Below are 72,089 nucleotides of genomic sequence, written 5' to 3' on the forward strand. Positions count from 1 at the left end.
TAGCGTCGGGATGCGCGCACGTGAACGGCGCGTTCTATTTATACGCAATCCGCGTGTTCGTCGGCAATAAAATCGTGGCGCAAATTCGGATGAGGTAAGGTCATCGGCGTGGGAGCGTGGGAGTACTTTCACCGCGCGACGTTATTACGACCAAAAGCAAAAAACACGAATACCGAATACCAAAGACTTTGATCGTGAGGAAAAGAGACGATTGTTGAACTCGCGCGTGTTGACAAGTCATATTGGGTTTTCCTTCGCGTTATATTCGACACACAATTCTCTTAGTTTCAAAATTTGACTTGGGAATCATTTGTAGAAATGATGAGGAGAGGAATCCTCTCATTGGATAATACGCATGATTGTGCGCGACACTTCTATGCTAATGCTTATATAAACTCTGGCACAATCGTCGCTGTTATTATCGAGGCTACTACTACGGCCGATCGTAAATCTCGCGCGCGACGGCTGGACGTTTCAAAAATGGTCTCCGTCCGAGATTTGTACGAGTCTGAGGAGAGGCACGCACTCACATATTGCACACTAGTGTTAGTTACGAGTGTGTGTTGTTGTTGTTGTTGGTACTCTTGAGGAGAACCGCCGTCTCGCCATATACGCGGCAAGGTCGCTCGTTCGTGTGGTACCGGACCTCATAACGGGCACCGCGTATTTTCTCGGCGTCATCGCGTGGAAAAAAACCCGGAAAATATACGACGAAGTTTTCTGCGTGTGTTTTGATATTTAACATACTTAATTATTTTGAACAAAGGTTCAAGAAAAATTTGTGAAGTGACGGGAAATTGAAATAAACAACAACACAATCGATGATTTTTTTTTTGTTAAGGCCTTTTATTAATCTTTTTATAATGTTTTTTGGTCAATTTACAACTTGTCGTAGATAAAATGATAACGTAACATAGGCAACATTGCGTATAATAATTGTAGCAATTAATCTTTATTATCTTTCAGACGATAATAATCGTAATAATAATAATAATAATAATAGTAATCATCGTGATCTTCGTAGCAATAGTTGCAATAATAATATTAATATGTCGGTATTGCTTAATCATTAACGCACGGCCGTGATATATCGTTGGGGATTACAAAAGCTTAGAAGGTTTAAAGATTAGCGACATGTAATCTCGAAATTATCGTGCGATAATTTCGAGAGCGAAAGAAACTAATCTCTTTCTTAACTTTTGCTATTAGGATCGTTCTGTGGTATGATTCTGTGTGCTCGTTGAAGAAAAGCTGAACGCAAGTTTTGCAAGAACACGAGGAGAACGATCGGTTTTTTTTCTTTTTTTTTTTTTTTTTTTTTTTATCGCAAACTATGAGATTGTCTGTTTTTTTTTTTTTTTTATCCTTATCCTTAATCACCCAATACGTGAACAATTGTTTTTTTTTTTTTTTTTTTTTTTATTGTTGCTTCGCGTGTGTTTGTTCAATAATATTTTGAGATATTTTTTATTCCCCNTTTTTTTTTTTTTTTTTTTTTTTTTTTTATCAAATATGTGGATATTCGCAATTTTACTATGACGCGCTGCATTACCATCCATTTTTCAATACGTGAACAATTGTTTTTTTTTTTTTTTTTTTTTTTATTGTTGCTTCGCGTGTGTTTGTTCAATAATATTTTGAGATATTTTTTATTCCCCTGAATATGAAATTGTTCCCGAAGGAAGTGAGAAAAATTCTCGCTCTTGCGTCAGACAAAGTGAGATAAACATTTGTTCACGTAACATTGATTACTTTCATTGTCATAGTCTTCGAGAAACGCTATACTATATAATGTCCTCCTATATGTATAACGACGAGAACTTGAAATATAAAAATACATATCTTATTGGTAAACTAACGAGGCGTAACAAATAACCCGTGTTAATCGCGACGATGATTAGCGAAAAGGGTTAAGTCAACTTATTAGCTTAACTTATTAAAAAATTTTACACAGTAAAAACGAAGATATGTTTTTCTAACAACGTATTCATTTTATTTACAAATGATGAACGCCCTGCAGCACCGAATTCCAGGCCCGGAATTTTCTCAAAACCATCCTGGTTTATATGCGTACGGATATAAATCTATTTAAAACATCATCGCGAATCCTTTCGAAGCGAACTGAGCGATACACATCATGGCCGCCATAGACTAGAGATCAATTGAATTTTAACTGTAAAATAATACCGAGGAAAGGATGTTTTCTCTTTTTTTGTTTTTGTTTTGAAATATTGCTCGCGAAAAATTATTTACAGGCAACGTATGTATGAGTGTGTAGAAAATACGAGAGAGGTCATTGATGAGACACAGGAAATCGTTCGAATTCCGGATAAGGCAAGACGGCCCGAGTCCATCGCGGCTAATCCCCGCTATATCGGAGAGATTCGCCTCGACTCTCGGGTATTTTCTATGTGATCGACGTATAACGTATGTATGTCTATAGCGAACGATTAAAGAAGACGTTTTTTTTTTTTTTTCGAAAGCTCCCCGACGACGGATAGAAAAACGAACGGAGAAAAGAATCGATAGCATTATCAGTTTTCGCGAATATCGGAAATAATTTTTCTACTCGCGACCGTTGCGCACACGTGTGATCGTATGTTGTACATCACACGATACTAGAAAATATTCTTCTTTCCGTTTCGACAAAATAAATTTCTCTTCTCTCCGCCTTATTTCGTTACTAAGACACTTGGTACAAAAATTGGCGCTACTCTCGCGTTTGGTATAAAAAACAGTTAAACACTGGAATGGCATTTGTTTGACGACACGTGTCATCTATCTACATAATGCAGTCTGTTTTGTATATTGTTTTGGCGGGGGAAGGGGAGTTGGTTTAATTTTCTTTTTTTTTTTTTTACAGATCTGAGTGGGATCCTTTCGTTCTTGCTCAATCCTCAATGTCTAATCAAAATTCTCTACGTTTGCCGTTCCCTTTCATTTTCTTTCTCTCTCTCTCTCTCTCTTTCTCTCGAAGCGAGGTCGTAAATAAATCATCTTTAATAAGATGCAACTTTAAGAGAAATAGATAATATTGTATAATAAATAATTTATCGTAGATGTTTTTCGTAATGAATTTATTTTGATTAAGATTCGTGGAAAATTTATGATTTAGCACTAGACAATTAAACTCATCAAAATAATGGATTTCAGATTTCAAAGTTTTATTTTAAGAAAAAAAGAAGTGTAAAATATTAAAAATCTTTGTAGATGAGATGTTTTCTATTAGAGAGACTCGCCGCCAATTGTCCACTTTTGATATCGCGTCAAATAATTAAAAACAGAGAGGATACAAATTTTCTATTCTATTCACGTTCTCTCTCTCTCTCTTTCTTCTTTCTTCGCTCTCTGTAGTAAATGTTATCTCGTTTTTCAGCACCATCTAAGCACCACCCCGATACGTGACTACTAAGAGCTACTAACTGATTGACCCCGTACCGTTAAGGCCCGTTAAGTTACTCTCCGAGTCGGACGTCTTCGATCTACACGATGACGGTTGTTTGAAGGCGTAGGCGAGTAGAAATAGAAAGCAATGAATGTCGAGCTATTTGTGTATATAGTTACGATAAAGTCGACAATAAAACAAATATTTAAACGAGACAAAGCTTATTTATTAATAATATATTTACGACGCAATGAGATTCGAAAATTTGCAAACATTCACGCGATTATTTGAACTCGTCAAATTTTTATTTCATTATGATCATAAGACGTCCGATCTATCTAAAATCGAATCAGAATCCCAAGCGCGGCAAAAGATGTGATTACACGTCTGTTTGACCTCAGCGCTGACCCTCCGGTCAGTCTAAGTTAGCCTTGATACATGAAGACTACATACTGGATCTACACACACCTCGATCGTCGTCGAGACTCAGCCCGAGGGGAAGAATCATCTTCAAATACTGTCTGACGCCACAGACATGGGTCTCTTGTAGGAGACGGCGCGGGGCACCGGTATCCTTGAACATCCTTCCTGCGGTTTCGGATCCTTCCTGGGTGTGACCGATACCTGAACATCTTGAGGCACAGTCATAGCTCCGTTACTGTCCACCCACACCTTGGCCAGGTCCATGTTCGCGGCGTCGTCATCGCTCGTGCCGGTCTGGTAATCTTTCAGAAGGCCTTGCAATTTCTGTACCATTTCGCGCTCGTCTTTCAAATCGCCCAACTTCTGCAAGATCTGATCGAGTAGCGGATTTGTCACTTTGGTGGGCGACGACTGGAGGGAACCGGTATCCGCAATGGGCGCTCGAATCCTTCTGCCGTTTCTATCGTATTGAATGCCATTCGGTCGGGACTGCAAACTCTGCCTACCCGGACTCTTGCGTGAGAAACTTGGCGTCGTAGCGCACGTGGCCGGCGTTGACTTTGGATCTAGAAATGTGTCCGTCTGAATGCTGGCACGCCGTCTGGTCTGACGACCGTTCCACGTGGCGCTGCCACTGACGGACGATTTGGAAGGCCTGGACAAAGGTATTGGCGACGATGCCTTGCTGAGACTCCCGGTCGCCATTGATTTTCGCAGAGTTCCATAAGTCGTGTTGCTCTTGCGAATCGCTGAATTTCCTCGGCTCAGCGGACTGCCTTCCGGACTGCTGTCCTTGGGCGTCTTGCTGCCGGACGACGCTTTCGATAGATTACTGTTTTCTCGCACAACGGAAGAGGCACGAGGAGTCCGCTCTCCCGTTGAAGACGCCACGCTCCGGGATGGGGAGGAAACTCGTAGAGGACTCGCCAGTCTGTCCTTTCGTACTACCTTGCGCAATCCGGTCTCGATGCTGTCGGTCTCCACGCCAGATCGTTCCTCGGGCTCTGTCTTTGAAGGTTGCTCTAAAAAAAGAGAACAAGAAGAAAGACGCGCGTTTACACCGAATCCGAATAAAAGAATCAGTTGTGATTGTTGAATATTTATGAAAATAAGGTAGCTCATCAAATTAACCACAAGTGCGGGACAGCATTTGTGGAAACATCATACGACGGCGCGTCCGTTCCTGTCATTTCCGACAACTAGAAACCACCGAGATTACATAAGCGAATTGTTTTACGAGTCGTTATCGTTTCAATCTCGTCATTTCCGCGTGATGGCCCATTAACATGTTGATGCGGAGACGTTTTCGACCACGAGTAATATTTGAAGTCGGGCCAATTCTTTTTTTTTCTTTTTTTTTCTTTTTTTACCGCAACCGCAAGTCAACTTTCGCAAACACGTGTGACTTAAAATCGGGGGGGGGGAAAAAAAAAAAATCGACGATCACTGAATCGGTCGGTTCCACCGCGGCGCTTAGCACATTTAGCGTAGGCGAGGTGAAAGAACGAGCTCTGACGTACGATCAAGTCTTTGGTTTTTTTTTTTTATTTTTATCAAGACACTTTTAAATAGAATATTTATCAATTATACCAGCATAAATAAAATTATTCTTCGCATCATATAAAATTTACAATTTAAATCGATTAAAATCGCGTTAAAATCGTGAAAATTAAATATTTTGGAGATGTTGCGGTTGTTTTTATGCAAGAGAGAATTTGACATTAAAATCCAATACATATATCCTCGTTCTCTGGTTTTAAAACTTCTAAATACGTTGCTGTGCACAAGTTGCTATACAAACTCGTAATGAAAATATCGACTTTTCGATTAGCTTGATGTCACTGCGTTGCATGACGTCGTCCCACATTTTGTTTTCGCGCATTTTGCACGCACCCACGTGCACTAAAACTACAGAGAAAGTCCATTATTCGCGGAAGAGGAGAAATTAGATTTTTAAATTCGTGTATCGATGCCAGACGCGCGAGAGAATGGACATTCGCGTATTCTCCGTCGGGAATTTACAAACGTAAATGAGAAAACGACACTCAGTCGGAGACCCTCTTCACTCTCTGACTCTTGAAAAAAAAAAAAAAAAAATAATAATAAATTCTCGTAATACGGCTCGCCGATCACGTTGAATGCTAACCCTTGTCAGCTTCGAAGAATCGATCGGGTTCACGATAGCGCGTTGCATTTTTTTTTTTTAGCGCGTCCCGATAAGACTCGAACGTGTACGTAGAAAAAAATGTCGCATAAATATTAACGCGTCCGGTTCGAGATTGCTGGAGTTACGGCAGAGACATATACTCGCGCAACTAGTAATTAAAATCCGGGAATCGAAAATCTATTTCGAGATCTCGTCCTAGTAACACGCTGCTGGTCAAACCGGATTCAGCCGTCATCGATTTAACGAGTCCTTGGAACTTGTTATTAAAATTACGCAAATGAATAACGAATTGAATTTGTTGCGGGTAAACTTGCGCGTTGACGCGCGTACTAAACGCACTTAATATTGGGTTCGATATCGCGCAAGGCGTTTTATATAGCGTAAGAAATGTGAGTACACGTAATTTGCAATGTTTATGGTTCGTAACGAGAATATTATCGTTTTTCTTCATCTATATGTAATTCTGAGCCTTTTTTTTTTCGCATTTATCATTAGATCGATGATTTTATTTTTGCAGAAGCGAAACGAACGGGATTAGTCTCCTTTCGCGAAAACCATCGCAATGGAACTACCGTGTGTGTTACGTTGATTATTACCAAATAATATACTCTCGGAAGCGCTGGAAAGAATCCAGTGAAATCGCGCAATTTGTTACGCTGTTCAAAAAACATTGCGCACCGCGCTGCCAGATTCAATTCCCTCCTACAGTGTCTCATCAGCTCGGTGTTTAAGCGTTCGAAGAAAGATTCGGTCGCCACGGTCTTAATGCACTTTCACGGTTGTCACCCGACGCGGATCTTAATCGCGCGCGACGTAATTCTGTTTTTACTCTTCCGAGTGACGCGAAGAGAAATTTTATCGCCTGATTGGACGCGGATCATCATCCTTCGAAATCGAAACGCGCGATTATCGCGAACGTGTTGACGAGCGCATTGCGCGCATATTTCGTCGCGCGCGTTCTAGCGCCATCGCATAAATTAAAGATATCGATGTAAATGAATGAGTCACGTATCAGAGAACGCCCGCGATGGTTTCGCGTAAATCTTAATAAAATAAAGCTTAAGCTATAATAATCTCGACATTTTGTCGGAAACAAACAAGACGGGCGCGAATAATTAATTTAACCGACAATTATTCTTCACGAAGATAAACATGTAAATTAAACGAACAAAAATCGAATAAGAAATTTAAAAAGCAATGACAAACACAGACGTGTATATTACGTGTGACATATATCCTCAGTTACTTCTTAACTCGAGCAAACGGGTTGTCGAGTTAAGTCTAGTTTCTCTCTCTAGAAAGAAAAAAAGTTGTTATTTCCGCGTCGCACCGAGTGAAAAATGTTACCGGGTTAAACCAAGAATGCAACCGTTTCGCTACGAGCAAAAGTTATATAGACCGATCGAAGTGGCTCGCGCGGCGCGAGCGTTGTGGCCACCGGCAACTTTTTCCACTCGCGGCAATGCGTCAAGTGAGTCAAATACTCCCCGAGAGTAAGTACGCGCGAGAGTATGTTCAAGGCGAGAGCGTGCGACGAGTGTTATCGAGGATCGACTGGCGGCGATTGTTCCGAGGACAGGTTGTTGGAGATCGCCCACGCTCGGGAGCGATCCTTCGCATAATCGCGCGGCTGCAAGTCGCGGGCTAAATGTCAGCCCGGCCCATGCGCGGAGCGCAATTTTATATAACGCACGCGGACTGCGTGTACTTTGAATTATTAATAGTCGACGAAGAGGGTGGTCCAAAATGTCGATTAGTCGGGGGAGAATTTGCACGAACGCGCGCGGGCTACCGCATCGAAAATCTCTTTGTCGCATTTGAACGACGAGAACGGTCTCGATGAATCGATAATCGATCCCGGGCCGATCCCACGATCAACGTCGCGCAATTAATGCGAGACACTCGAGCGGCGAAGGCGCGCGTGTGTGCGTAGATTTGTATAAATTCTTAATAATTTGTGCACATTGTATGTAAATCGAACGGGATTTATGCGACAGTTCGACCAGGCTAGAGAGATGCAAACTAGACTTTCATCGCAAGGATGAAAGGATCGTAAGATTGCTCTTTAACAAACTCGTTGCGCTCTTCTAAACGTAAAGAATTTAACGTGGTTTTCGGATCTTCAAGTTGTTGCGAAATTATTTCCTCGGATTTAACGGAGGTATTGAAAATCCTAATTTAAATCACGTGAGAAAATACCATGCACATAACATCGGGATATTATATTTGAATTACTTTGTCATGTGGTCTTATCTAATGAAATCTTCTCTTGACCTTCTTTGTGCTTTAAATAAATGCGCATTAAGGTGCGTGATATTTATAAATGGTTGTAGCAAAGGTTATGGGAAAGATAAAATAATTGAACAAACAAGAAATATAAATATAGAAACAGCTAGCTATATCCTTGTACAATTATGTGGCATTTTACTTTTAGGTATAAAACAACTTGACATTTTAAGAAGCAGACACTTCGCAAAAACTCACTCGACTTGCAAGATATTTTGATTTTTCTCCCATTTGCATTTCTGTTCTAATCATCTTGTATTTTTTCACACCAACTTTCTCTATTATCTTTTTCTTTGCTCTCTCGAACAGAGAAAATTTATCGCCTTTATATCTAGCCGTCGCACAAAGCGCCGTCTCAACGAGCGAATTAATTCATCGTTGTCGATACTCGCGAGATCGACAGGCGCAGATAAACGCGCCACGCGGTAGAGTATTAAATAATTCCGATCTCTCGGTCTCTCTATTTTCGCGCGCACAAAACGCACGAGACGCGTTCCTCTCGTTCTCGTCGCTGTGTGATCGAATTTAATCTCTCGATTCGCATCGGAACGAGTTTTTTTTTTTTTTTTTTTTTTCTCGTCCCGGAGCCTCGACACGCGACATCGCCTCGGCCGTTCGCCGCACAATACGCGTTTGTTCGTCGTGCACGACGTACGTTCTCGTCTCCCCGCGCGCTCTTGTCTCTCCTCTTATTAAATTCGATGACTCGCTCGCCAATGACGAAGAACGCGCGCGTCCGAACGCGCAGACGTTCGAATTCGATTGGCGCGTCGCCATATTTACAGACAGAAACCGATATTTATAGTGGATCTTTTTTTTTTATCAATCTTTGCGAAGGAGATCGCGATCTTATCAATAGACAATTTAGTTCCGCGTCACGGAAATTTAAGAGGATAGTGATCTTGCTCGGCTGTGCCAACCAAACGAGCATATCCTCGTTTCTTTAACGACATTCGATAGTTGATGTTATTTGTGTCGGCAACAGTATTCACGATATATGTAGGACACTCTGGTACTCGTTTAAACTCGATGTAGAATGTAGGCATGTACTATATACTTACTTTTACAATCGGCAACCGTGGGCGAGCCCTGCGTGCTGTTGGAGTTTCCGTTGGTGGTGGACGATTGGACAGCCCCGAGACTTCGATATCCCTCATCGGACACCTCGCTGCAATTGTCCGAATGCTCCCCCTCGGCGTGCGGCGACTTTTGGGTGTTCGCGTCTTTGCCAAAAGTGTCGATAGCCGGTTGTTCCTCCTTGCTTGGTGTCGGGCTGCGACTGCCGCTCGAGTCCTCGCTGCACTTGTAGTTGTAGATGGACGGTTCGTACTTGGGCGTGTCATCTTTTTCGACGGCTCGGCGCGCCACGCCGCCTTCCACGATGTATCGTTTTGTAAATTCTCCTGGTACTTTTAGGCCGTTATCCTGAAGCAAAAATTGTCGATGAATTGAACAAGCGCGAATTTGCTTGAAATCTTTCCGTTAATTTAAGTATTTATTGGTCTTCGACAATTATAACTTACTCGTCCGGTTTCCTGCGATCTTCCGTAATACGTTGGCGATCGCGCCTCCTCGTTTCTTCTCGCTGAATCCGTGTTCTTTCGCTCAGTGCGCGGCGTCGGGCTTCGCGATCTCAGATTCGCTCTGGGCGTCGGCGACCTTGATCTCTGCTTCGTCAAGTCGGCCTGGTGATTCGGACTCGCCAGCAATTTTCTATGCGGCGTAGGGCTCCTCGAGCGCTTCTTCCGCTCCTCGCTCGATTGTTGTTGCTTGCTTCCGGCCGTCGGTCGATGAGGTGTGGGCGATCGCGAGCGATTGCTGGAAATGTTCCTGGGTGGTGCGTGCAGCTGCGCCGATTGCAGATTCTGCACCGAGCCGACGCTCGACGCGGAACTTCGCCGGGTTCTCGGAGGTGACGATCTGGAGGTGGAAACGAGCGTTATTGCGGAATTGATGTCGATCGTTATACCCGAGTCGTGCTCAACCGAGTATACTACGAAGTATATCTTCCGTTTCCACACCCGCGAATTGTTACGATGTGTGAAGGTACAGACCGTAAATTCGCCACGACAAGATCAAGCATTTATGAAAAAATTAAAATAAAAAATATAGATATTCACCGTTCGTAATGCACCTGCGCGTTGCCCAGATCAAAGGATCCGCCGGCTTTCTGAATGAGTTTCGCTGAGACCATCGAACGATGAGCTAGAAAAACAAACAACAAAAACAGACGATTAGAAGTGCGCGTTTGGAGCCGAATGTGTCGCATCTATTGTTGCCTCTTTTCCGCGTTGCCGATTGGTTGGTTGGTTGATCGAGTCGAATCGAATCGGTAAGATCGAGAGAGTAAATAATGAAAAGCGATTTTGAGACAGTTCGTCGTATATGTAGAGAAAATTAAAAACGTAACTAAAGTCACGTGACAGGAGTAGAAAAACAACACGTGAAAATAACGTGACTGTAATTTATATTATATATATCATTAAATAATACATATTATATATATACATATACTTTATTATATATTTATAATATTATACTTTATATTGTATTATATGTATTATATACATACTACAGTAATGTCACTGACTTCTGCCGCGCGACTTTGGCGGGGTCACTGACCTCGGGCGCGCGGCCTTGGCGGGGTCACTGACCTCGGCCGCGCGGCCTTGGCGGGGCATTGACCTCGGGCGCGCGGCCTTGGTAGGGGGGATCACTGACCTCGGCCGCGCGACCGCGGCGAGGTCACTGACTTTAGTCACGTGATTATGGTATATATATAGATATGTGTATGTGTGTGTGTATTATATATAGATATAGAATATTATATATAATATATATAATATTCTTTGTTTTACTCTTGTCCCTGTCATGTGACTTTAGTCACGTGTTGTTTTTTCATTCTCCCTTTTTTCTTTTATTTTTTGAGCTTGATTTTCATGCGTTATTTCTGACATCTCTCATATGTACATCATGTGTATTATATTGTTTGTAGGACGTATATATTAGCTGTCATTGTGGTGACAGGTTAAGTTCACTCACACTACACGCTAAAATAAAAGCAATAATAACGTGCGCGTAGCGCGCGCCTGTGTTGTGCTAGTGCTGTAAAAAAAAGTTTGATGTAAAATCACAATTACAAAAGAGCGAGATGTCACTTACAATTTTTGCATCTGCATGGATCGTGTTTCTCCAAATAGTGACTGAGAGTGTCCCATCCTCCTCCAACGCGTACCATCACGTGACTACGCAGAACTCGGACGTAAATTGTGACTTTGGTATCGCCGATTCGATACTTGCCCTCGGCGATGTGAATCATGGGGAACTGCGTCGGGCACGTGCACTCTTCTACGATATCGCGAACCTGAAATGAAAAAAAAAAAAAAAAATCAATCGCGACTTTAACTTCCTTTCGTTGCTATTTTCAGCATTGCGTTTCTCGCAGTCGGCGAAAACACGTTCTCTAATTTGCAACGCAGATTCTGTTCTTCAATTCGAAACAACAAACACCGCAGGGTACGTTTGTTGTTTCTCTTACGAATCTGTGCCGAAACCAGAGACTGGTTCGACGGATACATTATTTCGTGGAAAAGAACCGAAAGGCGGCAGAATACAAAACGCATCTAGTAATTAGTAGGAATGAAATTCTCGGAAGCCGCGCTGAAGTAGTTTCAGGTGGGCGTTCGTCGTTTTGTTAAGAAGGTCGCAGGTAAAATTGCTCGATTTCGAGGCGCTTTCAGCGGCGGTCGCACGCTGAGTCACGCCGAACGAAACCAAGTCGTGAGATCAATTACCGTAGCCGGGAAATCTTACTTTTCCTCGCGAGAAAGCCGCGATATACATATATATAATGAGAGAAAATAAAAAATATTTAAATAAATATTTTTGAAGTTGAAAAAAATTTACATAAAAAGATAGAAATTATTAGTGGAAAATAAGTTTTGTTTATAAATTTCTCGGCACTTGCAATTGTTTCTTCGTTCTGTGTTTCTGAGACTATAAGCATTCGAAAGTCTCATATGAAGGTAAATCTCGGAAAGGGCGGATTATCCGAGTTAACACGGCGAAAGGGACTAATCTTGTCCTCGCAAGCGCTCGAGTTAGAAAGCAGAGATAATTGCGCGCATTAAAGTTCCCAATTCTTCAGAATTGAAGGAGCGTTACTTATTATGAAACAAGCCGCGTTTCACCTTTCCGACAGAAACGCGACTTCTCGAGCAAAAACTTTCGAAACATTAAATTTCGAGCCGGCGCGAGTTCAACTGGAAGGAAGAGATAGGCAAGAGCGTGTCGAATTAATGCACGGCTTTCGCGCCTCTTTGTCATTGAAATAATGAGAGAATTGTTCGTTTGCAAAAAAATTGCGCAACCGTTCATGTTTTCACAGCATAATACAAATGAAATCTCGAAAACAACAAAACTAAAGTTTTCATAACAACATAGTTATCTTCATTATTGAAATCATAGAGTCACTTTTTTATCGGTCCAATTAGAAACTACATATTTTCACTTTTACAAATATCAATAGATAACAAAACCAATGGTTAAAAATTGATTGAGAAAGTAATTGCACAAGATTTCCCTGTACAAACAGAGCTGATGTCTGTTAACACGTGCCCGTTATATTGTAAAAATGCTGCAACACGCAGAAGTAATGGACCTGGTAACGCGCGCACACACGAGCCCTCGCACCGTCGCGCCGATCGATTCAATTCTTCGACACCGTCCGAGTGACGTCGCCGTTGGCGTCACCGACGATTTATCGGCCCGCCGTGTGGATACACGATCAACCGGCCGATCGCGACTTCCCTCCATTATCGATCGGATTGGGCGATAAGCTGGACGAAATCGATCGATCCGGTGGTGTCGCGCAAGCTGACGCCCGGTTCTGTGTGCGGTCGCTTTCGCTTCGTATTGATCGCGGCCGGGTCGGTTTGGTATCGCGGTCGCAAATCTCGTGCCGATGCAACGTGTCCTTTGGCGTTCACGAGGTGGCCTCCACTCATGTGATCATTTATCAATGAGCGCGCCGGAAGTGGTCATTAGTATCGGGAGTATATCGATGATCGTTGATCGGGAAGATCGACAGTTTATCGCGCTTTTATGCGCGCGCGCGCGCGCGCTTATCGAGTCATCGAGGTTGCGATTTACGACGCCGAGGGTGTTTGGTTTGTTTCTTGACCCCGGCAGCACCGAAGATATATTCTATATATCTCGTTGTTATTTTTCTGTATCGCGATGATTGAAGAAACTTATCCGCTTGGCAATTAATTATAAATAGTTACCGCGGGGTACGCGGCGAAACGTGAAAGTGTTATATCTCTCCGGATTCTCTTCGCAGATAACTTCCTTGTGGAAGCTATGTAATATGTAATTTTATCTGTTTTTATTTGGCCAATATTTTGACCTTTATTAACATATTTCTTATCAATAGACTTTTTCTCTCACGCCCGTCTTGAATTTATATTAGCTATTAAATTATTTTCTCTAAGTCATATTTTGCGAGAGAGAAATCAACCCGGGCCCCTCTTGCGGCTAATTTTCACATCGTACAACATTTATCAGTTATTTATTACTATCTTTATTGATAACTTCGTGAGTCGGCTTCGGTTTGAATCGCTTTGCGATAATTCGAACATCGGAATGTTCTCCAAGACGGGCCGTTAAACTGGCCGCGCGCTATCGATCACTCTCTTTTATCAGCGAGTCGGATCACCTTAAATATACAGGGTGTCTATGGGAGATCCACAATCTAACAGCGAGAACGTGTTCTACCGGTCGCTCATAAGAAGCGACCCAGATCCGCTTCGTGTACACATATACACACACACTTGTTTTTATGTATTTACAATCAGTTACGACTATTTGAAATTCAACGTTTACACACCAAACAAATTGTCCGAGGAAGCGTGTTTCTTTGGTTTATAGACGCGCTGTGAAGGAAAACAATTCTGTGTGGAGAAACATTCAATTGGGTAAGATCAGTTTCGTGTTCAAAGAGAGAAGTTGCGTTTAACGCATCGTGGAATTTTATCAATCTGCGTCACGCTCCGAAAAGTTTTCGCACTTAAAAAAAAAAAAAAAAAAAGTTGAAATCACTCGGTGTATCAATTGCGTGCGCATAAGCCCTCCGGCGGCCTTTCGATAATCGTGACGTGAAATTTATTTATCGGGAACCTTCCCCTCTTGCGTTTGTAATATTGCTGGTAACACAACGCACGCCATCACGCGAAATTCTTGGTCACGGGCCGCTGCGAAATGGACACGCGACCGGAATGCAGCGTTTTCCTGGCGGTGACACTTTTCCAGCGGAACGATTTATACGAACCGCTCGATAAATTAGCGAGCGCGCGACTGTCACGATAGGAATTTTCTCGATGATGTAAGACACAACTGAGTGAGTTTTTCAGCCGCGTCGTGCCTCCAGGTGTTAAATAACCCGGTGTGTCGAGCGTTGTGTCGCGCGTGTTCACGACGAAGACATAACGCGCGGCATTACAGTTGTGACATACACGCCGCGTCGCACGTGGTTGCACAGCTGCGAGTTTTACGGAGAAAATTCGTGCCGTGTATTGTGTATTAGATGCAAATAAAAAGGCTTGGAAACGAACGTGAGGGAAATATCCGTAGGGATATTACGGTGGCCAAATACCGTATTCTCTCATTGTGCTGTAAATATCTCATTAAACAATTGTAATGTTAATGGAAGAAGTTTGTACGTATGTACAAATATAATTTTCTAAATATGTGTGATAAAGTTCTATCTTCTGCTAATTATCATAAATAACCGCGGATCTCGATTTTGTCCTCGAATTGTTTTATGTATTAAAAAAGAGTCCGCGTACATTATAAGTACTCTTCACACCAAGCGCGTCGAATATCGCAAATCAAATTTCAATCGCGAGTAACATAAAGTAGAATTAAAAACCTCGACGCTTGAAAAAAAAAAAAAAAAAAACGTAAAACACCACGAGGTCTTCGTGAAAAAAAAAAAAAAAGAACGAAATGCCTCGGTAAATCATCGCGAATGAGCGTCCCATTGCAAATTCCGAGGGCGTTCCGGTTGACGTCGATCGTGAGCTTCCACTTACGTCACGTCGCCTCTCCTTCCAAATATTTAATCAGGTCGCGCCGTCGATTAACGAATCCAGTCGCATCGCCCGTCGCATACCGCTCGTTCTCAATAATTAATAAAACTTTAATACGGCACGAAGGATCATATATCGAGAATTGCGCCACACGAGTGTAACAGTGTCAGAAATTTTTCACGCAAATTATTAAAGATATCGGTGATTTTTTTTGAAGATTTATTGAAATCTTCGCGTCTACGTTAATTTGCTTATTGAGCACGGATTAAGAAACGTAAAAATGTGCATTCGGACATCGGCAACCGATACATCGACGGTAAACATGCGCGGCGGTTTGCAATTAAGAGACGCATTAACGGGACATAATTTCGCCGGCTTTACGACGTAAACGTCTTGACGCAACCAATGGGTGGCTCGTCCCTAATAGCACACTGCAAGGGCTCGGCGCGAATTTATTTACTTCGTCGTTTGCGTTATCGTTCCGCGCTGCGGCCGTGTCGTGCAGAGAGAGAGAGAGAAAGAGAGAGAAAACCCGTTTCTCCGAACGCTATTTTCAGAATCAATTATGTGGAGTATTAACTCGTCGTCATTCGCGTATCATTAACGTGTCGCATTAATCGCGCGATAAGTCGAAACCAAGGAAGAAATAGCTACCTTCTATAAAGGAACGGAGAAAATTGCCGCTATATCAAGAACCAAATCATAGGCTGTCAACTCTTCGCCTAGATTGTAATAGATGAAAGTTTAGACGCGAGAGACGAAAATAATTTTTTTTTCACAAGCGTACACACTTAGAGAAATTTTTTTTCGTCGACGGTGTGTGATTCAGCAATTTGCCGTAATGTTTCTCTCTTCGATTGAGGACTCTCGTCGACAAGTCTGACGAGATTCATTCATCTTTATAAAATAGTGAGATTGTCATTAGATGTTGTATTGTGCTGTTGTATATGCGAAAACGGGCGATAATAAACGCGGTGCAACACGCGACGTTTGCATAACACACACACACACACACACACGATACTCGGTTGATTACAGAATAACGTAAGTATCAATGACGGTAACGCAACCGGTTCGACGACGATTTTCTAATGGCCGTTAACGCACGTCGCTGCGGCGAAATTTATGGGAGTTTATCAAGCCGGGATCCGGCTTGTTGTCCTTTTAACCGGCAAATGTTATGCCAGTGAGACTAATGGCGACATTAGCACTCGTACCAAACGCCTAAAAGTCGTTTCGCGGCAGAAACATCGATTAATTATACGCATTACTTCGGTCGGATCGTTTATAGACGCGAATTTTCCGATTGTTTTCTGATAATATCGCTGATCGGGACTCGGAACGCAATCTTCCTTCCTTGCTGACCTCTTTTTGTTGTCCTCGGCCGTTTTGCGACAGACCAATTGTCTACGAGCTACTGAGTTTGTAGGCTACGCGTTTCCGGTTTGCGAATGCGCCACAGATCTCGAATTAAACTAAACGATTTCATTCTTATTTCGCAAAAGTGACGCTTTATTTCTTGTTCTAAGTAGCTCTCTCTCTCTCTCTCTCTCTCTCTCTTTCTCAGTCTCTCTTTCGTTAAATCTTGATCTCTCCTCTTTATCGTTTTATAGTTTGAGGAAAACTTGTTCTTTTTGTAAGATCTAGAAATTCTTTTCAAATTTTCAACAAGATATATATCTATTATTCGTTGCCTGACTTATATTCCTGATTACATAAATCTAGAAATCACACGGTACAAGTTCAAAAAGAACTCAAAGATAGAACGCTCCGTATATTATTTATATATTGGTATGGCATATCTGTAGAGTACATGTCGTTCGCTCGAGACAAATTGTGTGGCGCATTGCAGGTGAACGGACAGGATGAATGGTTATGATGCTATAATGCAAGGCCGCCGCACGGCTTACGTAACACACAACCCAACCTAACGATACGGATTATTATCGGGTGTATTCGTTTAAAGAGAACGAGCGATTGAGACGAGAGGGAGAAAAAGAGCGAGGCGAGGCGGGTATCGCCTACGCGTATCAAGACACACTCTTGTCGGTCGCGTTACAGAGAATTTTTTGGACGCGCGCGCGCGCGGGGCTCTTTCGCTATGTGCGTGAAATGACTCCGCGCGATGTACGCTCGGAGCGATGAAAAACGCGCGATTCTCGTAAAGCAACTTTCTCGGCCGCGCGCAAATCGGATGCAGATAGAGATCTTTGCGCGCGCACGCAGCGCGCGTACTAATGAATTGCGCGCGGCGCGGCATTCCAAGTTAAAATAATTCGCGATAACATCGTGAATTTCGTTGATCTGATTCGCGTGCGCCGAGAGAGTCGCGCAACAATAATTATCGTCGCGCGCCTAATGGAGAATTTCATTAAAACTTAATTGCGAGCGAGGTTTTGCAAACTCGCGATTTATAAATGTTGTCGTATTTGTTTCTCGTCGTATGGTCATTTTATGTAAATCAGCCATCGTCTGTGTTTAAGTACGCCGGAGCAAAATGTCAATGTTATTCAAAATTAAGACATCGTGAATAATAGGAATTGCCATAGGGATTCTAAATTGATTGAGACAACTGACAGTCAAGTGTCTCTTTTTGACGACCAGACACGCAACTTTCGTTTAATATAGATCGCATAAACTTAATCGTCCCGCGTCATGCACAAATCGAACTCTCTCATTCGTATATAATACTTCGCGTATTAGCTATGCATATTTATTCATATCCCCCAGAGGCGGAAAAAAGTCTTCTCCGCTCACATGTGTGTGTGTGTGTGTGTGTGTGTGTAATATTGCGCTATTGTATTCTCCGCGAATCTCATTATATAAGATTTTCATTATTGGCCCATAAATAAATCGTACGCGAGCGAATCGTATCTCTCCCGCCGTGTGTAGTGCCGTGGCGCATATCTAACGAGTTAATTTGAACGGTTCGCGTGTCTACGACACACAAGTGGCCACGTTACTTACCTTTATTAATTTATAGTGTATCGTAACTCGCGTTATCGCCGCTTAATGAACAGCAGCGAATATGCCATTTAATTAGTCCCGCGTGCCATTACACGCTGTATCTTGTAACTGCCACCGTACCGGCATACGTATTAAAAATCATCGTGAATATACGCTTCGGTAATATATAGCGCAATTACGATTCAATGTCTGTATCCTTTCGCGTTTCTTCTTCTTTTTTTTTTTTTTTTTTTTATTATTTTAATTTCTTTACTCTCTTTATTGATGTCACGCTAATTTCTTATATCTAGAATTCCGCATGGAAATTAAATTCTCAAGGAATCAGATAGTTGAAATTAATATCCTCTTATTATCAATCGCGATAATGAGAATCTAGAAAACCGCGGGAATTCGATGAAAGAACGACGACCCTGAAATAATAATTATCTCTCTTTCTCTCCCCTTTTGCCCAAGGCGAGTTGTGATAACTTTCTAATTCCAATGGCGAATCGGCGTGACGCATTAAAGAGGCTTGTACAGAGAGCGACGAATTAAAAAGCAGCGCGACAGGTGCACTTCCTGTGATGAAATGCGCCACGACGAAAGAGCCCGACGGCATTCGACGGTAATCCTTTTCTTAATTGACGACCATTAAATATTTTCACGGCGATCAATCAACCGTCCTACATATCTTGCTTTTCTTGTGACACTGATACGCTTTTGCGAATAACGCCAATAAAGCGAGCAACGAAATCGCAATGCCGATTTCAATCGAGTTTAAAATGCTCTTTTTCATCAGCGCGCGAAGAAAAGATTGTAACTTGGCGTTTTTTGTTTTTTTTTTATTTTTTGATGAGCAATGACTGCGCGACAGGTATAAGTATACGATAAAACGGAATATGCGATACGAAAGATCACCAAGCGGGAAGCTAGAAAAACGAGTTTGCCTCGGAAAAGGTTAATGCGACGGACACGTTTTCTCGATGCGGAAAATAAATCGCTAATTGCCGGAAATTATCTTCTTTTAGTGCAATTAATTTATGAACTTGCATAATTGCCAGCTGCCGAGGTAATACGATCGTATATCTTCTTTAGACAAGAGGAATAATTTCCTATTTTACATCAGGCGATATTTTATTGGCGCGCGATATTAATAAATGTTAGTTTATTACCCCGTACTAATGTGAACTAAATAGTAAACAAGATGATTAATCTGTCTTGATTATCGTAGAGCAATGTGTATGAAGCTGCTGCTCTGTTTCACATCAAATCGACAAGATAGTTATTGTAGTTATGAAATATGAGATTGTTTTTTTTGTTGTTACGCGATCGCTCTCCCTCGGGAACTGCGCGGAAGGAGAATCGATCTGGGAGAATCGGAACCCGGGAACGCGCCGGGGCTTGACTCGCGTAGATCGCGCTTCGGATTGCGCGGCATGCGCCACCAGCATGCAACTGCATTTAACAGGAACGACACGTTGCATGCTGAAGAGAAGGCACGCGCGCACCGAGGTCACGTGAACCCCGAAGACGCGGTGGGACGGAGGCGGGAGGAAATGGCGGGAGGGGAAAGTTCCTCGGGGGCATATATCGGCGGCGGCTGGATTAATTTTCCGCGCGTTGTTATGTTAATAGAGATACGTCGACACACACGGAAGTATTGTTGCGCGCCGTATACCGTAAAGGTTGTGCCGAACAAACGAGAAGTGTCCCGCGGCCTTTTAATGCGCCTGTCAGCGATGTTACCGCGCTCGAACTGCCATCGATTTTACAATGTTACGCGCACGCAAGGAAAGTTTGCCGCGGATCGAATCCTGTACGGAGGTGTCTCAAATCGAACGAGTGATTGCGCAAGATTATCGATCTTATTATAAACATGTTGAATGTGTTAACCCGTTAGATCTTTCTCTCTCTCTTTCTCTCTATACCAAATAGACTCGGATGATATATGATCACAAATTCTTGTCTGAGATTTGTGTAAATACGGGGACATGATGTATGCAAGCATTGCGCGGTGATGTAAACATAGGATATGGTTCCGCGATATGCCGGAACTCTTCGTGAATGCGATCACTGGAGCGTAACGCGAAAGACTTAATTGCGTAGATCTAAAGCAATTGACAGTTGGAATACGCGGAATTGGAATTCGGATTGACCGAAGAGAAGTTAGTCGGTAGTCAGATGTGAAAGTTGATGTATTTCTAATTACGCGATAGACACAACAACGTTGTTACAACTATATCGCCTTATTTTTTTATTTATTTTTTTGGCTCTTCCTATATACCTCATGTTATGAGTAATTATATATCGGTCGCTTTGGAAATCGATAGATTAATCAGCGTGCGAGACACAATGACCAGGCGGCTGGCTTGAAACGAGATTACGTCACAAGTGTTGACTCCGTGACTGGTCAGAGGAGACCAGGAAGAAACTTAAAAGTCGATCGTCGGGTCGCCTCCCAATCACGACATCTGGCCTCGTTGTGACATACATATAGAAGCGTTCCAAGCGCTATAAACAGACGATCGATAGAAAGCTATAACTGTGTAAATATCTAATAGATGCGATGAATGACGGTGAAAAAAAATTTTTCTCATCTTTTTAAGAATTTATAATCAGTAAATAATATATCTGCGTTTATGCGAATAAGTCAAGTCTGACGAATGTCTTCTCAAATCCACTCAAGTAATCTTGACGTTATTTAATATATCTCCGCGTGCACACAGCGGTTCCACAATATCGCGGAGAACTGCACCTTCATTTATAAGACAGGTTTTTTTCTTACCCCGCACTTCCGCATATATGACACTTCTTCCTGAAACACTGTGTAGAAGAGTATACACGGCGGAGAAAGTGATGGAACCTTCAGTCGAGATACTGATCGCTATCTTGGCATTATCATCGCCGACCGATCTTCCCAGGATCGTGCGGGGGAGGATCTTCTTCGTGGGAAGAGACGAGTGCGAGATCTATGGGACGAGATTTGCGATTCATTTCAGCGACGCTGAATCTTGATCGCGCGAATAGAGATCGCGAGGATGTTTCGCGCGCTTTTTGTTCGCGATCAGAATGTCGGGCGCGAAAATAAGAATTGTGTTATTGCTCTCCGTTCTCGCGATTCGTTTTCGCGAGACGCGTCGTTCGTTTTAACGGATCAATTATGTCTTCACTTCTGGAAAATCAACAATTTACTTTGGTCTTCGATTAGATATTCGAGATTAATACAGCAGAGAGAATGTGTATTGTATTAATATTAAATAATGGCTCGCGGTTACAAAAAAAAAGAATTCAGTACAGCCAAACATTAAAGAGAATTCAATACGCTTAATCTAATTGACCTCTTACGTAAGTATATTTATCCATTGTTACGTTGCGGCAAGTATCCGATTCATAAACTCGTTGAAGAGATTAATGTAACTGCCAATCTAGATTGCCCGTAAAGAGAAAAGGTTGATGCAGTTTACAAAGGCACTAAAGTAAAGCTTCGCATTACGACGAATTTCATCAAGATGTCTGCCAATGAAAAGAGATAGAGAGGACGCGTATTCTCTCTCTCTCTCTATATATACCTGCGAGAAAATGCGCAATAAAACCTGAAATAATTGATTGCACACGCGCAATCCTTTGGGATTTATGGGAAAGCGATCATTGGTCGCTCATTACAATCGCGATACATATTGTTTCGCGTTTCCGACTTTTGCTCCATACGTAATCCAGAATGTGAAACTATCGCACGAGTGAAATTTATATGCATTGGATATTCCGCACTCTGTATGAACGGGCGCTATATTTACCGTGTACGTCGATTAGAGGCGGTTACGTTGCACCATCGAGGAAATCGTCTATAAATGAAACGCCGTGAAATATTTCAACCTATCGCCACTCGCTCGTTCGCATAATTGATGGATAGAGACGCATTTATCGGGAAATAATGTAAGACTCGCGTAACGCCTGCCATATATATATATATATATTTTTTTTTAACTTAATTTGTTTTACTTTACTTTGTGAAATGTGTTAATACAGAAAAATAAAATAAAATAAATAATCTCGCGATAATCGGTCAATCGCCAAAACAAAAATCGGAGCAACGTCGGCTCAAGTGTCCCAACTGAGAAATTACACAACCGGTAACGTGTAAGGGAGAAGAAAAAAAATGAGAATTCGAAAGGCGCGATTGCGAATGGAAAAGAAAACAGTTACGTGGGCGGTCCGCTCCGTCGTGTCCGCGCGACTTGTAATAATCGACTCAATTTGTCAGTGCACGGATTCTAATTAGAACGCCTCCTCTCTCAGAATACATTGTGAATGCATTGTGGTGTCTGTTCCTTTTTTTTTCTTTTTTTTTTTTTTTTTTTTTTTTTTAAATCTCCTTTGCCGGAGAACCACCTTGTTTGTCATCGTTGGACGTTACTAAATGAAAAAATACCGCAATGCGCCACCCTTGTTGCCGAAGGCGGGTATTGAGTTACCCGGTTAAGAAGTTCATCGAACGGAGGAAGCGACTGTGTGTGAATTTTGCAAGCAAATTGCAATTGACGTACTTCGGCAGTTGAGAATTGATGTTGATGTCAAGACTTACGGTGAAATATTGCTGAACAATTACGGAAGAAAATGTATAAGCCAATGTATAATCAATAATTGTAAATTATAGAAGTTTGTTCTCGAAAAACATACGTTAGAAATACCGAGAAACGTCAGAGTTTCTTTCTCTGTGAAGGGAGTTTAGTCTCCAAGAACATTATGCGCGGGGAGTTGCAACACTCCAATTAAAAATATTCAACGCCATCAACGCGAGTTTTCTCGTCTAGCGTCGTATTTGCAGCTCGCGGAATGTATCTTTCCGCGAGTTGTATGTCGCACGTTTCGCGCTTCTCTCGATCTCTCTGAAACACACCCCGGAGCACCAATTAGCCTAACGAAGAGACATAACGCGACGCGCGCAGCGAGAGAAGCGTCGTTCGAAATATCGCCGGAAAGCAAAAACGCACGTGAGCACACTGTGCAAGCGCGTGAGAAAAGTGCGGGAAATGCGCGGGTGGGCAATTTCCGACGCATATACGCGGCAGGTGAATTCCGGTGAATCGCGCGCGGCTGGCGCTTTGAAGGCGCAGGCTTTTACGTTGGGCGTCCCGGCAATCAATACGCGCGAAACGACGTCCCGCAGAGCGCTCAGCTGTTCCGTCGCGACGGCCAACGCCGCGTGTGTGTATTGCCTTTCTCGCACCCTCCGACGGTTTTTATTCTTGCGTTTCTCGGACTCGGCAATGCTCGATTCCGCAGATGTTTACGATAATTGAAAGCTCGGCGGAAACGCTTCGTCGAAACGGGCTCCGTCACCGCGCACGAACTTGTCACGCCCTTCGAGCAAATCGCGCGAGTCTCTTTTAAAGAGACTCCGCACTTTATTACATTGAAGCGAAAATATAATCAAAGTGGTAGAGCGGTAGTTAGAACTGGAGTTAGCTGGCTAGCTAAAACCAGTACGTATATAATTTAACACAATTTTCCATTTGAAACGAAAAAAAAAAACTCGATGTATATAAAAGAGCAACGAACTTTAATAAGAGAATATTTTCTATTCGTCGAGATATCGCTGCGATTATCGCGTGTGCGATTTGACGGAATTTGTCGCTTCTGATCGATGCGTTCGACGTCAGCCTATAGTGCTTCGGAGAAATCGACGACGTTTAGAAGCACTTGAAATGCAGTTTATTGGAGTAACCTACATACATATGCCGTGACGGAAATCCGTTCATAATGCCAACGTCTCGTCGAATCCCCAATGATTTTTACCGCGTGACAGGATTACTGGGGCGTGCACCCCGGAAGTTTCTTTGATCTTTCTTCCGAGCGGAGTCTGATTATTGACGTATCGCGCGGGACCCCGTCCTTCTCCTCTAAATTTAGGTGACCCCTGTGCGCACGACCGTGGAAGACGAACCATCCATCCGAAATTATTCTGCTCGCGAGATTGCCACGGGAAATAATTCCCGTTTGCTCCGAAATAACGACAGAGCGTTATAATTAAAATTCGTTTATTATATAAAATAAATGATTGACTTTTGTGAACAAAAATATGTAGTTTTGAAATATCGGGAAGGTAGATTGTGAGTAAAAAAATTTCTAGAAATTGCAGCTTTAAACAATTGTAGTCAATTTCACTAGATAATACGGATCCGATATATTTATCCGAATCAAAACCTTCGCTCCCTCGAGGCTCTACTTCACCCTTCTTGGGTGAATCGCGCTCTCCTCGGTTTGCTAACACCAATGTCAACCGATCGGATCAATGACCAAGCCATTGCTCGTTCTATTTGTATTCTCGACTTGTGCCGTATCGGATATCCTAGCCTAGAAATGATTAGCTCACCTACGTTACGCGGTCACGTGTAATTACTGACCGGCCCCGAAGTGCGGCCGCGCGCGATATCTCTCTCTCTCTCTTCCACTCCTGGTGTTAAATTTCTAACCCATTTCTTTGTGCCTCTCTTTCTCTGCTTGTTTTAATTCGCGCACGGCAAACAGTGATTAGCTAAGACTGCGACCGCAGGCAGACCTTGCGCGGCTCCAGCAGCACCCTCTCTCCCGTCAACGTCTCGGACTAATTGTATGTAATAACCGACACCGAGACTTGAAAGAGAGCTCACAGAGCCATTTATGGTATAGTCTGTGTGTCAAGGGGTGGGAAGCAAACAGACTCCTCTCTCTGTCTGTCTTTTCTTGAGATTGCGATAAATCACACGCGAGGATCGAAGGCCGATCGAGTGAGGATTCGAAATGTCGGTGAGAAAAACACTCGACTACGCCATTCGAATAATCTAGCCGTATCTAGCCAGTACACTTTGATCATTAGTCATATTTTCAGTGAAGCAAGATTTAATACTTTGATCAGTCGATTTGTGCTCACGGATTTTATTCGTAAAACATTCGAAAAACATTTATTTAAGATCGCGAAGCATACGCCATTACGTTTCTTTCTTCGTGCCGTCACTGTACTTCATTTCTATTTTTGGACGCGGTGCGAATATTACACTTGACGAGTGACGTGATTGCAAATATGAAATACGCGGTAATTTTGGTGAACGATTCAAAGATACGCGCGGTCAACTGAATCATATCTCTTCTGAAAAACACACGTCATTGTCAACAGCAATACACATGTGTACTTAGAAAGTACGTCTCTGCTTGTATTTCGCTCGAAAGATAAGTTTCAAATATATATGTGGAAAACTTATTGCGTGATTATCGCCAGAAACATTTTATCATTAGAAACTTATCGCTATTCGGGCAATAACTTTTTTATTTGTTACAAAAGATAAAAGCGTTTTACTGATTTCTAAAACTGTTTTGTTTTCTTTTCTTTATCAAAATTTTTATCACAAAAGGAAGACAATGAAAAACTTTCGACAGATATAGAAAATATTTTTACGTTATCAAACAATTTGGTTAAACCACGGCTTATTATCGAAAAATGAGTCGTATCGTCAATATTATCGAAATGAAACGAAAATAATAATATTTTCCTTCGATAATGAAACTGTCCCTGATATAATAATTGAGCGCATTTGATATTGAAGAAACAGGATATGAAACGAATTTAAAAAGAAACGATAAAAAGCAAAAACCCCGCGGTATAGAAAGGAAAAGGATCTCGTCCTTAGAGGCAACTTCGCAAGGCAGCTTCGTCGACTTGCTCTTGAACTTGATACGAAATGGGCTAACGGGCGATCAATACGAGCTTTCGGCGCTTGCGAAGCAAAGCTCCGTCTGGCACGGCAAGGCGGTAACTTCCCCGAAAGTCTCGCACACGATAGAAAACCTCCAATACTGCGACTCGCAAAATATTTGATTTGCGACGAATATATTTATTTGTTCTTTAAATCGCATATACGAGCGTTTCACGCGTACGTGAAAAAACATTTATTGCTCAGCTTATCGAATGTTTTTTCGCTCGTTTGTATTCGTGTATAGAAGCGCGCAAACTTAACAGTATTTCGTAGTAAATTGCGTGCTAAAATTGCGTACTTGTTGTTGAAATGACGTGGACATTACGTTCGCGTGAGCAAACACCGCGCGCACAGCTGACCGTTTTGCAAGACGAAAACTATTACTGTGTATAAATTTCTGGAAAAAAAAAAAAAAAAAATTCTGTCTTCGTGCGTTGCAAATGCGCTTCCGCGATAACTGAACATGCTGGCGGCGACGACGGCGGCGGCGCGCGTGGTTTCGCATTGCGCCATTTACGGGCAACCGCCCGTCGAGAGAACGAAACGTACACACGTGTGTACGACGCCGCACGCTGTAGAATAGTGGAAGTTGCACGGGGTTTACCTCAGCTATCGATTAGATTTCAGCCTTGTTAAATGCGTTATCTTATCGCGAAACCACGTGGTAGAACGCAAAACGTATACGGTCACAATAAGTCTTTGTGAATTACGGAAATAATCCATATGAGCTTGAATTTCGCTTGAAGGTGTCGCCGCGATTCATCGATATATATTTCTGAGGGATACCGGAGCGTGAAGAGCGCGATGTATGTTGGTCACATATACGAGATAAGAACAAGAAAATTATTTATATCTGTATGATTAAACACATATGTATAAAAAAAAACGTTACCGTCGAGTGTTGAGAGACTTGTTATTTTGTAACGTTATTTCATGAATAATTATTTAAATTCGATTCTTCTCGCTTGCAAGTATCATGTGTCAGAGACTCTTGCTACACGAGCAATATGTAGCGTCGTTCACGATTGTATCGCATCGCGATTAGGCAAATCGGTCGCGGGGTTTTGTTTGTATCAAACGTGGCTAACAAAGTCGTAACGCTCGCGATAAGATAAACGCGCGTGACAAGAGCGAGTCTAATCGATATGACCGGAGCAAAACGCTCTCTCGCGTATTCCGTGTGCAACTCTTCAATCGTACTCTTTTCTTCTCATTGAATCGCCGTATCGCCGCGAGGATCGGTACTACGTGCAGTAAAAAAAAAAAAAAAGAAACAAGCGAACGCTTCGGAGAATGCGTGTTACGTCTCGCGGCGCAAAGAGAGATTAGATTAATTATCAATAAAAGCGGCAAGTTGCCGCTTTGAACGCTTTGACGCTTGACACAGGACACGATGTCTCGATTCAATCGCCATTCAATATATCCTGCGCTCAGGACCGACTCTAATCGGGCAGGATCGCGCAACACGAGATGCGTGTAAAAAATATCAATCTCTTCTAAGATTCTAATTAAGAGAAAATTAAGATTTAAATGGAAACAATGTTGTATAATTTGCAAAAAAAACACAAATTTTCTTTTGAATCAAAATTAATTACGATGTTTAAGTAGAAATTGCGTACAAAAGTTATACGAGAGAAAAGATTTGGATTTTAAGAACGCGACGGAAAATCCTCCCGTTAATTTATCTCTTGGAAATCACGGTCTTCGATCTTGGGACATTTTGCCACTTTCGCGGCTGGGACGCGATAAATATTTCCACTAATTACGAAGCCGACAAAGCGGCTTCGGTTTGCCTCTACTTTATTGGAATCGGGAGAGCAACCGAGCAACGCTTTCACGGTATGTTACTACTTGAAGCTGTGCGCGCGTCGTTCGGCCTCCCCGCGGCGCAAAGTGAAATTTATCCGGCGATATCGGCGCACGATCGCGAAAATCGACGCACAATACGCTCGAACGGCGGCCGCCGCGTAATGACGCTCCCACGAGATTTACGACGGTAACACGCGCTCGGGTTCTTACAATGCAACGCGCGCTAACCGCTCGCAGCGCTATCCGTTATGTATAAATAAGAGTGTTAATGATATTGCAATACCAAGTGTGTGTTTATTGATGCGCGTTATAAACCCTCGACGCTTTGAAAGTAACAAATACGTAATTGTATCGCGCGATATCGCTTATCGATTGCACAATGCGTGTTGTCAGCAATATCGAACTGATGTTCTTCTTGAAGCAGCGAGAAAAAAAAAAAAAAGAACATTTACGCGAACAAGCAGATTTATCCTGGCGCGTTTGTACGATCACGTCGAAATTTTTTTTCGAAGAATAAACCAGGTATTATACGCTAAGAATGTTATAAGAGTCTCAAGTTGTGGCGGGAAAGCGTCCTGGAATTCCCGTATGCTGCGGAGAAGCCACGGCAACGTTATCGTCCGTGCGTCGCGCGCGCGCGCGCGCGCTGTAAGCCCTGGGGAAGGAATTATTCCGCTTCGTGAAATGCCGCGATTTAACTTCGCTTACACGTATACCGGTCGCGTATATATCGCCGCCGGCAATCGCCGCCGTTTAGATATACTCGCGAGTCGCTAATCCGACATTTTTTTTTTACTTGATATGTAAAATCCCCGGTCTCTCTCTCAGCGCAAGATTGTTATATCGCACCGGCTCTCCCAGGTTGTAGAAGTTGCACGCAATTACTATTTGCTTTAAAGAAATTAAATATTAATATTTAAAAACCTTCCATCGCGGGTTATTATTTCTGTTCTGCGTATCAGTCGGACTCTATCATATCGCAGCTCGTACGACGGAAATGCGTGAGAGATACGAAATATCGACAAAGTCGAGAAAATATAGAGAATATTACATTTCCATCGTCGGTGGATGTCAAGCGAAACGCGGCGTCGCATTCTCCGCCAGCGGCAGTGCAATTAACGGCGCGCGGTGAGAACAAGTGACGTTATCGCGAGCCGTCAACGCGATTCGCGCGCACGACGGGACATTTAACGCGTCGTGCGCGCACCAACGTTTACACCCGTTAATTTATAATAATCGATCGATAATAAAATTCCGGATAGGTCGCGCGCATTATACGGTCGCGCCATGAGAACGATAAGCAACCTCGCTTTTTTCTCAAGTCAGAGTGAAGCCCGTAAGAAAACCCGACGTCGGGGGGATCTTTGAGTCTTTATCGACAGTGAGGAGAGCGCAAAAGCGTTTCCTATCCTACGCAAGCGCCAACGATCGCAGAGACGATCGTATTTTTACTCACCAGCTCATGCAGAGTCTTGAGATCGTTCGTGACGATCTGCGGCTGTGGTCCATATATGAGACACGGCTGCTCCTCCTCGTACTCGTCGTCGCTCTCCTCATTCCCGGCGCCATTCGCCGCCTTGTTCTCGGCGGCGATCTCGCGGTCGATCTGCCTCTCCATCTGCACGAGAAGAGGCGCGAGCATGCCGAACTTGGCGCCGCGACGCGCCACCTCCAGCAGGCACAGTATCACGTGCCGCTCGTTCTTACGCATTATGAGATCCTCGGTCTCGAAGAGCAGACACTCGATGATGCCGAGGCTGTTGCGGCACCAGTCGATGAAGTTCGAGACGTTGTCGCGGGCGAAGAAAGTGCCGGCCTTGGCGTTCGGCAGGTAGGGCACGTCGCCCACCTGGCTCATCGGCAGCGCCAGGGAGGTTATCGAGCGTGTCATCGGCATTTTGCGAGCCTGACGTCGGGCCACGTAGTCCGCCGCGTATTTCCGCACGTTGTTCGCATGCTGAAAGTAGAGAAAAATCATTACTTTGATTAGAGCGTCATCCGGCAGATACACGGACGGATACTTGACTCCGCGTCAGTGGTTTTTTATCAAAGTTTTTACGTTCTTAAGAGGGTAGACCAAGAGTCGAGACCGTGTACATCGTGATCGTATTCTTATCGACACCAGCTATCGAACATTAGAAAAACAAAGAAAAACGTATATATAAAAAAAGAGGTTGCGTGTTAGATCTATAAATATATAGTTCACAGATCCTGTACTTTCTTAAGGTGTATCTATATACCGGATATTATAACTACGCATCACGCGTATATATATATATACTTTAAAAAGTCGCGTCTGTCTCGTTCACTCGACTAAAACGTCTTTAATTATGATTTATAATGGTACGACTGTGAAATGCACGTCGCGCGTGTGCATCAATATTTCATGACGTCTGTAACAATCGATATCGTCGATATTGTATTTCTGACGCCATATATATGCGCACCGCGACATTTCATTGCGCACTATTCAACTTTCCCACACGTCGTGTCATCCCCGTCTTATATTGTGTTTGCTCGCTCACACATGTGTACGTTAGCGGCACATCAAAATCGAGAATTTACTCCTCGCATGGTAATAGCAGATGGCATCGGATGACCGTCATTTGATCCTAAAAAAAGCTTTATGCAATATCACGCTCTCGATTTATACGAGTGCACGCGGCCGCGAAGAGAGATTTGAGATGCGCGCGGCGCTCCCTCGTATGTCAAATATATTAACGGGGAACGCGCTTTAGCTTGTCGAAGGCGATGACGGATGAACAAGTGTTTACACACACTCAGTCTGTTCCTTTTAACGTTTAGCCAATGTTACAATGCGGATAAAAAGTTTAAAATAAAGTGATAATGTTTTTTCAACATCGAGTAGCTGTAAAATATAACGCATTCTCTTTGCGTAAATTCTAACATTGTTTTTATATCTTCGATTAACTGCGAACAATGTATAGATGCATGTGGCGCAATAGCGTCGTTTCATCCCTTCAATCCCTTTTCGTTTGCTTTAGCGCTCGTTTTCCGCCAAACATCTGCTCAAACGAGCGTATACTAACTAACTGCTCGTTTTAATGACAGTTCGTTGAACCTCTATCCTACTCAAACAGAGTTGACACGAGATACTCGTCAGAAGGTATTTGGGTTACGTTGGAAACGCACGCGTAGTAGTACGAACAGTCAGCGGCTAGAGAAAGCCGCCGATGTTTAAACAAAATCATATCTCTCTCGTCTGTGCAAACATCGCGCCCTGCGTGCAACGCGCGTTCATTCGCGTGCGCCGCGTCAAATTTCGATGTCACGTTGAAGTCTTTTGTGTTGAACCGTGAATTTTTCTTTTTTTGACAGGTGAAATAATTGTCATTTTATTGGAAAAGTTGATTCGGAGTTACTTGGTCAACATAATTGTTATAATACTTGTAAAATAATAAAAACTATATATATATATAGTTTTTATTTTTTTTTTTATAACTATATATATATATATATATATATATGTATATATATGTCAGAAATTGTTTTAACATGTATATTCAAGGCGATTCTAAATTTTATTTTGTCTGTATATAATTATTTGTAAATTAATTACAAATTTATTTACGACAAATTGTTCAAGTCAGCAATGTGGGAAAGATCCGAAACACTTGAAGACACACATTTTTTATGACTCTATCTGAGTCCTCTCTTCTTTCCGGTAATGAGCAATTAATTGCGTCGTAAAATACTCAAATCGTCGCGTTAAACGGTGACTATTCCAATCTTCACGCATTCTTAATGTGCGGTCGGAGCTTTCTACGAAGAAGAAGAGTCTTCTTCAGTCGCCAAGAGGAACTCGCGTGTTCCACGAAGCGCACGTTTCCGGACACGTTTTTAGGGGCCTCGTATACATACACACATACTCGTCTGGAGGCCATGAGGCCGCGTTTGCGCTTCCCCGACACACACTCGTAAAAATCACATGTAACGGCATCCGGCTGTTTTCATCGGCCTGTCTCAATATACCTCCTGAGGGATATAATACAGAGATTAGACGAGTCTGCCGTTGCAACGCGAGCGGCGACTATAATGACGATTCAACGGCCGAAGTGTTTTGTCGAGAACTCTTGAAACTCTCTGATGGAGGGAACGTCCGTCGCCGTTAAAGAGTCGTACGATAGGGGAAAAGGCAGTAAACGTGCAATTTTTTATTTTTTATTTTATACTCAATCAGATACTTATCGTGTCTTCTTTCTTATTTTTTTTTTATTACGAACGTTGTTTTTTTTTTTTTTTTTTTCTTCAGAATGATGAGCACCGCTGCGAGAGGAAGAGTCGCGCTTATAAGAGACGAGAAGTAGCACATATGGTAATACGACAGATGAAGCGACGGCAGGATGTCACGTTACGTGGCCTCTGACCCTTTCCCCTCGTATCATCTACCATGTTCCAGCGCGAATGCACGAAGCAACGCTTAATGAAAATGGCCGCTACACATTCCGCGTTTGTAAATTGGAGCGGTCGCAATTTTGATTGCGCCCGAGGGGAAGCGAGTTAAGCGTAACGCTTGTATGCCCATGGTGTATAGAGGAAAACCAATGAGACGTAACCAACCGAGAGCGCAAGTAACCATTACTCATAACCCCCGTAACTTAATTTAGTTTCTGGGGTCTCAGACTTGCGCGATAAACCGTTGCGCGGAAATTTATGACTGTTCGTAGGCGCCGCGAAATGAAGTAGCGAACACGTTATTGAAAGCGCAAATACGCACGTGTATATAGCGCGGGTTTTAATCTAATTAAGATTATTAAGTCCGTCGTAAGACTGTGGCGAAACTGTTGATTAGTTCGTGAATAATTGCTTATGGTGCAATTGTAAACGTTGATTGCAAATTGATTAGGACAGCGGTAATTGCTACGTTCAAAGCACTATAAATGAAAACGTAAAATCCTTTTACTCAATTAAAAACAAACAGAAATACGCAGTAATAATAATAAATTACGCCGGTGTAATATCCATTGAAAAACTTTGTGATGATTGTCCGTCAATTAAATATCTGTATTAGCGTAATTATCTGTTTACGGATATATTAATTACAGGTGTGCGCTCTAACGACTCTATATATTCATCTTTTCAGACGTATGCATTTCGAAAATAACACGCTGCCCGAGCGCTTCGTAACGAAGCGTTTACCCGCGCGCGATTGGCACGCGCTTATTTACACGCACGCGATGCAAATTTCCTCGTTTGAATGAAGTTAAGTACATATTTTCTCGAGAGTGTCCAGCGCATTTCATATACACACGGCTGTGGCAAAAATTCTTCGGCTCGGCAGAAGTGCGTGAAAGATTTGCGTGAGGATTGTTCGCGATCCTGTCGTTCCTACGCGCCTGAGGGTTAATAAACCTCGACCGTCGTGTCGTTTGTACCTCTAACAGCGAGAGAGAGAAAGAGAAGACTTCGCTCGGCACAAAAGCGCCCGTGAATCATCGCGCATGTTCCACACGCGCGCGAGATGCCTTCCAAAGCGTCGCGAACAAGTATGTAAAATCGTGCGAACGTGCCGCCTTCTGTATATTGTCTCTCCAGTCAGCGACACGTCACACAAAATACACTTCCCAGGAAGTTATTCGCGTGTCACCATTAAGTCGCGCGAGAATGATAGACTGTCGTCAAAAAAAAAAAAAAAAAAAAAAAAAAAAGGTGATATATTTTCGACCAATTTTTGACATTTTTCATTTTTCAAGTTTTATTTTGATGTCTATAGAGAAAAATACAAAATTTCTAGATGTAACAACTTAATTCGTAAGAAAAACTACTAGTGAACCTTCGAGACGCGAGTCAGTTACATCACGGCCGTCGACAGTTAAAGTGTATTAGAATTGATAAAAAAACGATTCCCGAAGATCCTAGACCGCACGTCGCGATCTTGCAATCGTCTCGGCGGCGTCGCGGCGCCAACCTCCTTTTTTCTCCGTCTATTTCCGACCCTTGTTTTTACGATGCGCCTCCCTTGCAACGCGTTTCGAAAGCGTGGCAGTCACAATGTATATATTTAGGTACAAGGATGAAAAGGGCCATCCTCCGGTTCCAAGAGATTATGAAAAAAACGCATTCGAAACTCCTGCTCTCTGGCATTCATCGATTTGTTCCCGGAGACACAAAAGAAGTCGTCGGGACGCGTCTTTCGTGATTCTTTGCAGTCATGTGCACTTGAATGCACATCGATGCTCATTGCCAAAGCTCATCATGTCTTTGAGTTTCCGGTAAACAGATGCAAAATTCTTCGCGGTTTTACTGGTATTTGATTACAAACATACAACGCGTGATCTAATGTAATTTTCAAACATTGTTTTTATGCATACATTATTATTATTATTATAATGTCTTTCAAATAATTTGTGTTAATTGTACGTTCATGGTAAAATTTTACGTTGATATAATGTAAACACATTTCTGTAGGTTTATATGCAAATTTGTGCGAACAGCCCTTTGTGCTACCATCATTTCCGAGTACAGGCTAGATAAAGGGGCAGGAACTTACAATAGAAATGTTAATAGAAGACAGCAACAAAGGAAACGTTCTCTTGACCTCGCGTGCGTTTCCTTGGTGTGAGACACGTCGGCCAATCAGCTACGTGCATCTTTTTTACGACTGGCCTTTCGAAAAGGATAATCAGTTTGCAAGGTCATGTAGCTCTATTTCACATCCACTCTATATAACATATGTGTAAATATTCACCTTTAAAGAAACGCGCGCATAAAAATCATTTATGATCTTATTTGCATAATCCGTATGTTGAAACATAGAAATTCTGTTTTTTTTTTTTTTTTTTTTTTTTTTTTAAACTGTGTGACAGTTGTATTAAACACACAGTTTCTAAAGAAGATCTTGAAACGAAATCTTTCCTAACATCTCGCGAAGCCACAAAAAAAAAAAAAAAAAAAACAGTCATCATTCCATTTACGTTAATTCAACGGCGGAATCGAGTTTCATCAGCTTTCCACTCAATTTCAATTAACTGCAAGAAATTTCAAGGTTGCCGACCTTGATTCCGCTTCCTTCTAATTGCTTTCGTGTCTATGTTACAAATTGTACGTAATAATTTCTCTCGTGATTTCATTTTACCTCGTCGCGCAGTTTTTGTTATTTCCTATATGACCGATAGCGACATAAATCACTGATCGAATTTGCGCTTGTCATAACGCGACCTGCAACGACGTCAACTTGCATGAAAGAAAATCGCTGATCCTAGCCGCGCTTTAAGGTAACTAAGATAGATTTGCCGATAAACTCGGTTAACGAACAAGACTCGTCGCCGAGAGGTAACTCGCTCTATCACGTACGTCAGAAAAGTCGACAAGTCATCTTGCTCGTAATTGTCTCTCGCGTTAATTGTTTCATTAATATCTCGTATCTTTGGTCGAAATTCAATTCTTTTATAATATCAAAAAAAGTATATAAAAAAATAAAACTATTTAAATCTACATAGTTTAGAATTGTTGTTTTTTTAGACATCAAAAAAAATAAAACTTGATAAACGAAACGCGTCGAAAGTACGTAACCCTTCCCCACACTAAATACGTATATATAGTCAATAATATCCGAGCGTTTTGAAATGCGTGCAACTGAAACGTGTAAAATGGAAATATATGTTTCTGTGTGGAAAAAAGTTTTATTTCTCAGAATTATGAGAGAGAACAGAGAGCGAAGGGCTGTCTTAAGTGGGTACTATCCACTTTTACGATACGATATCGTTTGTCCAAATAGGTCTTAAATTGTCTCGTCTAAATAGGACTTAAGGTCTGCACGTCGGAGAAGACAACGCCGGACAAGACTCACGCCCGCCATAAATTCTAATTCCGAGCAAGAAAGAGGAGATAGCGACAATTGCGCTTAATTAATCGTACACGTCGCGCATCGCCTGTTTGAATTCCGCAGCGTAATTCGAAATCCGATATAAAGGCAGTTTATTCTATTTATATAAAAATATCTATAGGATTATCATCGAAACGACGTCGATCGGCACGAAACGACGTCGACTTGTCGTCCTTGCGTGAAAATTGCAAGATCCTTTTTGAGCTGCACGTGTTGGAATATGTTCACTTTTTAAAACTAATACAACAAATATATATTTCTTACGAAACTTCTTTGTAAGAGAATAAATAAGTCTCCCCCTTACAAGAAAGAAAACACAGAGAGTTAATTTTAAAACTACATGTAAAAGGACGATTATTTTCGTCGGCTTGATGGTGACATAATTGAAGTTAATATTTTTAGATCGGTATAACATTATGCCACGCGCGATGGCAACATGCTTGAAGATAACCAGCAGAGTCGATCGATTTCTATATAAGGTTCACTACCGAGGCGCCCGGTATTTGTCATTTTCGACAGGAAAGGCCGTACGCCGTTGCTTCTGGCTCCTTTCGCTTTCGGGCAATCGCGCGAACATGATTAATACGGACTGCCTGTCGGCCTTTAAATGCATGACAAGTGCCATTCTCGAATTTGCTTTGAAAAACGTTTTCTCACAAGACCGCTTTTCGATACGAGGGGCTTCCTTCTGCGCGTCGTAGAATCCGCGCGCGCGTTTCGAACTGTCATGTTTATCTTCGATCAATTGAAAAGTGAATCATTATCGAATCCTCATTGCTATATGAATTCATCATTCATGTCAAGGATCACCAGTAGCTAGAGTCCAAAGTATTTTATGACAAATAAGTCAGTCAATCCTTGCCGCCTCAAAAAAAAAAAAATTGTGTTTTGGCTTTGATCAATCGAAATTTTTTTTTTTTATCCAATAATAAGTTTTTAGAACGAACTTGAAGTGCCAATCATTGAATATATTTTTTCTTACATAAACATTTCTTATACTTTTGTCGCTGAGGTTCGTGTAGGCTGCGATGAATATTGCCCGCCGCGTGCGAGAGAGCAAAAAATTCGATAAAAACGTTCGGGAATAACAGAAAAGAGAAAGAAAAGCAGAAAAGAGCCCCCAGAAGTGCCGGTATCGAGAGCACTGGGGTTCCTTATCGTTTCTCGTCTCGTAGCGCATTATGCCTCCCCGCCATGCCACTCGTCACGGCTCGTAAAGTCGATATATGCAAAAGCACGGCTCCCTCTGCCCTTCCTCTTTCCAACGGCTCCGTTGCAACCCAATCTACCCCCTGCTACAGGTAAGAAATTCCAGTACCTCACCTCTAGATCTGCCGTAATCCTTAAGCCGGATTCAGACCAAGTGCTCAACACGCACACACATCGAGAAACTTGTGCGCGCACATAGAAAATTCCTTTCTTATCAAATTTAATCGCACGGCACATAAGTTCTAAAGCGCATACAACACGTCATTTGATATGAACAAATACATTGTTTAATCTACTTTACTTTCTTCATGATTTTTTATTTCATTCGTTACTTCTTCAAGCAATTTGCAGCTGCGCATATATTTTACTTGAAAACGACACTATAAAGAATCGTGGAAAAAACAAAAAATCGGGCGATTTTTTCCGCGTTCTGAATCGGACTTTAGGTGTGCGCGCTCGATGCACCGGTGACTTTCTCCGAGTTGGCACATGGGGAGCAGCAGCGCACGCACGCGAGCGCGCTGCCGCGGTTTTATCGTCCTCTGCCTACTCTAAATATTTCTCTGGCATGAATTTATAACGACGACGGCGGCGGCGCGCCGCGCTGCTAATAACGAGCACGGTGTCCGGCTGATATACCGCGGCACTTATATATATACGAGCGATCGGATACTCGTCGTGGGTCTCCGGTGGGCATTATGGGCGCGCGCGACGGGGCCCGTGGCGATGAATGGAGCTCGTTTCGATGCCCGAGCTGGCTCGAGTGGATCGTCATCGTAGATCAGTGAAAGTCGGACTCGATCCGGCGTGCGATTCTCAGGATCGCGATCGATCGCGCAATATCGTTCCAGGAAACATTACGAATTCAGCATCGGGATGTAAAGCAACAATCTTTCCGATAAATCAAAGATTTTACAAACGTTAAAGCATATTGCGTCACACGGTATTTCACCGGTGTAAATTTAGAATACTTGCAAACATTTCAACCATCGTTGGTCGGTATGTCAATATAATAATTATCCACATTTTTTGTTGTAATTTTTACATCAAACTTGTTTACAGTACGTGATACAGAGTCATATACGGCATGTGAAAACATTTACCGACCGCATCAGTCGAGTAATTAAAGCATTACTCATTGTAATCTCGCGATTATTTTTTTTACGCCCTTATTTGCCACGCTCTTAATGACACGTTCAAAATTGGTTTAATAATGCTCGAGCTAATAAGCCGACCGTTGCATGTCGTCGACAGTCGATCGGTCACGTTACAAGTGAGACTACTCGCAGCAGAGTCGAGTGGCATGTTCGCGTGGGAGATACAGGTTGTATGCACGGTTTTTTAAATTGTTTCGACACTGCGTGAATAAGCGTCAAAGAGTTTAGCATTCAGGTTCTGCTTGCTGTCACTTGTCAAAAAAAGCAACACGCATATAGTCTCTCATTTAAATATATAGATACATATTTATAAATCAATTATTTATATTTATAATTACATTACGTTTTTCAATATATATATATCCTTGAAGTGAATAAAAAGAGATAGTGTGAAAATAAATATAAACAATTTAAAACCGTAGAAAGTTTAAGAACCGCAGTCGCAGGAGAGACTAGAAGGTTCTTTGAAAGACGACACTCTTTATTCTTCGCTCTTCCTCTTGGCATTAAGGTCAATCGTAATTCACGCCACGCGCAGGACGAAGAGCTTCCGCTGGACGTCACACATCCTTCTTCCTCCTCGTCACGAGTGCACACGTGCAACTTAAATGCGTCTTTAGCGTGAGCCACGTGCCATTATGAATGACGCTGGCATTTCAAGAGGAAGCTTTACGTCCGAACTTTATGACGATTTATCTAATGTAACCGCGCAAAAACACTTTCCAACATTTTTCTCTTTATTTGTCGTATACTACCTATCTCTTTTTATATCATATAATATATATATATGTGTAGAGAAAGAGAATTTCGATATCGCGCTTTCACGATGCCTGTGTGATGCATAGGCGGGTGTTTACGAACCCGCGAGAAAATAAACGCGGAATGAGCGAGAGAGAACGTGACAATCGTGTTCTAGGATTGAGGTCAATGGGCTCCTCGATCGAAGGCGAGTTTTTCGACAATGACGGTCGCGGCGATAAGGATCGCCTCGTTACGACTGTGTGAGCGCGCTCAACCGCACGGATAATCGTGCTTCCGCGATAGTTATGGCATTAAAGGTAAATCGCCCTGACACTCACTTTGCATAGAGCGACTCCGGTATCCAGCCTGTCCATGAAATTGTCGAGATTGATCCTGAGTTCCGGATACAGAGCGTTCAGCCACTCCGCCAGGTCTTCCTTCATCGCAATCAGGTACTCTTCCGAGGACTTGAAAGGCCTGTACGACCTCGCTTCCAGTAGCACCGACATGGTGGTGACTAGCAGGTTGTAACTGCAAGAGAGAAACAGAAATCGATACATTTTTTTTTTTTTTTAAATAAATTACAAACAACGTTCAAGTTAACGTTACATTTATAACATAAATCTAATCTGCTTTTTCGATCGTCTTATTTATTCGTCTCACCGAAAGCTACGTTTGTTCTGCGCAACACGTCGCTACTAACGGGGTCTCGATTCGTTTTCTCACGTGATATTTCCACGTCGAGATATACCGTTGCGTATGCAAATCCGCGGGCATTATTTTGCGATGAAAAGGACGGATTATAAATATCCGATAGAAAAATAAAAGACGCGACGCTCCGCGCCGGACAATAGCCACTCCGGGTGTCACTCCCGACAATGGCGTGGTCAACCCCGCGATATTTTCCCCTCGTGCGCTCGTCAATCTGTATGTATATATAGATACACACGTGTCCACTTCAATTGCAGTCTGCATATTTTTCACATTCGATACGGTAGACTCACAATGATCGGCTCAATGACTCGAAAAATAAACGCACTTGAATAAATAATTATATATGTACAGTCGCACAAATCCCACAATCTGTTATGTGAAAGTTTTCCATCTCGATGTGAACCTACCACTTTCATGTGAAGTTTTTTTTTTTTTTTTTTTTTTTTTTAACAACCTAACTAACTGCTCTCTATTTGTTCTCCGTCGTCCATTAAATCGCCTATTGAGTTTCTGTTTTTCAACGGCCACGTACACATAAATCTCCATCAGCAGCATTGTGTGCGACTCGAGTAATGCGCAAGCAAGTAGTAGTAGTAGTATCGAGAGCAACTCGTCGAGTCGCAATGTCGCAAGTTGAACTCATTGTAAGACACGGTTGCTCTCCGATGCAACAGACTCTGAATAGCGGCGCGGAATGACGTTTTGGCGCGCTCGACTTTCGTTGAATGGAAATCTCGGCGAGACGCGACCAACGGGGCTTTGGTATTTGATAAATAAGCCTACGCCGCGGCGCACATATTAACGAGCAAGGAATTGCGCCAGCCGAATAGGTTCGTAATAAATTTATGCGTCTCTGATTGTATACCGCTGCCGGACACACAAGCTTCGCGACGACATGCACAGGATCAATGACCAATAAATTATTTTACGACCGGAAGATATTTGTGGGACACGTATTTTTTTCTCACACCAATTTAATTCCGGGGTCGTTAACCGATGTGCGAAATTATCTGAATTCATTCCGCTCTTTTTGCGCGCTCCCTAATAAACATCCTAATTTTTTGTCCGCCGTTCGTGCACGCGGGGATCATCAGATGATATAATCGTGGGAAATAATTTTGTTGCACAGACGTACGGACGCGGCAACAAAACTTCCCAACAAGCGACAAACAGTTCTATTAACGGTAAGTATAGTCTTTCAACGACAAACATCCTTGATTAACTTAGGAACGAACTTTATGTTTAGACAGAAAAAAATTTCAGAGGACAAAAACTAAAAATACTATAACGCACAACCCGATATTTTAATCGATCTCTCTCGATTCTTCGAAAGATCCGTAGAGATGAAAGGAACTTCACCCGTCCAACCTCCACATTCGGTTCTGTAGTTTTATTTTATTAACGTCCCAGGAGGAGTGAGACGAAGAGATAAACAGGCGGCGCGATTAAAAAAGGAATTGGGAAGTATAGCGCACACAAGGGGAGAAGATCGTGGAGACGAAAGATGAGAGACTCGTGCGCCGACAACGACGCTCGTGGATTACGATTTACGAAAGGTGACTGCAAAATGTCATCGTATCGCGTTTCCCGCGATGCACGCGCCCCTCGGGCGACAACACGCCCCGTGTCGTCAGCGTCATGTTACATCGGATGCATTATTGCGCACATACATACTACGCTCGGAAAATGCTAAAGTTCAACTCGATGGCGATCACGAATAGATAAAGAGAAAGAGAGAGAGAGAAAGATCGATCCGCAGAAGCGGCTTTTGTTCGCAGCGAGCGCGTTAAAAGAGTACCCGGACCTGTTTGCTACACTGACCGAACAAACAGTAGTTCAGACTTATTTTCCTTCACGTTCATTCTTGTTTTTCTAACGATGATTGATGTCGATAGATAATGTCACGATATGTATATATATATAAGCTCTTCGAGTACCCTCTTAACAGTGCGTTTGTTTTTTTTTTTTTTTCCGCAAAAATATCGCGTTATCAACTCACGTATATAGTTTCGCTATGATACCGCGTATGTACATACGCGGTGTATGACGCACCGTTATGTGTCAGGTGTAGCGTGCCTTTAAAGTACGCTCACGTACGCAAACTTACGAAAGCACTTACATAGGGAACGATCCGCGCATAGGGCGAGCCACCGCGCCTCTTAATATGTATTCTGTCCCTTTCGCGCTGCCCGATGGAATAATAAAGAGCCGACGGGCTCACACGGAGGAGAAACCCTTTCTCGGAATACCAGCGCAAACAATGAAGTCGCACCAGGACTTGTGCGCGGAAAATGAAATGGCGCGTAGCCAGGAAAACACGAGAAAGAGAGATAGAGGAGAGAAAAACACCGCGTGTGTGTATCGCGCGGTGATTTTCAAACATCGCTACCTTTCCCCTCCCCTCCCCCCCCCCGCGCGAGTTAAATCCCTCGAACACGTTTCTTTTTCTCCCTCCTCGCTAGAAGTATATAGCGAACGAGATTAGAAGATTGAATCGGACTGAATGGTCGAATAGAAAATATCTTTAACGTTCTCACGACTACTCACGCGACTTTAATCTCGGAATCTCTTTTTTTTTTTTTTTTTTGTTTTTTCTGTATACAAGTCACACAATTTATATAGACTCGCGCGCGCGATACACACATCTGATCTCCCTGTGCGACTTACTTCACGAAACTCAGCCATGAAACTCGCTTCGCCAGGAAGTGGTTACTCTTACGCCCTATTACCTATTATAATTTCTCTGGGGCGCGCACACGGAGAGTTGAGCTTAATCCGATTCATCCTTCCCTCCCTCATCGGCGCGGTTGCGATGAATATCACCGTGTGTTATGTAAACAGTAATAACATAATATGATATTTATGTGAAAACACACGCGATGCTCTTGTTGCATAATTTCGGTATTCGTGAAAAAAAAAAAAAATTAAAAAAATGCATACATTAAGATCTTGTGTGAAAATGTACGAGCGATTTTTAATTTTATGATACTGCTTTACATTCTCGTAATTATATGTATCGTGCGGTTTTAAAAATAATTTCGTGATTTATGAATATTGATATACATTCGCACACGAGATATGAGAGGCGTACCCCGCACACGAGAACCCGATAGGCTGTCGCACGGTTATAATCGCTCGCATTAAAGTAATAACGTTATACGTTATATACGTATATATACGTTATGTGCGATCAATGCGACGACAATATTCTTACGTTGAACTCAAAGACAGTTACCGCACCAATATGTTATTAAGGGAAAACGCGCGATCAATTGAAAGTCTCTCGCTGCGCTGTAATTACGGCGATGTGGCCGATGTGATAATTTTCCGAAAGGCAAATATAGAAAACGAATCCGCGCTCGCGCGCGGGACGTGTAATGCGCGTTCCACGTAAGCGCGCCGCGCAATTAACGTTCAATTTGCTCTTTTACGTCGCATTAAATGTGTATTTTTTTTTTTTTCGCGAAACGTCCCGTGACAGTATTTCGCATAATTATATCACGGCTTGACAAGATGCGTGCATCGAGTTTTGTTTATTCCGTCATCGAAATTATTTAGTAAATTGTTTAACTGTCACAAAAAATCGTCAAAAAATAAATTTCTCTGTTTTAATATCGAACGAATTTAATTCACTTGACAAGAATTTTGTTTGGAGATACACATCCGAGAAACCGGATATATGCCCGTTTCCTTTCGGAGTGCATCGAGTTACGCGACGCATAATTGCGCTCGAGTGCGGGGCCAATAAACGTTTCAGTGCGGCGTCGGCGTAAATGCTTCCTAACGATTTCATTCATTTCGCGCGACAACCACGCAGCAGAATGAACCTGTTTCCGACGACGACGACGGCGACGACGACGACGACGACGACGACGACGACAACAACAACCACGACGAGCCCAATCGGCGTAGCCGAGCGCGACTGCAACGTTCGCGTCGCGCATGACCGCGCAAATTATTTAACGGCAAACGAGAAACGCGATATCTCGGATACATGCAGCCCGATAATGTACAGAACCTAAGCGACTCCAAAGTCGTTTATCATTACGCGCCGGGCCGTAACTTTTCCTTCGAACGCGCCGAGATTGATCGCCTCCCGCCTCGACCGGACTTATTGCCCTCTACATCTCCTTCATACGTCTTTCGTTCGCTCGTTTTTCTCCTTTCGTCCTCGCGTGAAGGTCCATTTCCATAACTGTACTTAATGTTGGAAAGTAGTGAAGAAAAAGGAGAGCATGTCGAATAAAGACAAATTGACGGAGTATTGCGTCGGAGATCCAACAGCGATGACAGAATCCGCGACGGAGATGCGAGAAAGAGACTTTGATGCGTCTTCAAAATTGAGAGGCGTCGTTGCGAAACTAGCAATCTCCACTTTTCAACATCTTTTGGTTATATATTTATTATTCGCCGACATGTATGTTCACAGAAGTTTTTCGTCAATTTCTAAAATTAAACGCGAGCGGAGTTTGCTGCTATTGCAACGCATCCCTCAATTGTCTGCTTTGAACACGATAATTTATTCTCTCTCTCTCCCGGGAGTCAATCCGCGCGTATACATACTTTCAAATCTAGCGGCGCTCGGTTTCGTCACGATTCTCTCTCCTCTTTGCAAAAATTACACGCCTCTTGATTGCTCCAAGGATCATGCTGTCATCGGAATATCAGAATGCGCACGCACTGAAATCCAACTTTAAATCCGACGCCGCACGTCTGTCTCGGCAAACGCATCTCGACAGCGCAAAGCCTCCGGACCGACCTGTAACGCAACTGATTTTCCGGCGATGCGATGAGTTGACAGCCGTTCATTAATCGCAATGTTCCGCGAACGTTGCAATCTACCGGCCGGGCGCGTCGAGCCGCGGAACGGAATTAACGAGATAAATGTTTCGACCGTGTTTATCGTAACATTAACGATGTTAAATCTTTTATGCAAACCGCGTAAAGGTTCAGCGGCGTGTTTTCTTCATCGAGATAAATACGACGGATTTTTCGGTTTCTCTTTCTTTTTCTCTATCTGTCTCTCCCGCCGATTTGTTGCGTTAACACGATGAATATGTACATTACCGCAATTTTATGACTCGTGTATCCTTGCGTATTTACAAAGCGTCGAGATAAAGTCGACTCGCCGCGTCGACTAGTTGTTAATCATTTTCTGAATGCGTCAGCTCTCTCTCTCTCTCTCTCTCTCTTAGTTGTTATAATTCGATGTTTTTTACGCATTTGCCGGGTGTGTGTACTAATTTGTTGGTTTTCTGCATCAATGTTATTTGCTCTCTCGCGGTCTATTATTAAACGTATAAACTTCCGTTTACAAGAGTTGCGCTTATAAATATTCATTCTGAGATTTCCCTTTTGCTTCGTCTTTCGATCGTACGAGAAAGAGATATCCGGATTTAGCGAATGTTAAATAGAGAGAGAAGTTGCGTATCCAGTCAGGTTGCAAAGTGCATCTGCGCTCGCGGAATCGAAGCGAACGAGACTGGTCGAGCAGCGCGAGCGAACGCGCCCCGCGACTGCTTGCTGCCCCCCTCGGAAGAAAATCTTATGAATGAACGGGTTCCCCATTCACTTTTAACCGGAGAGCAGCCGTAACGAGCAGCACGCTATATTCCCGCGATGTTCGCGCAGCACGCAGCGTAATGTTGGCGCAATAGTTGGCGCTCCGCGCCGGTTTGTATATTTATGATAGGAGTAGCAATAGTGATATGAAATACACCGTTGCCGATCGCGAGCGATTTTAATCCTGTATACGCGATGCTCGCCGTGATAAATACGGCGCAATAAGAGATATTAATGTGTCATAATATTAAAATACGACTCCCCATATAGATTATCCGGTATCCACTCCGATTGCAGAAAGTGTCTACTTCTAGAAATCGAATCGGTGCCATTTTTCCTTAACATCGCGCTCTTACGCGCGCTAATAAAATAATCTTTCAATGTGATATCACGTGAGCTTTTTGTAACGAAAACTCTTTCTCGTGTCTCTGCGCAAGGAACGCAATAGAAATGAGATAATTCTCGCGCGAATTCATACGAGCATAATGTGTGTTACGCAAATTGTTTGCCTCACGCAAGCGATCGTAAAACTAATCTCAAGGTACAAGGTGCAATATATCTCGTTGCCGGATAAGAATCGAGAGAATCGAAAGTTCAATATCGTTCGAGCGATATTGAAACACAGAGAGAGAGAGATTCGTGCGAATGCATCCGGAGTCGCGTTTATTACGCATTTCATTTCTGCGTTTATTACTTTATCGCATAGCGCGCGATGTGTAATTCGTTTTTTAGAGTGAGAAAACCAACTATCTCACGGGACAAAAAACATTTTGTCTCCGTCCACTTATCTCGACGTCTCTTCGCTCGTAAGAGAGAGTAAGCGTCCAGCAAGTAATTGCGTCGGCAATTCAATCGCCGCGGAATTATAGCGCCATTACGCGAGCCGAATATCGTTCCGTGCGGATGGGAACACAAGTATAAACTCTCTCAAGAATCTCTCTCACACACACACTCTTTCTCTCTTCTTCGTTTCAAATCGGCTTGGTTTTCAAAGTTTTGACCTTCGTATTTTCAATTGCCGTAATTAAACTTTAATTTGCGAGAACAAGCGTATCGCGAAAATAATATATATGCTGCGTTTGTGATTTGCTACACAATATGAATTGTTTGAGGTAAGGAAAGTCGCGTTATAATTGTAATTATTCTAAAACAACTACACTCTTAATAACTCTTAATTACTACAGTAAAACATTTCCTTGCGACGCAATGAAGCTGGAACAATGAAGCTTTTTCTCTCCAGAAACAGTTTTAATGAATGATCGAATGAAATTATATGAAAAGTATGCGAAGAAGAAACGAATTAGAAAATGAATGGCTACATACAATTTACAATTTAATGGCCACATTTTTGCTAATCACAGCAATTATTTCAAATAATTAGTTGTATTGCAACACGTACGCGTAATTAAAATGATTAAACGATTACAAAGCAGGATTTCCTTATCGTTCGAACAATGAAACTTTCTCTATAAAAATGAATTTAACGAGTGAATTAGCCAGAATAGGAAGATAATATATATATATATATATATAATGGCATAAAATTGTTGTGTGTATAAAGCTTTTAATTAATTATTGTCTAGTACCGTTTTTTAATAGGATTAGGTGCACTGTACGATATCGTATTATATAACGTAACCGTCGTCAACATGTGATACTTGTGTACGTATATGTACAATAAAAAAAAATTAATATTACAATATTTAATCTTATACAATAATTACATAAGGTCGCATCGATAATCTCTCTAGTGCATTTCTCATTTCTGTAATCTTGATCTCACTGTGTTTGTTGCAATATACATTTAAAGCCAAAGTCTAAAATCAACATCGTAAACCTTGATTCCTTATCGGCGTCGGTGGATAAGCTAACTTGCCAATGAGTCACTTTTACTTTGCAATAAATGCGTCATTTACGGCTGCACTACTTCGAACGCTCTATTTTCTAATTAAAATAATCAACATTATCATACGTAAGATACCGAAGGTTTCTTTGTGTACGTACGTATTTTTTTTTTTCATACGACGAATCTTTCATTGCACGAACAAAATAGCTCGAAGTACGCCAATCACGCAAATGCACCTGCTTATTATAATTCAGCGTTCGCCTTCAAACGTCAATCGAGATGACGTATCTCGATTTCCTTCGATCCGCGGAACGAATCAATCATTCAATGCTCGCAACACCGATCGCATTACGAGTGTCGTAAAAAAAAACGGTTGCAATTTCACATATCCATACAACATTCGAGCGTGCAGCTGTAAAACGAACACGGTACTTTACCTTCACTTAGGAAATTCAAGAAGAACCCTGGCGAATCACCACCAACCGGATCACCACCACCCGTAAAGTAATATCCGATCGTGTGCACACCAATCCCAGACTCGGTTCACGGCAACTCAAATTCTTTACTCATGCGAGCGGAAAATCGACGGTCCGTCGGCGCCGGCGGATTTCCCGGCGACATACGCGAGTGAGGCGCGCTCGCGCCAGAAAATGTGCTCAAGTATCGGCGGGTGGTTTCGGAGCCATGCAGACGGAGGAAGTGTTTGGACTTCCGTTTTCGCTCAAAGCTGTTTCAGACGTTTTCAAGTCGTTTTTAGTTTGGCTCGTCGTTAAGCGGAGAACTCAGAGCGCAGTGTCGTTGTACGATACGCCTCGCGATGTATGCGAGAACTCCATACTCGCGCTGTGTCGCGTCCCAATCAGAGACTGGGGCGCCTAGAGACAGGCTGCCCGTATAAATGCGTCAAGCGGTCGAAGAATCGCGGGTAGAAAGGGGAATGTAGAATTGATCCGCGACAAATCCGCGAGAGGTCGCCAATGAATAGAGGAACTCTCATGGGACACATCGACATTTTATGAACGCAGAGAAACATACGCATATAGATATATGTTAAAACAATTCAAGAGAAAAAATATTTAAAAGAAAACAGGAAAAAATAGGAAGAAATAAGAAAAAATAAGTTTTTCTTAAATGTCTTTTTTAAAGATCATTTTTGTTTAAGATATATCTTTCCTTTGAACATCCCGATTTGGTGTCGTTCGAAGTATTATCACAAGTTTACAGTCTGCATCTTTGTTCTTCGTCGATAAATATGTATTCACGCTAATTGCAATAATAGAATCGATTGTCGATAATAGCAACGCGGAAGAGAAAAAGTGTTTACATATAATAATGTACATTTTATAATTTCATTTTTATTATTGCGTTAGCAAGTAATATTTAAATGTATGAAGATACATTTCTCTACCGCTAAACTTAACGTTTATTTTTTAACGTGAAAACATTTGTGAGGTAAGCAACCCAATGTACTTCCGTGTGTAGTAAGTTATTTATTTCTTAAGCGTAACTTAAGCGCATATAGCGACGCGTCAAAGTTCCCATGTTTGTTGACAAAAAATATAGTTTTTTTCTGTATATCTTCTTTATTATTTCAAGAAAAATCTTATGTCAAAATATTATCTTATATATATTTATATAAATATAATTATTTATTTATATCTATATATTTATGTGCCAGATCAACAGGTGCAGTTACATCAAGAGGGGGAATTTGTGGAGTGAATTGCTATGGAAACCTCGTGTAAAACTTATCAGGACGCAAACTTCACTGAACTTAGTCACCTAGTGTATGTGCGTACGCGTATAAAAGCGTCTGAAAAAAAAATATTCTTTTTTTCTTTTAAAAGTATTAATAAATTACAATAATAAAATTTACATTTTTAAGACAGTAATTAATAGCGTGGTTGCGTGCAAGAATGACCGAGATGATCATTCATGATAAAGATAAAAAGGAAAAGCGTGGTTTCTCGTCGTGTCAGAAAACACGTGAAAGAGCAAAGTACATGAAATCTATGTTGATGCTGAAGCAGCAAGAGCATTCGCTGGAGAAGAATCTCGCTAACTTAATGGGGAACATGAAACTGGATCCTGAAGTTCTAAGACCTGTTCTGCATAATACGGGCGACATCTCGAAAAACAGGTAGGCAGTGAAAAACAAATTGGTCGTTAAATCACGTTGTGCATATCAAATGTACTCTCGGCAGGCAAATCTTTCTGGATGGCATAACCAGATCTTTGGAGGAAATTGCCGAAGAACTTCGATTGGTAAAATCCATAGAAGATTCTCCCGAGACAATCCAGAGATTAGGTAGATTATGTCTAAAAAAGTTATTCGAATTTGTGTGCGTCTTGTAATACAAAGAGAAAAAACGCGGATTATTTAAAACATAAAACATTTTTACTTAGACACAAATGCTTACAAGCGACGGCTTGTAAAACTTTCACAAAAAATTCGGAAGATCGAAGAATCCTGTCAATTACAAACTTTGTCGCAAGAACAAACAATTTTAGAGTCTGAATTACGGGAATTTCAAATAAATTTACATAAATATGAAAGTGCAATCGGTAGCACAGGCAAATCACCATCTGTAGCGTCTTCTTCTACTGCTAAAAGAAATAAAAAGGGTCAAGATTATAAAGAGATTCAGGACTTCCATGCATTAATTGCTAAAACAGGTACTATTTAAATATGTAAATAGAACGTTGCTATTTTATAATAACTGAATACGATTATATTATATAATATAAAAGTATCTGATAAAAAACAGTAATAAAAATACTTTTAAAACAGTAATAAATATACTTTACATATATCGTGTATTATATATTTATATATAAAAATTTAAGTTATATGTATGTATCTTTTTTTTTATTTTATTGTTACATGTATTTTTTAAAGTAAATGTTTACTTTGTTATGTTATATACGAAACTTTTTCTCTCGTTCTATTTTTTTTTGTGCACATTTATACTAACAGTCACGCAGGCCATACCGAGAACTGGAGCAACGAAGATCACCTGCTGTTCGTGAGATTGCGCAAGAAATGCAGCAACATCCCTGCTCTGGTAGCCGCTATTCAAGCCAAGTGTCCAGATCTGACTGCGGAAATTATAGTGAATCATGAGGCTTGGTACAAGATTTACTTAAATCTGCGCGAGAAACAACAGTTGGCAGTCAGAGAGTGGCGTAAACAGAAAGAAATGGAGAAGCTGAAGAATCACGAGGACGAAACGGATGTCGAAGACCTGATACAAACTTCTACAAAAAAAAGCTCTAATATCGCAAAAAAACTTCCAACTCACGCGATGGATAATAAGTGCGAAACAAAAATACCAAAGACTGGAGATATTGTTGATAACGCGAATCAGAAAAAAGAATTGATAAACCGATGGAAAGCGGAAAGAGAGAAGAAACGATTAATGGATGAGGAACAGTCGAAAAATTTAATGGCTGCGAAACTTGACGCGCAAGAAAAACGTAAGAAAGAAAAATATAAAAAAATTCAAGAATCTTTAGCAAAGTATCGTGAGAAAAAGTCGATGGAAACTCCTTCAGAAACTGCAAAAGCGGCACCGAGATACAATGCGAAGTTGATCAAAGCTTTTAGGTATAGTGGCAAAATTTGAAATCAATTATAGAAAAATATAGAATGTTATTTATTAATCTATATGTATACATATAATCATAAAGAATTGTATAATTTTGTATGACACAGGGAGCAAGATGAAGAGTATACGAACAGAAGGAAAGTTTTGATAGCAAAAGTACTGAAACCAACAACTCAAACTACAAAAGTTGTAGGATCGCAAATAGCAAGAAGACGAAATCACAACTCAACTCTTTTAAATTCAACCAAAGTGTGGAGAGAAAAGTGCAAAACGCAAGATCTTATTACAAAAGAGCCAAAGAAATTGCAATATATTAAAGACGTCCCTCGTCTGTATGTTTTGCAATAAACAATATTTTTATGCAATATTTATATCACATTTTTATGAAAATATATTTTGTTCATTTGTTTTCAGGTGGAGAAACAAACAAGAATCGACGGAGATTAAAAATGTTCTGACATTTTTCTGAAGTTAACATTTCTTTCAGCCAAAGTTGTCACGCAATACAGCGCAATACTTGTTTCGAGGGAAAAAATAAAAATATAAGACATTGACATACATATATATATACATATTTATATGTATATACATACTTATGTTTATTTTTCTTTACGAACGTACCTTTTTATTTCTTGCAGACGATGTACATAATAAGTTATGAGTAAACGAGCGTTGAATTTATCCAGGATCGTCGTGTGTGTCTCGTGTCCTTCGTTTTACATTGTAAATTGCTGTGTGTTTCTTTGCGCTTATTTTATTTTCAGGAACAAAGAATAATGAGAGAGAGAGGGAAAGGGAGAGGAAAGAGAGAAAGAGAGAGAAGGTCAATTGTTGTCGACATTGTCTCGGATAATTCCAACTCTGGGCGATTTACTCAAATATATTTATAATATACTTTCTATTAATCTTTTTTCTCTGTTCGTTAATTCAATATATTCTTCCGTTTAGATTACCAAATACAAAAACATATATGTGATACAATACATATGTATATATATAATATGGTATAGTACACACGTGTCGCGTATCACGTCGGATATGATTGCCGGCACACACAGTTTGCCCGCTATATATTTAACGTAACTTCTTTATTAATTATTACTATGTTTCTTAACTGCTATATTTGTTGTCGCGGAGTAATCGTATGTGACGCGATACGCCGGCACCTCTCATCGTTTACGAGAACATTTACGCGCAAAGATCTTAAAACGTATTTGTTTTCTTCGTCTTTCTCTCTTTTTTAGACAATATTTTTTATACATATATATATATGTATATATATATATATCTATATATTTATTAATTTATTTATTTATGTAGAAATATAATTATTTAGAATTTATAATGCATACCAGCGGCTAGAGGTTTCTTTATTACAATAAACGATCGTGTGTAACGCACTCTCTCTTTCATTCTCCGTTTCTCCGATTGGCACACACGTCACTCGGTGCAACGGCTGCCGCAATTTTTTGTTTCGTTACTATCACTAACTCTCTTGCGAAATCTAGACGATAAATATGTACATGTTTTTTTTGAACATTTGTACAACGGAGCCTCCCTTTTGTCCCTGAATCATTAACATTTTGTTTGTTAGTTAACGATAAAGTCCACGATAACTGCGCTACCTTCCGATTTCACATTCCCTAATATATTTGTTTTTGCTTTATTTAATTAACACCACCGTTAATAGTGACAGCTCTTGTCGATATTTGTTTTGCAACAACGAGTCCATTTTTTCTTCTCCTGGATGCATAAAAGTATGTGTCTAAATATTAATGAAAAAATTTTACTAAGAAAAAATAAATCTTTTTTTTGTCGAAGAGATTCGAATAATTTTTAACGAACGTTTCGAAGGGACGTCTTACGAGGAAACTTCAGAGTAAAAAATATAACTGTGTAACGTTTGTATAAAATATAAAAAGAGAGGGTTCTGGAGATAATGCACAAATTATTGATAAATTTTATTAGAATCTTTACATTCGTTAATTATTTACAGATATAATTGCATATGTGTATATACACAATGTGTATATGTATATATATGTATATATATATATGTATATAATTTTATAGGTATTGTTATAAGATTTAGATTCAGGAAAGATTTTCTCATGTTTTTCCGTGACAATACTGAAGAGACTTCGATGAAACTTCCATTATCGAGAAGCCATTCAAATTTTCGAAAGTTCTGTTGTCTACAGAGAAAATGTTCCCATTAATTATATAAACGCAGTAGAAAAACACGTATAAAATAATAACTAGTACTCTTTAACACGATGTGTTGAGTGCGAGTTAAGTATCGTTTCCATAGTTGCCAAGTGTGAATCAAATTGTATTCAAAGTTTCGAGGGTGTAATTTCATCACATCCTCATTTTCTAAAATATTCCTTGCGAACTTTTTATTTTTCTCGTAAGACTGGCCCATCGATATATTTCCCGTACATAAATAATTTAATGCGAGAGAATTCGCTTAATAAATTATTCCTTTCGATGAAAAAGAAGAGAAACTATATGTCGAGAAATAGTTTTTCGCTTAAATTCTAGCATTGCACGCTTCAGGGACGGTACAAAAAACGAGATCCCACTTGTTCGCATTCTATATACTTACTATGTAACTAAAAAGATGTAAGTTTTGGATTTTATACAATTGTATCTACCGAAAGGGGTGTTTGAATAAGCGACTCTTTATTTTGTAACTTTTCAGAAAAAAATGCGAACTATTGCAAGAAGCGAGAACAAAAAATCACACGAGCAAAATCAATCTATACATCCATCGTAATTAAAAAAAAAACAGCCTATCTTACGATGAATGATTTTGTGCACATTTTGCGCATGTCGCACGAAGTATAACGCGCCGAGATTATTACGTTAAAAAGTTCGCGCTTTTGCTTCTCTCCAATATTCGTCGTTCATAAAAAGTTCGTGTACTGTGCAAGTCCTCTGTATTGTTTTGCGAGTGTCAGGAATTCGCATCGCAACAAAATAGATTTTGTTTTTTTTTTTTTTTTCAAGAAAGTTCGTAGCGCTTAATAACAAAACTTCACTAATCTAACTCAGAAATGCACGTGGCCCGAATATGCTAACTAAACACATCCGGTATATGTTGCTTTTTTTGCACCTAGCAGTTATCAGAATGTTTACTGACTGTACCGCATCCTAATTGTGCGCGAAAGAATTTAGAACTTGTCTTATTAAAAGAAAAAAAAAAAAGATAATTAAATATACATAGAATGCGACAAAAGCGTTTTCAACAAAGCAATTTCCATGTGCGCTTCCAAAGCGCATTCTTAAAACTAGACGAATAAATTTATGTATGTTAATTCTGATTTATTGATATGATATAGAACGGGTGTGTACATCTGGATAAGTCGATAAAGCGCGTGTTTGACACAAACTAAGAGTAAGAAAAACGATAATAATTTCTTCGATTCTGCGTTTGTTAATAAAGTTTTTTCGAATCTGCACGTTTGAATTTGCGCGTCTTTGATTTGATATCAATTAAAATGCTTTATATACATCGATAAAATATCCATCTTCGAAATACAAAGTAACAATTGTTTTTTTTTTTCCACGATAAATTACGGGAGAAACTCGTATATCGCACTTTTGACAAAACTGTTAACAAATTTGGTATTTGCATTATAAAATATGGCCATTTTATTTAACAAGAACGATACAATTGAATAAATTGCAAAATCTTCCTATAAATTGTTTTTGTCTGAGTTTGTAAAAAAGCAAATTTATCAAATTTTCGATTAATATAATATGTTACAGTAAATTAACATGATTCTATATATGTAGAAGTATAAACTCTTCGATCGTTACTTGCAAGTCAATCGAAGATAATTGAATTATTATCTCTATCCAAAGCGCCTAAACAGGCATATGCCGAAAAAAAGTAAATATTTTCGAGTTAATTCTAGTTGAATAACGTAAATCAATAATCGTGCTCGCATCTCATACCTGTAAAAAAAAAACAACACGAGATATTTCAACCTTTCTCCTTATTTATCGTGCCATCTGTACGTATTTTGTGAATTATAAATGTATAAAAAAGATTAATCGCGATATAAAGAAAGTGTCGCACGCATAAATTTTTTTATTCTCGAAATCACAGTTGCCTTGCACTGACAATTCGTTTTTTTTTTTTTTTTTTTTTTTTTCGGGCACGATAAAAAAGACATTTTTCTTTTGGTTGCGTGTATTAAAATCGTGTTTTTCTTTTCGGGTACAACAGCAGATGCTGCATCAAAGATGAAAAAACGAAAGAGATGAAGAGAAAGATGTGATCTTAAAATTAGGTTCATTCTCGTAAAAGTGTGTAGAAAAATTGTGTGCAGAGATACACAAATTTTTGACTACACACACTTGCTCTTCGAGATTTTTTTATCTTCTAAGTAATTTTATGAACTTTATTTTATGATTATATTTTTAGGTGTAATGTTACACCTACACATATATAATAATAAGTTGCCTAAATTACTTGAAAACTTTCATTGGTCCTTTGATTTCTACAGTTACTGAAATATCTCTGATCTAACATGGATTTCTCATGTGAATTCACAGGAAATTCTAAAGATTGCAAATGTGCCAATAGTAGAATTTTTGTTGTGGATTTATCTAATAATGCTACGGACTTATTACAGAATAATTATGTATTTAAGATCGCATCTTCCCTCATACGTGCATCGCGCAACGTACACGCATAACATGAGTTTCTCCCGCATTTCTCTGTATCGCTTGCAACAATAGGAGATCCCGCTTTTTGGTTTCGTCGAGAATACGTTTACTATCGCGTTTATCTCTAAAAGCTTGTATAAAAAAAACGATATATTTTTGTTCTTATTTTTTGTTGTTTTCGACGTTTCGTACACCAAGGACGAGTGCGTGAAGCAAACTATATCGGGACAACATGAATTCTGTGAATAAATACTTAATATTACAACAAAATCTTAAGTATTCTTCGTAAATGTCACCACTATATAGTTTGTAAGAAAATAAGATACTTTACTTGAAGATTTTTATGTACATTATTACAAACGTGTTTTTTTTTTTTTTGTTTTTTTTTTTCGTAATGCGTAGGCAATGCGTCTTTGCTGCACACACTTCTATTATTATACATACTGCAGAGAAGGTTTTACACGAGTCCGCCCTCCCCATCGAAGTTCGATTCGCATCATCTGCTGTATTTGCAAATTTGTTTTTAATAATTTTGGTACCATTTGAAAACAAGTAATTACCACATTACACATCGATAATATATTTGATTTGTCTTCAAATCTTTTAGACAAAATTAAACACAAGATCTCCTGGTGTAAGCGCAATTAACAACGATGTAATATATTTTGTTCAAATATAAAAATTTTACATTAAATCTCTTAAAATGCGAGATGAAGGAATTCTTTTACACATATGTAAAATCATTGATATAAAAAAATACATACGTATATATATATATATATATATATATATATATATGTAATATATAAAATATTAGAGATAAATGTGTATATTTTTTTCTAAATTATAATAAAACCTACGGCACGCAATGCATTTTTTTTATGCTGGATCGCGAGCATCATGACGATTCGACAAATTCTTTAGGTTCCAAATCACGATCGGTCGATTCTGGCGCTTGCCATGCGATCTTGCACAAAAAAGAAAAATCATGTGCCACAGGCTTAGATTTTAATATTATCGAAATACAAGTGGTATTTACTGGTTTTTAAATTTCAAGTTCAATTCTAAAAAAAACCCAAGAAATACAAAATAAACAGATTGAATCAATATCGAACTAAATGTTATTTTTCTGTTGATTATTTTCTCTTCGCATAGTAATTTATTTCTTTTTTAATGCAAAAAAGCCAACAACTGTACGTCCTCGTCAATATGTGATACTATTTACAGATGAATTTTGTTCGAACGTATTATTGTACTTTATTGTATGTGCTCTCGCGGAGAACTTGGCTTATATGGTATCATATTTTTCTGATTTTCAAATTGCTTGTCTTCTGCTCTATTTCGACGGATTCGAGCAAACAACTTCTATCTCTAAGAATAAACGTTTGTTTTAGCGAAGAAGAGAGACGAAAATTAGTTCGCATCAATGAGCCAAGTTCTCGAACCGATCGCATATATGTAACGATCCGATTTCACTAACAACGGTATGGCGGATCGATAAACCACACAGACGCCCGCCACTTCGGCCAACAATATGCTAAATTCTATCTGAACATTCGCATTAAAAAAATCTTCGCCTATCATTTCTATCGAAATTTCTCTCTTTCTCTCGCTCACATACATTCCCACATCGCTACTTAGTTTCTATGCAGTTTTCCAACTGCTTTCGACGAACCATCTTCAAAGTCACTTCGAAGGGAAATAAAGTCATTTTGGGGGACGGGGTAAGAGAATCGTCGCGCTGTAATAGCGTTCAAATATCGTCGACGCGAAATGAGAATCATTCGAGCTGGCGAACTACACGCACACACTATCACGGACATGTATATGTACACATAGAGGGCGAAATGTACCACTGCACTCACACAAGAAAGTCAGGGTCACTGTAGTCCTCACCGCTCTCGCTGCTGTCGGAGATTCTTCTCCTCTTCTTCTTTTTCTGCTTCCTCACCGATTTGTCCGTCTTGTGTCCGCGATGCTTGCGCTGCGATTCTCTCGCGTCCGGTTGGGTGTGTATCGTCAGCTTCGGTACTCGTGGTGTCGTCGTCGCCATTGGCGGCAACGAATTCACGGAGTTGTTCGGATGCTCCATCGGAGCGGAGGAGTTCAGATTCGGTTGTAGTGGTAACTGAAATTGTTGGCCGCTCGCAACGGCCAAGGTGGCACCGTCATTGATGACGACGCCGTCCGCTATAGCCGTTCTGTCGCCATTTGCCTCTGCATGCGGCTGTATCCTCATCGATTGTTCGCTCTGCTTGCCACCGCCACTGGTGTCGGCGTCGTTACCACCATCATCGTCCGGTTCTTCGGGATCAAACTTGAGCATCAGCTGCTTAAAGTCCAGATACTCCTTCACGAGTTTCTTCCTACCACTTGCGTCAAGTTCCGCGTTGGTATCAGTCATGCCCTCGCGCAACCTCTGCAGGGTGGCCTTGGGTTCAAAGTGCATATTGCTCTTGCGATTTACCGCTTTCTCGTAAACCTTGGCTGCTTCCGATGGCGAATATTGTCCTATTTTTGCGTCGGAAAAGCCATAGAGATCCTTGAGATGCTGCCGAAGTGTTAATAGAAGCAAAAAACCTTGACTGGCGGTAATATATCCTCTGAGCAGAGTTGTGTCGCTTGGTAACCTAGTCAAAAGACTTTCTTCATCCTCTTCATCGTCCTCTTCGTCCTCCAGAGTTGATAGCAACTGATCCGATTTCGGTTGGCCATCCGGTCCTGTTGGCGGCACTGTCGCTATCTGTCCGGATTGCGAATGCGTGTTGCCTTCTTTCGGTAGCAGAGCCTCTTTGAAAGATTGCAACAGATTTGTACCAGACACGGAGATGATGATATCGATGTGATGGATTATAAAGAGCGGCTCGTCCTGCACTTGATATGTAAAGTAGGCGAGATTGTCCGCCAGGTACAACATTTGCGATAGATTGGTCTTGGCATTCTCTTCAAAATGTTTGAGGAATGACAACACAATCGCTCGCCTCTGCTGTTTCGTAGTGCGCAAGATCGTGTAAAGAAAGCCGTTCAACGCGCTCGGAAATTCGCCCTCTTTTATTCGCATACCCCGAACCGTAATGTCGTTTTGCAAGATTTTCTGTAACCGATAACTTAGTTTCATACCAAATTGCGATTTCATGTGTATGAAACCCGGATACTTCTTCTCGATATCTTGCAGTTGTTTGTCCGCGCTGTGGCTCACTGCTTTTTCACAATCTGTGCTCATGCAGATCAGATATGGCACTATTTGAACCGGATGCACTAGACCTTGCGCCAAGATCAGCTGGATAACTTTGAGAGCCGCGTGTCGCACGTTTATGTTGACGTGGAGAAAGGATTCGAGGATCTCTTTGATGTACAATTGAATGACGGTGCTCGCCATACCTGACGAAACATCGCCCATTTCCTTCAGATTTTCCTGTTTTGACATCTTTGCCCACTCGAGATCCTGCTTGATCATTCTCTTCTCCTCTTCTTGCAAGTAGACTTCGATGTTATTCAGCACCTGAATCCTCATGTTGACCAACGCGTTCTCCGAAGTTAGCAGATGATGATACAGCTCTTTTAGTTCCGGCAGCATCATGAATTCATAATGCCGTATGCAAAGAGAACCAATCGCCGAAAGAGTGAAATGGCGAATATCATCGTTATCTTGATGAACGAAATAATTGAGTGTTTCGAAGACCTGGTCTTTGATATTATCCGCCAGTCCTTCTATCACTTCGGGATCCGTAAAGTTGAAATGACGCAGCAATAAGCCGACTGTGAACAGCGCTCGCCGGAAAAACGGTCTCCATTTCAACAGCGATGGATTTTTTGGATCTTTTTCATACAACAATTTGTACTCCGTCAAGTGTCCGTAATATTTCTTGAAGCAATCTCGGATCAGCTTGAAGTTTCGCGTGACGTTATTAACTATAGAACCCAGACACGAGAGGCAGCTCGCGACCACCGATCTGTCGTGTTGCAAAATTAGCTTCACCGAATCCTCTTCCAATTGTGCTAAAAAAGTTTCGCTAGGATGTTCCATCAAGGGAACCACCAATTCGAGCGTGTGCGCGACGCTGCTGATGATCTGATAATCACCCTGCGTCTGGCACTTGAGGCTCAAATAAGGCTGCAAAGTAATTGCGTGATTAACCAGTAACCGCGGCCGAATTTTGGCAAAAAGGTAGAGCGTAGTGAGACACGCAACTAGTCTCTGGGACGAGCCTTTTTTGCCTGACTGTTCCGAATTTCCTAAATTTGTTTCCTCTAGCCGGAGCACATTTTCAATCAGACAGTCGACGATCTGCTTGCACGCCGTTAGCAGCGCTCGCGGTGGCTCTGTTTGCATCTTCGTGCTGTCGTCTTTGTCCTCCTTCGGCTTAAACAGACTTATCAAGAGCTGCTCGAACCATTCGAGTCCCATATCCTTGCTGGCAGCCACGACATCTGTGATGGTCATCACTTTCCTTAGTAGCGATTCTGTGTCCAGAGTTGGACGCTCTCTCACCGGAGTAAACCACATATTTTGAAAAACCTCCATAACGAGCTTTCGAATCCCCTCCTCGTCGTTCACTCTTCTTATCATCTTCACGCATATCTCTGGAATCTTGGGAAAGTCCGGACACTCCATACAGATATCCTTGAGAATCTTGATAACGCGTTTACGCACACTCACACCGGTGTCCAGGATTCTAGCGGACAGCATATCGTAATATTTATCAATCAATTCAGGTCTGCTTAATACGAACTTGCCCACCAAATCAACCGCCGCCTCTCGCACCGACGTAGAATGATCAAGAAACGAATGTTTCACGCCCATTTGCATGTCCGCTCTTGCAAGCACGCTTGGATCGGCCTCGACGATCATTGTTAAACATTTCATCGCCTTGGTTCTTATGGCGATTGACGATTCTGTCAGCACGTGAAGAATTTGCTTGAGATATCTATCAAAACTCTGTGAAAACGGTCTCTTGGACGCGAGATATTGCGAGATCAATTCCGCAGAGTTGTAGTCGATGTACGTCTGAAGAATATCCAGTTTTCTTCCCGAACTGCAAGGTTTTATTCTACCGACGATGTATTTCTTCTTTTCCTCGATTATTCGATAAGCCTCCGAATTCCTTTGCTCATTATTGTCATTTTCATCCGGATCTTGTTCGTCTAAGTCGGATTCGGAGTCTTGATCACTGTTATGACGGTTTTTCTTTTTCGCTCGTTTTTTGTGCATTTTTTTACTCGGGCTATTCTTTGATTGAGCCACTCGAGATTTTTCCAGCGCGCAGTCCCGATACCACTGGGCTAGATAAAAATGACGAGCGTATCCTAGGGCCGAGTCCTTTGTTCCATTAACAGCTAGATAATCCAAAAGTACTTTCTGAAGAAATACCGTCCTTTCTTCGTCCTCGCTCAATCCGACAATTTCCTTATCCCTCTGCTGCTCATAATCCGAGTCCTTTTGCTGTTCGAGCTTAATGTCCCGTATTATCTGATCTATGGTCGATAACTTGCATTGCGAACTAACCGCGTCCTTGCGCAGCCTGGCTGCGACTACACCGAGATAATCGATAGAAGCCACTCGGAGTGACATATCGGAACTCTTATTAGAAAAGTGTCCTACCAATAGATTTCCGAGAAGACTCAACAGCAATTCGGCGGCAGGCCATTCGGGTTTATTTACCGTCGCCAGTAAATCTTGGACGAAATTTTCAAACAATGGTCTGTAATCAATCTCCTCGCCTTTATTACCGCATTTGTTAAGAAACACTGTTAAAAAATTCCCGGCAATTCTGGTGGCGGTCTCGTATTTGTTGATAATGAAGACATCGGCGTCTACGTGACTGGATCGCTTTTCGTCTTCTTCTTTCAAAGGTTTAGTGTCCGAGAGAACTACCACGCACTGAATAAGCTGCAAAACTAACGCGGTCAACATCTGTATGTGATCTTCGGAGTTAAGCCTGTACGTGCGTAAACTTCTTTTACTGCTGGGCAGTCTTGCTATGGACGCGAGAATATCATCCAGCAGTAGTCTTCTGTGTTTCTCGTACTTAGTGAAGATTACGGTGACGAGTTTCAACGCGCTCAACTGAAGATCGCTAACCGATTCGACGAAGAACGGCGCAACGCCTAACGACGACGCGTGAAGCACACTTGTGTCCGTTAGAACTTGTATGTTCAAAAGTTCAGCTAGCAGACCCACAAGCTCGTGCATTTTGTTGTAAACTTGTAAGATACTCTTCTCGCGCACCTCCTTCATGTGGCCCCGCTTCTTACGCCCGCTAGAATTAAAATTTTCAGTCTTATTTTTCGTATCTGTCTTGTAAACGGGATCGAAGGTGGGATAGATCGTGTTAACCAGCTGAAACTTCATAAAGAGAACTATCCGATCTATTACGTCCTCCAAGTAAACTGTCTTCGGCATATTTGAGGAAGTCATAATGTGCAACGCGATTAACGACGAGTCTACAGCACGCTGCACTCGTTCCATCGCCAATTGCATCCACAATCGTCCTTCTTCGACATCGTCGTCCGGATCTACGAGCGGCGTCACTCTGGCACCGTCTCGTATATTTTTCTCAAGTATGTTCAGCAATCTCACCAGTCTGTCTGTTGGTATCGATTCCATAGCGCCCAGCGATTTTAGTTTGGCCGCTTCCGTGCAAAGGTCGTGCAGTTGATATTTAGGAATAAGCATCTCCGGAGGCACGTCGCCATCGTCTTCAAAATCGGCGTTCGCCGTGATATCCTCGGTATTTTCGAAGATCGTGTCTATGGTGGAATTAAATCGTTGATACGTATTGGTCTCCATCAACTCTTCTACGCTCAGTTTGGCTAAAACAGGCACTAGCTTCTTCTCCACCTTGCGTATTTTTGGTTTCGCGTTTGTCGTATCTCGCCTGTCCTCCTCTTCATCGTCATCCGTTATCCTTTTTCTTCGTCGAATCTTGTCTTCGCTCTTCCGCCGTTCCGCTTTCTCCTTCTCTCGCTGCACTTGTCGCTCTTTAGCGCGAGCTTTGAAGTACTTATTGTTCTTACCGATCTCCTCTTCGCTTTCGGAATCGGTCTTGGACGTGTCGTCGCGATTGGAAATGCCCATTTTTGCAGCGCGATTCGGAGATTTCTCTGTAAACGCGTGCAAACTTTTCTGCAAGAGTTCCTGATCGGATTTCGATAATCTACTCAACATCACAACCGGTTCTTTCAGTTTCTCTATTACATTTCCAGGAACTTTCATATTCTTTTCCGAATTATTGTTTTGCTGATGCTGCACACTAGGTGCTTCGCTAGCTGCAGTCGGAACTACAGCGTTAACCATGTCAGTTACGTGTATATTCGGATAGGACGTAGTCTGAGGAGTTGGTAATAAATGTTGTACCGCATGATCTATTTGTCCTTGTTTCGCATCGATGTTTTCTATCGGCAGATCGATATCGGGAATTCCGGCTACGGGGTCGAGAAGAAATTGTTGATTTTCCTGCACCGCGCTATCCATGTCTAACGGTTGACTGCCACCTAATGCGTGATGTACTTGCTGATTCATCATAGGATCGCAGTAAAGATTCTGCTGCATAGCCATGGCCGGATGTTGTTGCTGCATGTTGGCGACACGCATAGGAGATGCCATGTGAAGAGTGTGTTGCGGCGTCATACCGGCCATGTTGTGCTGAGGTGTCACATTACCGAGAGACGTCAGCGTATTGGGTGTATTGGGTGAACTCATATGAGCTGGCGAGTACATGTTCGATTGAAGAGCTACATTCGATAAGGGATTTATACAATTCGCGTCTTCTTGCATATGCTGGGGCGTTGCCAGCGTTCTCGTTTGTTCTGTCATAATGTTGCCTCTAGGCGACGGAGAAGGCACGGCAAAGGGAGACATCTGCGAGATGTCTGTGTGATTCTGTGGTGTAATCGGCATACGCGGATGTTGCGCGTGAACGATATTGCTGGCCATCGGCGGCGGAAGTACGGATCTTGCTGCTGCCGGATGAGCCGGACTACCTTGAGGTGTGTGTCTGGAGCTCGAAGAGCTCGAGTAAGTGGGCGAGAAACGACCATGACTCGCCGGCGACTGATTTGCATTCAACACAACAGGCGCACCTTGCGTCCAATTCTTCGGAGAATTATGCTGAGGTCCCTTGAATACATGAGGATTGATCTGTAAAATTGCCTTGAGCAGCTCGGGCGCGTTCTGTTCGTTCTCTAGCGACTGCTCGGTATTCGCATAATTGTCCTTTAGTTCGATATGATCCGATGAGGTCTGTGACAGGGACGTTATCAACTGCGGCACGAGATTCTCATCGCGAACGCTCAGCAATATCTGCGCCTCTTCCGCCACTCGTGGATGAAACAGCAGTGACTTACTATTAGTCAGGGTCTGCGGCAGCGGAGTTGGTAAGGGCATTTCAGGCAATAAGTCACTGAGACTCGCAATACCAGCGAGGGTAGTTATTGGCACACTCGGTACAACCCCATTCATTTTGAGATTGATTCGTTCGGGCATTACAGCCTGGACAAAAAAAAGAGAATCAAAATCAATTCTAATTTTTTTGAAACTTCCTCACCTTGCAATGTTCATGGAACAATGTAGAGATACAAGTAAACACCGCACAAGCATGTTACAAATATTCGTTCATGATATGCAGTAAATGTAAATCAATGGCAAATGTCTAAGTACACTGTCTCCACAAACGTCTAAATAAGTCATTGTTAAAATTTTTTCACTATGCATTTCAGAACATACCAACACAAATATCTCACTGTCCAATAATAGTCTTTAATCCTTACAGGACACTAGCACTAAGGCAAATATTGGGAACTTGACAAAGTCTCTTTTAAGTTCCCATGTTGCAAGTAAAAGATTCAGCCAAATTTTGATGAAGCTCGTGGATCCTCCAATAAACGATCCATGTTTACCAGTGCTTTGTTGTCCTGTAAAACAAATTAGCATTATACATAAATTGCATACTTTTGTTTTCTTTTCTCTACAACATATTTAAAAAATATCTATTTAAAATTTACTATCTAAAATAGATATTGTTTATGTAAATAAAACCTCAATACATACAAATAAATCGTAAGAACAAAAATAATACAAAACTATAACCTAAAAATATTTTTTAATATAATGCAATTTATTTCACTAATAATCCAACATTTTATTATTAAAAAGTTTAAATGTATAAGTATTAAAAGTAAAACATTTAGAATTTTAATTTTTATATCAAGTAATAATCTGTAATTTTTTATCTTTCTTATAATAATTATATTTTGTTATATTATATATAAAGAAAATAATACGCTAGTTTTGAAATTGTTGTACAAAAATAATATTTTGTTTTTTTGCTACATACAAAGCATTAATATAAATATTATGTTCAATTGATATTTAATTTAATGAAAGAGCGTCCTATTACTATATTTAAAATATAACCATGTGAGAAAATGATTAAAAAAATGAATTTAAGTTTTTACTTAAAAAACCATGCGTTTATATAAATTAATCTTTTTTACATGAGAATAGAATATTGGTGTTATTATCCTTATACAACCAGAATTGATACAAAACACAACAATATAATGAAAAAAGCTCAGAAAATTCGTCATTAAGGCCAATCTTCGCTGATTCTAAGACATCAGTTTCAATAATCACTAATATATTTAATCCAGCATGTTTTTTTTTACCTTCTCTGGATAAACATCCACCATTCAACATCATATATCATGTAACATTGTATTCCTCAAGTATTCAGGAGCGACTATGACAACACAGGGACAAGGGTCAGCAAAATCCTCCCGCAGACGAAAATCTGGATCAGATGTCTGGTGATCTATCAAGAAAATTCGCCGGATCACTCGTGTGAAAAAGTGCCGCGTCAAAGCGCGACGTAAAGAAGACCGCGTCAACTCCTTGTCACTTGCTTACCGGGACTATTTACGTCGCCGATTGCTCGGTCCGCTCTATCCGCGGGTTGGATTTTGGCGGGAGGCCGGGCGCTATTCCACGGCACCGCGTCGCTCGCGGTCGCCGGCGGGTCCTTCACGTTGCGACCGTCGGCGTGGCGATTATTCGTCACGGGGCTAACCACGGTAACACCGTCGTCCGGGCGATGCTCAGCTCAATTGTCATCCGCGGGCAACCCACGGTTGGCCTACTTGGTTGGACGCGTTTCCACGTCGGTCGCGGAGGGGTTCACGGGTCCAACTCGCGATCACGACACTTGGCCTCACACGCGTATCACGCGGCACCGCGCGAACATCGCCGCGTCGCAGGCGCTGCGTCGCTTCGTAAACCGTATTTATTGTGAGAATACGAAGAAAACAGACACAAAGGCGTCCATTTTGCTTAACAGCGAGGTAGCGGAAGTTGCGTAGTGGAATCGCTCGGTCCAAGACGCAGGTATTACCGGCAGGGCGCTGCGCTATAGCGTCGTGCGACAAGCAGCGGTGCCGCGACGGGCGCGTTCACATGCAAATGATCGAGCAAAATTTCGATTTGATTAAACAGACGTAAGACGCAAATGTTTACAATGCTACAAAATTATTGAAATTCTTATTTAACACGTGGATGTGCAAAAGTTTGCAAGAAAAAAGCTTGTACAATTATAATACCGTTAGAAATGTACTGAGAAAAACATATGTTCGCAACGATCAACAGCCAATGAGAATGCTGTAAACATTATTCCCATTGGTGCAATAGACATCCTGGTCGTTATGTTAGTGTTTTATTGCCGCGCTTTAATTCTATTTGTTATATTTCTCTCAATGCAATTTACTTTTTTATCAGATTTCAATTTCGTTCAAATTTATTTTTTGTGCCAAATCCGCGCAAAACTATTCGAACGCAATTCTACCGTACCGAAAGGATTTGTAACCAAAGCGGTTTTGACGCGTCACCTACAGATCGCGCCTCGCGCGCACTTCTTCGTCCCGCGGCGCTTCCGTAGCTCCCGTTCTGCGAAAATAACAGCGTTTTTCATTGGGAGAACTGGTGTGCGCTAAAAGTGCGCACTAGCCGCGGGCAACGCGTTTTACCGGGTGTTTTGGTGCGCACGAAAATAGTGCGCGCTGTTTCACTAAAAAGCTGAGTGCCGAATTGTTGCACTTTAGTGCGTAAGTTACGGGTACGAGCTTCGAGAGACGGTGTCGATTGAGTGCAAGACGGCAGCGCGCGATATTTTCAAAACTCCGTTAATACTTTCAACTGCTAGATTTGCTTTCTTCTAGTCATCATCTAGCGGTGATGAAGATGAAGTTTTTATGACGGCCAAAATACCACACAAAATTCCAAAAATAGAAAAACTTTATTAACGTAGGTACATAATCTTTACAAAAATATTGCACTTTATGGCACTAGAACTGTAGCTAGTGTTTAGCCGGGAGTGCAACTTACAGGGCAACCTTGTACAGTGCTGCTGCCACCAGGCGAGTTTTTGGTGCGCACTCAGTGCGGCCCAGTGAAAAACGCTGTAAAACTCCGAAGCTGAGTGAAACTCCAAAATGGCGCGACTGCCAACTGTAAACACCCAGTTTTGATGTTGGTGCGTAGTGTGGAAACTGCAGTACGTTCGCGTCGATATTTGCTACCGCGCCAAACGCGTCTCGTTTTCCAGTCGCATCGTAGCAACAGGAAATCCAGGCTGAATGTTCACGGTATCAACGATCGCCCATTCGATTCCAGGTAATAAAGTTAAACCGCGAATTTTGTTGCCGTTGTTGTTTGCCGATCTGCTTTTCCCGAGAGAATGCGTGATTCTCAAAACGAACACGTGTCGAAAATTGTGACTCCCGCTGACTCTCCGTGCGAAAAACTCGACTCGATGTTTTTCAAAAGGACCAGCGTTTTTTTTCCCTGCGTTTTCCTCACACGCTCTTTTCTCGCATACACACGTAACACACTGAGACGAGACTATTAGTGTTCTAGGTAAATTGCTCCAGTTTGTTATATAGATCACGGATGAGCTGTGGAAAACGATTGTTTTGTTACAATCAAACCAGAGTAGTGTAATCTTCTATATTTCTAATACTAATCATTCTGTGAGTAATCTGTTAGCGAATGTGCTAAAAGATATATTAGATTGGTGAGATGAAAATTGCAACAATAATTGGTAAATTGCACAAGCAACATCTTTTTCTCTGACTCTTATATAATCTTTTTTTTTTATATACAGAAAAATGATTGATTATTAGACACTAACAATCATAAACTAGTGAATAGAACTTGTGGAACAAAACAATCACTAATAAGTAGTTCTTATAAGCAGTCTTTGTAAATAAGTATACATGTATGTACATGTTTATTTTTTATTTACATTATTGGACAATGTTGCATGATTCAATTAAAGTTTTATGAGAGAGAGAGAGAGGGAGGGGGAGAGAGAGAGCTTTGTAATATACAATTCTTATATGTATCATTTTATTTGCAGGGAGCGACCCGAGCAAAATGGCACAGAAGCGTGGTGCTGTTCATATAGGGTAAGTCATAAAAATACATAAATATTGCAAATATTTTATTTACATTACACATTTAATTTGTATGTTGTACAAACTGAGAAATTTTGCATATGTTTTTATAAAATCAGACTTGACATAAACAATCTAAAGTAAATTAAGATTTTGAAACAAGAAATTTTTGAAAATAAACAAACAGATCCTTTTTAAAATAACAAACACTTTGATTTCTCTCTAAAAAATAAATCTTATATAAAATATTTATGAATACAATATATGTGTGTGTGTGTGTGTTATCTTTCGTATCGTAAATCGACAAGAATGGAAGAAAAGAAAAGGTTGAAAAGTTTAGCGACAAAAATAGCCGCTTCGGCGTAAACGATCAAGGAGAAATTTTGCCGTGCAGTTACATGCACGGCAAGCTTGGTGTCGCGCTTGATTGACGCAGTTCCGAGAAATGATGCAGCGCCAGGATCAGTTACGGCATTCGCCACACATAATACGGGTAGGCAAAGGTCTCTCTCCATCGCGGCTTACAATACTGCGCCTGGCTAATACGCGCCCGAGGAGAGCGGGGCCCGTTGCGACATCGTTCAAGAAAACATTTCGTTATCGCAAGCGTATACTTACTTTTACTTACCTGAGCATACAAACCTTTCTCAAAAATATTTCTGCCGTCTCTAATTTTTCGTAGCAAACGTCAACTTTGATTCCTATCTAACGACACGTTTTAATTCGTCCCGATTGCTCGACCCGTTCGTGACGCAACAAACGAGCATATCTGTTCTATATTCTGCTCGCATTTTTGTAAATATATTAATTTCACTTAGATGCACGTAGAGATTGTTATGAAAATAATTTCTCTATTCGCCAAATTCTAACCAAGAGAATTCCGGTATAAAATAAAATCTATTTTGACTACAAAATAGACTTCTTAAAAAAAAAAAAAAAAAAAAAAAAAACAACATGATTTCTCCGATGTTGTGTCCCGTCGTAAGCGAGCGGCGCGATGCATCCCGGTTAAAAGTCGTGCTTCGCAACGGTGGCTGTCCCAAGTTCTCTGGTGGGAGAAGTGATAGTCCTCACCGGAGTATACCGCAGCAGCATATTATGCGGCTATGGTGGAATCAGTCACTGGCGAGTTGTGGGTGGTGGCTAGTCGGCGACCCATCCGTCCGTCTGTCCGTCCGTCCGTACGTCCATATACGTGTTATACGTTCGCGAAACGTGCTTCCGCGTTGGCTCGCGTTGCTCCGCCAGCGTCGACGATCTTGATCGATGACCGTGATCGAGGCACCGCCGCAACGATTACGACGCGTCATTATTGAGAGCGCGTCGTGACGGAAGTTTTGGCGCCGAAACGTGCTCCGAACGAACGTGTCGTCGAGTGATCCGTCGCAAAAACGTAATTAATCAGACATTGATCAAAGGTGCTCTAACGAATTTTCAAGTTTAAGTCGATCTTGCATAGGCATCTCAAGATATGATTGATTATATCTTGATAAAATTTGTAATTACATACGTGCGGTATTTTGTGTCAAACCCTGTTATCAAATGTTTGATCGAATTTTGAAGCAGACAGGTTGATAATACACATACGTGTATTTCAGTAAATAATTTCTCTAATGGAATATATTGGTCTTCTCCCTCTTGGATTTTGACGAATGAAATTCGAACAGAAAAGATATCATGGTGTGTGATTTTTTTTATAATCCGATGAAGTGTGCCAGAGTCGTCGTTCGTCGAACATTTTTCGGGGGATAAGTTGTCCGAAGATTTTTTGCGCGGGAATCGTCGCATTCGGTTCTTCACATGCGTTTTCTTAATACGCACACTCAGCCGAGCGGATTAGAACAATCTACAAGTTCAGTTTATATTGGAACAGATTAAACGTCGGACACACATTAAAAATTTTGTCGTCTGCTGAAGTAGACGTTATCGTTCGCTACGTGATTCCTCGCAATCAAGACTCGAGTGTGATTAGAGATTTGACCGTTCCCATCTGGGACTTTATTCTCTTTATTTGAGACACAAATAAGTTTGGGAATGACAGATAAATCGATATGAAATACATATGCGATAGAAGATTGCCGATCTTGTAGCGCAAGAAGATTCGAAGACTCCTAGCTTTGATCACGCAGAAAATTACTTCGCAGTCATTTCGTCTGAAAATAAGCTAATTCGCCTCACTTAACTTGCCGTACGACCGGCCGGATGGCTTTCGACGGAGATTCCTCGGGGTAAGTGATTGCAAAGCGTACGAATCGCACCAGCGATGGCCGTCGCTTTGAGAAAGCCGCGAGGCGAAGGAAGAATTAGCTCGATTCTTCCGCTGATTGTACGCGATAGTGACACGGAAGGAGGGTGCGATATTCGGCGCGAATTTAACAACGGTCCGACAAGATTGAGGTTTTCGTGACGTTCTCTGATTCGCCGACGGCGAATCTCATAGACCGATATATTGCGGTCGACCGCGGAAAACAGAAAGACACAAACAAATAGTTATTAATAGAAGAACACAATTCCGCAGCCATTGTAAAACTAAATATCGAAATAGAAGAATTTTTTTGCGTACAAAGAAGAGGCGCAAGATTTGTGAAAACGAGGAAGATTTTTAACCGCAGATAAAAACAATTCCCGGAAATAAAAAGCTATTCTAGATAAAGCACTCGCTTATCTATGTTTTCAGCGACAGTTTGCTTTGTGAGAGTTTTGGAGCACATGTACGCAGTCTCGAATGATCAATCTCTCAGAGACTCACACAAGAGAGTTTAATGTCTATTATCAATAGAACAAAGTGCACGACATTGTTTTCTCAATCGTCATGTTAGTACGAACATGAATTTTTCAACAGTGAATAAAAATGACTTTTTGTGAAGTTTAATTTATATTAAAATATACATATATATATATATATATGTATATATTCTGCCGCTCTTTCGAGATCGGTTGAGGAACATGAGCGAACGTGAGTAGAATTCAGATACAAAGGCCTTCGAAACTTTTGAAGTATCTCCCGAGTGAAGCTGAAGAGGAAAACGCGAAGTACAAAACTGCTTCGTAGACCACGCGATGTAGATCTACATCTTTTCCAAGTAACGAGATGACGAGATACGTCGATGAAAAACGAAAAGAAACACAGTCGAAGTAGTTTCTCCATATATACCAAGGATTTTGAAATTCCACGTTTTCGCGATTATTGAACTATCATTGGTTTTTGTTTTATGCAGGTGAAAAGGTAGAAAAAATGATGCGATGCGATAGAAGAGCGAGACCACCAAAACTAACGTCGATCTTTCGTCACAAACTTCGTGCGATCAGAATTAGAAGAAATCTACGCATTTTTAGCGCGTGTGTTTAGGTTAGTGTGTTTCTCAAAGAACAAATGTTTAAAATCTGTGAATGAAATACTGTGGAAATCTACTGATTGATAAAAAAAAATTGCGACGAGCAATAAAGCAACACAAAAAAGCGACAAGATAGTGAATGCGCAAGTACTTTTGTGAAGAAGTTGAAGAACATATTAATATAGACGATTTTGAAGTAACAAGAAGTTAACTCGTCAATAATTAAACTCAATAACAATACGAGGGTGTGTAACAACATATTTACGAAGCTACGATAGCGTATCAACGATATGGCGAATTAACTCGCCGTAAAAAAAAAAACAACTTTTCTGAAGAAAGTGATAGATTGTTTTTTTTGACGGTGAATCAAGAAGACCGGCAAAATAGAGTATCCCGGTAGCAGCGGCATGTACGGCGGCGGGTCGGCGGGCAGCGCGGGCTACGGGGTCGGTCTGGGCCCCGGTCCTGGGCCTTCACACTACGCTGCCCCCTCTGCTACGGTGAGCTACCAATTGGGCCCACCACCGCCGCCCCCGCTACCCCCATCCGCCTGTCCGTCCGCCGCTGGAAGTCAACTTCTGTCTTATGGGTCCGACCTATCGCCCCATCATATTCAGCAAACTCACACGGAGGTCCAGCAGTCGAAACGACGGAGGTAAAAATGTTGCATCTTTGGTAACTTTCATTTTTTTTTTTGGTAACTGTCATTTTGTTTGTCTTTAGAATTGTCGCATCTTAACATGAATATAATTCGTTCTTAATTCGCGTAAAGTGTTGATTTTTACATTTAATTCAATTTTTTTTAATTTTACGTATTATATTATATTGACGTTCCGTGCAAGTTTTGATCGCAAATGAAACTGCCTAAAATCGCGCGCGAGTGCAGATTCTAAAGCATATAAACTCTTAATCATGCGTCTTCAATTAACACTCGCCGCATCGCAGTTCATCAGCGCGCGAGTCATTCTGACGTGGCGCCAACAATTCGCAGAATAGATTTGTTTTACGCGCAAGAAAGGAAAAAAACAAGAGGACACCACGTCTGAATCGAGATAGCTCGATTATCGACAAGTTGCGGCATAATAATGCGGCGTGGTCTTGTAAAAGCGACCT

At 41.3% G+C, this 72,089-nt stretch overlaps 4 protein-coding genes across 8 annotated transcripts in view; 2 read left to right on the forward strand and 2 right to left on the reverse strand.

The window, feature by feature from the left end:
- Positions 1–2,462: 2,462 nt before the first annotated feature.
- LOC109864207 (GAS2-like protein pickled eggs) lies at positions 2,463–47,767 on the reverse strand. The gene is made up of 8 exons (XM_020445202.1): positions 47,347–47,767; positions 39,126–39,318; positions 29,291–29,791; positions 11,424–11,625; positions 10,382–10,466; positions 9,785–10,181; positions 9,323–9,686; positions 2,463–4,830 (listed from the first exon to the last, which is right to left on the reverse strand). The coding sequence occupies exons 2-8, from the start codon at positions 39,294–39,296 to the stop codon at positions 3,896–3,898; spliced, it is 2,655 nt and encodes an 884-aa protein (XP_020300791.1). The 5' UTR covers positions 39,297–39,318; positions 47,347–47,767; the 3' UTR covers positions 2,463–3,895.
- Positions 47,768–48,608: 841 nt separating this feature from the next.
- On the forward strand, positions 48,609–51,039 carry LOC109851613 (coiled-coil domain-containing protein 112-like). Its single transcript, XM_020421845.1, has 7 exons — positions 48,609–48,696; positions 48,799–49,049; positions 49,114–49,217; positions 49,316–49,585; positions 49,895–50,516; positions 50,625–50,849; positions 50,932–51,039. The coding sequence occupies exons 2-7, from the start codon at positions 48,826–48,828 to the stop codon at positions 50,984–50,986; spliced, it is 1,500 nt and encodes a 499-aa protein (XP_020277434.1). The 5' UTR covers positions 48,609–48,696; positions 48,799–48,825; the 3' UTR covers positions 50,987–51,039.
- A 4,996-nt stretch (positions 51,040–56,035) lies between these two features.
- Positions 56,036–65,184, reverse strand: LOC109864210 (nipped-B-like protein A). Of its 2 annotated transcripts, XM_020445210.1 has the most exons (4): positions 65,105–65,184; positions 64,864–65,009; positions 63,923–64,110; positions 56,036–63,688 (listed from the first exon to the last, which is right to left on the reverse strand). In XM_020445210.1, exon 4 carries the CDS (start codon positions 63,680–63,682, stop codon positions 57,059–57,061), a length of 6,624 nt encoding a protein of 2,207 aa, XP_020300799.1. In that variant the 5' UTR covers positions 63,683–63,688; positions 63,923–64,110; positions 64,864–65,009; positions 65,105–65,184; the 3' UTR covers positions 56,036–57,058. The 2 variants fall into 2 exon arrangements, with proteins under 2 accessions (XP_020300799.1, XP_020300798.1); XM_020445209.1 differs by having other exon boundaries at positions 56,036–64,110; positions 64,864–65,001; positions 65,105–65,126.
- A 1,121-nt stretch (positions 65,185–66,305) lies between these two features.
- LOC109851639 (aryl hydrocarbon receptor nuclear translocator homolog) overlaps positions 66,306–72,089 on the forward strand; it is a 26,651-nt gene continuing 20,867 nt past the window's right edge. For 3 of the 4 annotated variants that reach the window (XM_020421897.1, XM_020421899.1, XM_020421898.1), the window contains exon 1: positions 71,384–71,631. In XM_020421897.1, coding sequence (XP_020277486.1) covers positions 71,384–71,631 — 248 coding nt within the window. Of the gene's footprint in view, positions 66,860–67,604; positions 67,654–71,383; positions 71,632–72,089 lie in introns of those variants that run through there. The other variant, XM_020421900.1, reaches the window with a different exon arrangement.

The sequence above is a fragment of the Pseudomyrmex gracilis genome, unplaced genomic scaffold (genome assembly GCF_002006095.1).
Source record: "Pseudomyrmex gracilis isolate BER0280 unplaced genomic scaffold, ASM200609v1 scaffold_18, whole genome shotgun sequence".
NCBI classification, from domain to species: Eukaryota; Metazoa; Arthropoda; class Insecta; order Hymenoptera; family Formicidae; genus Pseudomyrmex; species Pseudomyrmex gracilis.

Coding starts and splice junctions, on each gene's coding strand:
- LOC109864210 (XM_020445210.1), bottom strand. CDS start 63,682: ATGCCCGAACGAATCAATCTCAAAATGAATGGGGTTGTACCGAGTGTG.
- LOC109851613 (XM_020421845.1), top strand. CDS start 48,826: ATGACCGAGATGATCATTCATGATAAAGATAAAAAGGAAAAGCGTGGT. Junction 50,517..50,624: donor AAGTTGATCAAAGCTTTTAG/GTATAGTGGCAA, acceptor TGTATGACACAG/GGAGCAAGATGAAGAGTATA. Junction 50,850..50,931: donor ATTAAAGACGTCCCTCGTCT/GTATGTTTTGCA, acceptor ATTTGTTTTCAG/GTGGAGAAACAAACAAGAAT.
- LOC109864207 (XM_020445202.1), bottom strand. CDS start 39,296: ATGTCGGTGCTACTGGAAGCGAGGTCGTACAGGCCTTTCAAGTCCTCG. Junction 10,182..10,381: donor GCGCAGGTGCATTACGAACG/GTGAATATCTAT, acceptor TTCCACCTCCAG/ATCGTCACCTCCGAGAACCC. Junction 9,687..9,784: donor GATCGCAGGAAACCGGACGA/GTAAGTTATAAT, acceptor TTTTTGCTTCAG/GATAACGGCCTAAAAGTACC.